This window comes from Arachis duranensis, chromosome 10, assembly GCF_000817695.3.
Source record: "Arachis duranensis cultivar V14167 chromosome 10, aradu.V14167.gnm2.J7QH, whole genome shotgun sequence".
Taxonomy (NCBI): domain Eukaryota; kingdom Viridiplantae; phylum Streptophyta; class Magnoliopsida; order Fabales; family Fabaceae; genus Arachis; species Arachis duranensis.
In genome coordinates this window covers 10,488,502-10,550,345 of record NC_029781.3, presented here as the reverse complement: position 1 = coordinate 10,550,345, position 61,844 = coordinate 10,488,502, and the positions used below count along the sequence as shown (strand labels likewise).

General features: G+C 32.9%; 2 protein-coding genes across 4 annotated transcripts; one reads left to right on the top strand and one right to left on the bottom strand.

The window, feature by feature from the left end:
- The first annotated feature begins 12,685 nt into the window (after positions 1 to 12,685).
- On the top strand, positions 12,686 to 18,075 carry LOC107469094 (coilin). 2 transcript variants are annotated; one of them, XM_052255021.1, is made up of 13 exons: positions 12,686 to 13,018; positions 13,421 to 13,485; positions 13,582 to 13,836; positions 13,996 to 14,214; positions 14,440 to 14,482; positions 14,913 to 14,990; positions 15,255 to 15,423; positions 15,541 to 15,572; positions 16,059 to 16,262; positions 16,473 to 16,544; positions 16,628 to 16,780; positions 17,406 to 17,604; positions 17,697 to 18,075. In XM_052255021.1, exons 1-13 carry the CDS (start codon positions 12,824 to 12,826, stop codon positions 17,885 to 17,887), a joined length of 1,875 nt encoding a protein of 624 aa, XP_052110981.1. In that variant the 5' UTR covers positions 12,686 to 12,823; the 3' UTR covers positions 17,888 to 18,075. The 2 variants fall into 2 exon arrangements, with proteins under 2 accessions (XP_052110981.1, XP_015943958.1); XM_016088472.3 differs by having other exon boundaries at positions 12,687 to 13,018; positions 16,068 to 16,262.
- Positions 17,956 to 20,780, bottom strand: LOC107469095 (protein-tyrosine-phosphatase MKP1). 2 transcript variants are annotated; one of them, XM_021133107.2, is made up of 2 exons: positions 18,715 to 20,780; positions 17,956 to 18,089 (listed from the first exon to the last, which is right to left on the bottom strand). In XM_021133107.2, exons 1-2 carry the CDS (start codon positions 20,536 to 20,538, stop codon positions 18,072 to 18,074), a joined length of 1,842 nt encoding a protein of 613 aa, XP_020988766.1. In that variant the 5' UTR covers positions 20,539 to 20,780; the 3' UTR covers positions 17,956 to 18,071. The 2 variants fall into 2 exon arrangements, with proteins under 2 accessions (XP_020988766.1, XP_052110980.1); XM_052255020.1 differs by lacking the exon at positions 17,956 to 18,089 and having other exon boundaries at positions 18,485 to 20,780.
- Between the last annotated feature and the right edge of the window lie 41,064 nt (positions 20,781 to 61,844).

The window sequence follows — 61,844 nt, the reverse complement described above, 5'->3', positions numbered from 1 at the left end:
AAAATAACAAAATACACTAGGGTTGAGAATCTTACCACACCCAAGGTCCAAGGAGACAAGATTAACCTTCTCCTTCAAGAGAGTTGGGTCCTATAACATCAAAGAACCCAAAATCTCAACATTTCACCCATGAAACTCGAAAATAAGGGCTGGAATTTCGAATAGCAACACGTGGCTTACCTCAAGATTGGTTGTATGGGTTTTTTAGAGCTCTCCGCGGTGAACGCGTGGCCGCAAACGGAGCGGCAATCGGAGCTCTAGATCAAAAGTTATGGTGGTTTGAAGATCAACCAAGGGAGAGAACTTGAGAGAGTGTTCTTCCTCCCTTTCTCTCTAATTTCAGCTTGTGTGTGTAACAAATGAGGAGAGAGAGTGCTGAAAACTAGGGTTTTGGTTAAGTTATGTTGGGCCAAGGGCCCACTTTGGGTCCAATTGGCCCGGTTTGGCCCGTTCGGTCCAATCTTGGTCCGAATTCTATAAAATTGGTACCGAAATTCTCGTCTCAGTCTCCTCTATCACATTTAGCCACAAAAATCACATTTTGGGCTTTCTAGAATAAATTCTCATTTATAGGCTAATTAGCCGTTAATTAACCGGGTTTTACAAGATGTTGTTAATACATCAATTAATTCATCTTATTTATGGCATGAATGTCAGTTATTAACTTTAACCCAAAATATCAGATTAAAGTCTTCAATAGAATATGAAAGTATTAGAGAACAAAAAGAATTTGCACAATGAATCCTTAATTTGGGAGTTAGAAATGTTGCTCATTCAAAAGATGGATATAATGTAGTTCCCATACCACCTGAACTTTTAATTACAAATTTTGATGACCCCATTCATGCAATTTTTGAAGCTATATATAGTGACTATCTAAAGGATCCTACAGTTTTGAGATATTTGTATGGCCGTATTATTTTGACTCTGACAACCAACGCTTGAATTAGTGAATGATTACATGCTTTGAATGAAAATGAAAAGAAAGTTTATTTTAGCTCAGATTCACCTTCCTTTAAAGAAGGAATTAACAACAGTATAGCATCAATTCACACTCCAGAATTTTTGGCAAGTATTAAATCTCCCAAACTTCCAAATCATGAGCTTTTCTTTAAATAAGGGTGTCCAATGATGCTTATTAGAAATATTGATCATTTAGTAAGCATTTGTAATGGTAATGGATTAGTTGCCACAGGGATTGGTAACAAAGTTATCGAAGTAGAAATCTTATCAGGATGTAACATTGGTGAAAAGGTTTCCACTCTTAGGATGACATTAACTTCTTCAGATACAAAAATACTCTTTAAGTTTTAATGAAAGTAATTCCCTTTAATATTTTTATATGCCATGACCATAAATTAAAGTCAGGAATAATCATTAGATTTATGTTAGGTTGCTCTTTAAATAGCCAGTATTTACATATGACCAACTATATATTTGCAATCTCGAGTTGTTAATAAATATGGATTGAAGATTATTATTTCTCATGATTATTCAAACAATTATACTGAGACCACCAACGTCTTTTATCACGAAATCTTTAAAAATATTTTATCTTGGCATATTGTACTACACATAATTGATCAGAATCATATTCTCAATTCCTCCGAATTCTTCCTTTAAGTGTTTCTTTCTTATTAATGTCTCAAGTTTTTATTTTTTTCATTTTTATCCTACTTTACCCTTATCATTATACATTTATAACTATAACTTACAAACATTAATTTACAAACTCGCTTTTTGTTTTGAAATTTATTGTAGCATATTTTCAAATTTTGGCGTGAAAAATATGCACTTTTACTTTAAGAACTATTCTTGCCATATATTCATATTAATTAGTGTATGCTCGCGCGATGCGCGGTTGGTTTTAAGAAATCTATTTTACCTTTCACAGTGTATAAATAATCATGTTTACTAAAACTAATACTAAATTATGGTACCAAACTTAATAAATAGAATTTGAAACTAATAATATTGAATAACTTTTAATATATATATATATGGTAACGATATAAAACATGTTTTGCGTGTTAATTTTCTTAAAGATTTAACTGAATTTTAATGACCATGAGTTTATTAATTCATTGTACGGTTGATTTCATAAGAATTTTATTAGAGTAATAGCAATCTTAAATTGAATTTACACAATACAATTTAATATTTTTCATAATGATTGATCTGTCGTGTGTGTTGTAATATTTTTTTATAACTATTTTATATTAGATTGTATTAACTATTGTATTTAATTTGTTCAAGTTGGGCGCACACATTCTTCTGGACAAATATGATTTATGGATATCGATATTAAAATGTAAATGTATCTTTGCTCGTGCACATTGAAAAAAAATTATGGAAAAGTTTTTTTGAGATAGAAGTAAATCAATTTCAATTTTTAATTGAGTTAGTTAGCAAAAAAGATAGTGACATAGACCCAATAAATGTGATCCTATGAGGCAATCTTTTTTGCTTTGCAGCAAAAAAAAGGAGGATATGCAAAAACACAGCCAAATGTGTGGTTTCATCCCCAGTTTTTGTTACATCGAATATAGGTGCCATTGTCACTCATTGTGGATCTTTTGGGTTACATCTGTTATCGCCCAGAAAATTGTTAAAAAAGATAATTTGATGAAGGCCTATACACCTTTTAATGTGATTCTGTTTAAAAGTTAAAATAATAAATTTTGTAATTTATAATAGGGAGGTGGTGGTTAGAATAGGCAACTGTTAATAGAATCATATTTTCATAGAAAAGTCATCTGTATGTACGGTGAGAAGTGAGAACTTCTTTACTACTTGATCGGCTCCTTATAGAGGATAGTATGTAAAAATTTATTTCAAATTTAATTTATGAATCATAATAAATATTGAGCTCCCTTAGGCAGATCTTGTTTTTCATTTATGTTTCTATTCCATTAGATAACAACAATTGCTAGAAAAAAATGGATTTAAGTAGTATCTATGGAGATGGATTCTAAATCTAACATCTTTAGGTAAAAACATAATCATCACAAATATTTTCTTTTCTACCTATATACATTTGTTGTTGATTGGTAAATTTTTATTAGATAATTGATTTAATTTTCTGCTTTCTCTTTCGGTTCTTATAATTTGATGCTTGAATGTGATCCGGATTTGGATAACTCTACACTCTATGAAGTCGATGAGTGTCATATAGTATATTTTATTATAAATCGAATAATGAATGGTAATGACACTTTTTTTATGATTTGGTTTCTTAATTAATTATTACTATTTAACAAAGAGTAATGTTAGGGAGACAAAAAAACAGCCAGAACTTGCCTTATTTAGTATTCATTAATTATCACAACAATTAATGAATGCTAAATAAGGCAAGTTATGACTGTTTTTGGCTAATTTTTTTTGCTACCAAACATTTCCGTTAACAAATGTATCAGGAAGAAACAACCGTGTATGTTAATATATTTAATGAAGATTAATAAATATATGAAAATAACTCTGTCTTGTTTTTGTAGTTGTTACAAAATATTAAATATGTTTATAGATAAGTAGGTAACATCAATGATTAAAAGTATCTATTAGAGTACCTATTTGTTTCATTATTTGAACTATCACTTAGTATGTTTATCTTTTTAACGAATTTAATATTAGAAAAATCTTGCTCACATTGAATTGAAATATAAAATGGATAAAATATCTATGTTGAATGTGCAGACTAAAATTGGCCCTAAACAATTGCAACAAAAAGGATCATATAATATGTAATGATCTCTATAATTTTGTTGTCTTCTAATTTTATAATTTAAGTGTAGTTAACCATCTCTCAAGTAGTATGACTATTGAGAAAATTCATCTACTTTGCATTTTGGCAACACATTGTTGGATTATAAATAGTTTTCAATTAAAATTCATGTAGTAACTTTAGCCATGTTGCATTTCGGCAACTCATTATTAGATATATTATGCTTTTGTATGACCTATAGATAAGCTAATTATTAATTACTTTTCTATGAGCATCGTATATTGGATTTAGTGTTTAAATAGTTTTCACTCAACTCCATCATTGGATAAAATTGAACAGATATTATATAAGGTGAGAGAATTTTTATAGCAAATTTAAATTCTAAGAAAAAAGTAAAAAATCTAAAATGAACAGTCCATTTTATCCTATGTGTACGTACCTTCAAAATTACCCATTAGCGGTGGTTAATTCACAGACAAAATACGTGACGATCTAACTACTAATAATAGTGGTTGTGAGAGACTCCTATTACATAGTTTAGTTAACATACTCATAGAAGCTTCTTAGTTTTTCTTATTTTTAAGCCATATTGATTGAGTAGATTTTATGGGTTTTTTGTGCCTGCAAGTATAATTATGTTCAAATTTCATTAATCATAACACTTATTGGTTAACATATAATATGTAGTAGTATTTTGAATAACTTACTCATAAGACTCACCTTGCATCTCCAACTCTTGAAAACTTATTTTAACTTTTAGTTTGTTCTTTAATACATAAGAACTTCCTTCCTCTGAAATGTCAAATAAAATACCAATTAAGTTGTTAAGATATTCTATTTAGCCAGTTGCTACCTCCCCACAACATAAGATATTTTTCAAACTATTAAATTTAATTTTTTTAAGTAATTATTAATACCACGGTTAGGTGACTATATTAAAGGTTGTGGTAGGCTTAGAGAAGGGGGGTTGAATCTATGCCTTCCTTTTAAGTTACTGAAAGACCCTTTAAAATAAACTTTCAATTCTGATTCTGTTTGTACTCAGCAGCGAAAATTTATGAGACAATTTGTTTTTGTCTAATGAATATCAGAAACCAGAACATAGCAGAGAAGAGAAAAGCTAACACCAACATATATCCTGGTTCGGTTGCCTTGTGTTATGCAACCTACGTCCAGTCTCCTCCACAACAATGGAGGAATTTCCACTATAGTTAAAAGTATTACATACATAAATTCTATAGAATTGACACAATCCTTTCACACTCAAGTTCTAACCTAACTTGACATTGGCTATGCTAATACCTAACTCTTCACTCTTAGTGCTAACCCAACTAAGAAAAGGATACCTTATAGGTACAAGATAGAAGACACAGACATACCTAAAGAAATCTGAAATAACTCTAGACTTTTCTCTCAAGTATATCACTCAGCCTCTTTCCATTCTTGGCTTTTACTTGAACTCTTTCATTATGCCTTTTCACTCAAGAAATTACAGAAAGATAAACATTAAAAAGTAAATTACAATCTGTAAATCATGAAGGAGATTGACTTTATCAACAGCCTCTTTGTTATGTGATAAACCAGATTTGCAAGCCTCTGATTTAGTTCTTCAATATTGGCCGAATGCTTCTTTGAAAGAAAGCATTATTCAAGTAGAGGAACTTCTTCAGGGAACTATTCACAGAACAAAACCTCAATAATACTGGTTTACTCTCCTTGGCTACTGAATGAACAGCAAACCTCTTTTATCTCCTTGCATGTTGCTGGGCTGTGGTGCGCGTAAATTGTGGTCATCAACAATGGCGCCAATGGACTTGGATCTCTCAAACGTGAATTACACTTTGTCCCAACTTCGCACAACTAACTAGCAAGTGCACTGGGTCGTCCAAGTAATACCTTACGTGAGTAAGGGTTGATCCCACGGAGATTGTTGGTATGAAGCAAGCTATGGTCATCTTGTAAATCTCAGTTAGGCGGATAATAAATGGTTATAGAGTTTGATAATTTAAAATATAAATAAAACGTAAAATAAAGATAGAGATACTTATGTAAATCATTGGTGGGAATTTCAGATAAGTGTGTGGAGATGCTTTATCCCTTTTGAATCTCTGCTTTCCTACTGCTTTCATCCAATCATTATTACTCCTTTCCATGGCAAGCTGTATGTAAGGCGTCACCGTTGTCAATGGCTACTTCCCATCCTCTCAGTGAAAATGGTCCAAATGCTCTGTCACAGCACGGGTAATCATCTGTCGGTTCTCGATCATGTCGGAATAGAATCCATTGATTCTTTTGCGTCTGTCACGACGCCTAACAATCGCGAGTTTGAAGCTCGTCATAGTCATTCAATCCCTGAATCCTACTCGGAATACCACAGACAAGGTTTAGACTTTCCGAATTCTCAAGAATGGCCGCCAATAATTCTAGGTTATACCACGAAGACTCCGATTAAGGAATCCAAGAGATACACGCTTGATCTAAGGTAGAAAGGAAGTGGTTGTCAGTCACGCGTTCATAAGGACAAATGATGATGAGTGTCACAGATCATCACATTCATCAGTTTGAACTATAGTGAATATCTTAGAATAAGAATAAGCTTGAATTGAATAGAAGAACAATAGTAATTGCATTAATTCTCGAGGTACAGCAGAGCTCCACACCTTAATCTATGGTGTGTAGAAACTCCACCGTTGAAAATACATAAGTGATGGTCCAGGCATGGCCGAGAGGCTAGCCCCCAAAACATGATCAATAGTCTCCTAAGATGAATAATAGATTAGAACTGAGACCAAAGATAAGATGTGGTCAAAAGACGCCTAGTACAATAGTAAAAAGTTCTATTTATACTAAACTAGCTACTAGGGTTTACAGAAATAAGTCTAAGTGCAGAAATCCACTTCCGGGGCCCACTTTGGTGTGTGCTTGGGCTGAGCTTGAGCTTTACACGTGCAGAGGCTTCTCTTAGGGTTAAACGCCAAGTTGTAACGTCTGTTTGGCGTTTAACTCTGGTTTGTGACATGTTTCTGGCGTTTTACTCCAGAATGCAGCATGGAACTGGTGTTGATTGCCAGTTTGCGTCGTCTAAGCTCGAACAAAGTATGGATTATTATATATTGCTGGAAAACCCTCTACTTTCCAACGTAGTTGAGGGCGCGCCATTTGAAGATCTATAGTTCCAGAAAATCCATTTCGAGTGCAGTGAGGTCAGAATCCAACAGCATCAGCAGTCCTTTTTCAGCCTGAATCATATTTTTGCTCAAGTCCCTCAATTTCAGCCAGAAAATATCTGAAATCACAGAAAAACACACGAACTCATAGTAAAATCCAGAAATGTGAATTTTGCATAAAAATTAATAAAAACATCCCTAAAAGTAGCTAGATCATACTAAAAACTACCTAAAAACAATGCCAAAGCATATAAATTATCCGCTCATCAGGCTGCTTGATGATTGGATTTTTGATGGTATAGAATTTCACAAATAAATTCTCGTTGAAAGTATAGTTTCTAAACCAACAATAATCCTTTCATACAAAAGATTGTTTGTCACAAGTAATAAACCCCTAATTTTATAAACCGAAGTATTCAAACCTCGGGTCGTTCTCCCTAGGAATTACAATAAAGTGTCTTGTTATTGGTTATGAGTTATTTTGGGGTTTTGGATAAGAAGCATGAAAAGTAAATGGCAATGAAAATAAACTAACAACTATAAAAGGCTCTTGGCAAGGTATGAAAATTAGAAGTCCTATCCTAGTTATCCTTCTCAATTGTGATGAGAATTGTTCATTGCTACCACTTAGTTAACCCTTACTAAATAAAGGAAAGTTCTAACTACAAAAGGCAAGAGATCAACAATAGAAAAGCAAAGAAGAACAATTATTATGAATTACCTCTTATTGAATTGAAAGAAAATGGAAGGAACAATAGTAGATCTACAACAAAGTGTAAGAACAACATAAAGGAAATTACAATAAAAGAATGGAAGAAGAATGAATGTAACAACAAGGAATTGAGAAGATAGAAGTAGAAGAGGATGAATTAAAATCTAGATCTAAGAACTAAACCTAATCCTAATCCTAATCCTAGAGAGAAGTGAGAGCTTCTCTCTCTAAAACTAATTTTCCCTCCAAAACTAAGCTAAACTAAACTAATGGTAACTAACATGTATTTTCCTCTTCATTCCTTGGGTTAAATAGCATCAGAAATGAGTTGGATTGGGCTCACAAGGCTTTAGAATTCGCTGGCCACGTTTTGCTTTAAGTGAACCAGGTGGCAGCAACGACGTGTGCGTGTACTATGCGCGTGCGCGCCACCATACGTGTAGCAACTATGGAAAATCTTATATCGTTTCGAAGCCCCGAATGTTAGCTTTCTAACCCAACTGGAACCGCATCATTTGGATCTCTGTAGCTCAAGTTATGCCTAAAAAGCATGTTTTCACTCTTAAGCACAATTAAAGGAGAATATACAAAACCATGCTATTTCATTGGGTAAATGTGGGTAAAAGGTCATAAAATCCCTTAAATTCAACACAAGATAAACCCTACAAATGGGGTTTATCAACCTCCCCACACTTAAACCAAGCTTGTCCTCATGTTTAAACTAAGAATGAAGTAAAGGGCATGACATTTATTCAATGGAACTAAACTATATGTAACCTATCTAAATGCAACTATCTAAATGAATGCAATTGTTTGGTCAAAATAAATCAATTTCCAAGAAGCATATATGCACAAGGGCTAAGGACTAGCAAGTCTAATCCACAATTGAATAGAGTTATTAAATATTTTTACAAACTTGCATGAAAAGAGATGATCATAGGTGGAAACATGTAATTGAGCATCAAACCATCACCGGTAGTGTTTGCACTCTATTCGCTCAAGTGTTTAGGGTCGATTCTCTCAATTCTCTCCTAATCATGCTTTCTAAGATTTGTTTATCTTCTAACAATCAACAATTATTCAATGCATGCATACATGTATTATGAGGTCTTTTCTTTAGGTTGTAATGGGGCTAGGGTGAATGTAGGATCATATATGGCTAGTGGACTTAGGATTTGAATCTTTGATTAACTTAAACTTTCCCACCTAACCTATATGAGCTTACCATGTCAATTTCTTAAGCTGTGTGCTTCCAGCTTACCACGTCAATTTTCTAGTTAATCCCCAAATTAGAAATTTGAGTCTGACTTTTTCTTGCTTGATCGAAAGCCTCAGGGAAGCAAAGAAAATTATTTTCAATGGTGAACCCATATCTGAATCCTTGAGATACTTCTTGGTTCCCAAGAAACAATCTTGACCATTGATATACAGCAGCGGTGAACAAAGATTACTTTCTTCATTTATCCCAAATTAGGGATTTTCAAGCTCTCTCCTTTTTGCTTGACCGAAGACATTTGAGTAGCAAAGAGAAAGTTGTTCAGTGGTAGACCCAAATCCGAACTATTAATAATGTGCTTTGGCTCCAAGAAACTTTGTGAACCATTTATTTACAGCAGCAGAGATCAAATACTTCTTTCTTCATTTAACCAAAAATAGAATCGCAGAAAGTTGGAGAATGAGTGAAGAAATTAACATGCATGCAAATGGAAATAAATCACCTTTAACTTTTGACTCAACTTGATGGGTTTGATTTGTGTGATTAGACCTTTGCTTTCTTTGATTAACATTTCTCTTTCTCTCTTCTTTTATGAAATGGGCAAGAAGAAGAACAAAGCTTTCTCTTTCTTTCTCTCTGAGGTTCTGACCTAAGCAAACTAGTGAGGTGCATTGGAAGGCTTCAACTTAAAAAGAGTAATCTTGGGCTTGTGTTAGATTTCATTCATTTAGCCCAGCTATTTTCTTGGCATTGTTTTCCATGGGCTTCATTGGTTAGAAAGACCCATCAGCAATATTTTTTGTTTCCTTGCATTTGGGCTGCTGTTTCTTTCTATTTTGGCCTGCATCACTTTATTAAACATAATTAAAAACTAATTGGTTGATTAACCCAATAAAATAATATTTGTCATCATCAAATTAATTTAGTTAATTTCTTAATTCAACAATCCCCCTTGATGATAAACATAATTAAAACATTAATCAAAAGGAATTGAATTTGAATAAAGTTGTGGAACTTCCCTTTGAGTGATGTTATTTGCTTTTATTCCCCCCTTTCTCTTTCAAGAGTTGCTCTCTCTAGATTTATGCTCTTATCTTCTTTCCTGTTTGCATATACTTATTGGAAACACAATAAAATACTATATACTGTCCATGGATGCAGCAAATAGTAATAGTTTCAAACAGTTATAACATCTCATGAAACAGGGCTAAGGGATTTTACAAAAAATAGCCAAAAGTTTAGCCTAAAACTAAATCAAATTATCTCAGCAAAAATAACAATTATCCAGCTCAAGCTTTAACCAAAATAGAGCATCAAGACTAACAAGGGTAAAATAGCAACAGATCATATAAAGCAAATTCACAATCTCATACCAAATAAAACACAGCAGCAGCAAAATTTGCAGCAAAATTTTAAAATCTTCATATGCTACTACTTCTCCTTTTGTCATCAAGGGTGGAACAAAAAGACACAGCAAAACAGCAATGATCAATTCAAGTTCTGATGCCCAAAACTAAATAAGACAAGGCAGCTTATCGTGTACGGCATATTCATAAACTGAAATTCACTTTCAGAAAATCATATGACAGTACATTCAAAATTCACATGACAACAGCTAATTTAAAAAATATCACAGTAGCAGCAATCAAGATTCACAATAAAAATTCAGCAGCAATCAAAATTCACAATCATGCTACTCATACTCATATAGCCACTCTATCTCTAGATTTTCTTAGGAAGTTTTCATGCTTGGTGGCTAGTTTTCTTTGCTCCTTACTCATAGTCATCATCATCTTTATCAAGAACCACCCTTTCAGAACGAGTGGGTCTTTTTTTTTGTTTCACTAAACCATCTCCTTTTAGACATGAGTGTCTATTTCATATGACTCATTGGACAAAACAACACAAAAAATGTTCAAAAATATAAGTTAAGAACATGCCATAAGGAAGGGCTTTATCTTTCTCACTTCGAACAGAATCAAACATACATCTAACCATTAAATAAGCAAAAGAGATTTCTGTTGTTGTGAGAATAGCATACAAAACTAGAGTATCAATGTAAGACACCCTTTGATATGAGACACCCTTTCATCCCATTTTTCAAATGTATAAGCGCATGCACCAACATCAGTGTATTTCAAAAAATAGTTGATGGTTTCATTATTCAGAATTATGTCATTGCCTTTTACATAAGAATGAATAGTCCCCTCATGGTAAGTCATGTTTGCATAAAATTCCTTGACAAAAAAAAAAAAGATACACTGGCTTTTTGATTTTAAAAGAGTGATTCCAATTCAGAAATTTCAAGTTTTCAACAAAAAAAACATTTCTTTTTCAGATTAGATAAATCAACAATAAAATTTGGACACAAGATCTGATGAGCAATAATCCCTTCATAGAAATCATTATTCAAAAATTTGACCTCACAAGATAAAAGAAAATCAGTTTAGAATTTAAAAATCTTTATTGGACTTAGAGTTAAAATGAAATTAAAGAAAACCCCTTTTGGACATAAACTGAAACACATAAGCCAACAAAAAATAAACATGTAACATTCATATTGGGCCCATAGGTGGTTTGAATTAAGGAAACACATAGGATCACCCATGATCTGAATTTTGAGGTTGGCCCAAATAAATTTACCCTTGCAACACTTTCAAAACACGCTGATTTGAAGGGAACTAATATTCACTTGTCCAGAATTGTCTCATACCTGTTTATGAGACAAAAATTCTAACAAACACATCAGCAACCTTTAAACAAAGAATTATAACTTAAAATTTCTAGACTAGTCCTAAGTATGTAGAATCTGTCTTCAACAAGTGATTTTGTGAAAATATCTGTTAATTGTTTTTCCAATTTAACAAATTGAATGCTAATATCTCCCTTTTGAATATATTCTCTTATTGAGTAAAATCTCACTTTAATATATTTAGTCCTAGAATATAAAACTGTATTTTTAATTGTGAGAATGATACTTTTATATCTTGAAAAATTATTTCAATAGATCCAATCTCTTTCTCGTTATATTTGATTGGAATTTTTCATATCCTAACAACATACACTTTAAAATGCCCATCAAACTTTTTTGGATTCATATCAGTTACTAAATCATATTATTCTTCCATTTTATTCCAGGTTCGGTAGTAACTTGATAACAAAAAAAATTTTGTGAGGTATCTTTATAAAATGCTTAATTGCTAGGAACGCGGAACAATCTTTTTAAATGGAATAACATCCTTTGAGTAACATGTTCTAAATATTTTAGACTTATTCGAATTGTAAAGTCTTTTTTGTTTATTTACATGACTTTTTTACTTGATCCCTCATAAGTCATGATGCCACTTGACAACCGAATAAATTATATACTTGTCAAATAATATATTTATACACTTGTCAACCAACTAATCATATACTAATTGTTTATTATATATAAATAGATAAATTAAGCATTTTACTTATTGCATAGTGCAAAGTCATCATATTTCTAAACTCAATATATATAAATAACAAAAATATTATTGTACAACTTCTGTGTTTTCTTCATATTTCTATTATTAACCGCATATACTCAATTACTTATTCGTACTCTGATCGCTAATAAAAATATAAAAAAATACTATTAAAAGTATTAAAATTTATTGTTTTAATTATTATTTAGTTATTAATTTAATTTTTTTAATCTAATAATGTAATATATATTTTATCTTATTTTTTAAATATTAATATTTATTTAATAATAAAAAATAATAAATTTTAGATGATTTTTTAACTTTTCTCAATTATAAAAATGATTTCTTAAACTCAATTGAAGAGTAGCTTAGGCTTATTGAGCCGCTATTAAAAATAAATACGGATCTTTATTGTGAAACCCCGTTGGACTTGTCATTTCATATTCCTAGCTAGCGCAGTGGTGAGCTTAGCTACCCCGTTGGTTGGACTCGTCGTTTCATATCGCTCAACACTTAAACGGTGGCTGCGCGCCATTGTCCAGCTACGACGGGACGATGACGGCAGAGATGGTTAGGGTTCGCGTAGTGTTTGAGGAGGGCCACATGCTGAGCAAGTCGAAGAAGAAAGAAGGACTGAAGCGCTGCTGGCTCCTCCTTAAACCCCAATACAAGACCATCTCCGATCTCTCCTCTCATCTCCAAAACGTGTTCAAGCTCCATCGCACTTGCCCTAACGGCATCACTCTCTATGTAATGTTTTCACTCTGGGGACACCACTCTCTATTCTCTCCTTAGTATAAACCCTTTGCCGGTGATAAATGAGTTTTGTGATCAAGGGTGTAAGTAATGTTTATTTTTGCTAATTGAGTGGTTGAATTATGCTCACATTTATGGTGGCAAAATAAAGGTTTGTATGGTTGGTTTAGATTCTATTAGAGTTTGATTGTGAATTTTTGTTTTCAAAGATATTTGAAATGAACTGAATTTGCAACTTTCAAAGTTGTGGGTCTGTTTAGGACATGCAAATTGGAATTTGATCATGTTATAACCTAGAGAATGTGGTGTAGAAGTTTTTATCGAGGCTACCTTACTTTGATGAGTATCGATTTATGATTTTATCTTTGGTTTTTTACTTTTTATTTTTAAATGCAGATGGATGGTTTTGTTTTACCACCTTTTGAGTCGACTAGTATTTTGAAGGATAAGGACATTATCTGGTTAGTTTGTTCTTGATTTTTTCCTAACTCTTTATATTTTTTCTTTGTATTTTTTCATTGCTTTGTAATATTTGTTGTTCCATATGTACATGATAGTGTGAAAAGAAAAGGGAGCATGTTAATTGATAAGCCTGATACACCGATATCTGCACCTAATGATCATCAATCCATAGAGCTTGCAAAGCTTCTTGCAATTGAGGGGCCTCAAGATAAGGAGGCTGGAAGACATGAAACTGATTCGGAGGAGGATGGCAGCGGCCAATTTGGTGATACAATTTATGCAGAACCTGAAATAGATGGCAATGTAATCTCAAAGAAGAGAAAAGCATCAAAGAAGCTCAAGAGCCCGAGGTCTGTTTCCGTTATCCAAAATTTTTTCATTTTTATTCATACAAGCAGTAAGAGCTAAATAATTCTTTACAATATATTTTCTTGAAGCTGTAATTGAAATTTGTATGCATTGATTCTGAAACGATGACTTAATTTTTCCATTGTTTTTTTTCTCTTCAGTCAGAAAAAGATGAAGTTGTCTTCGCCAAATAAGTTGACAGTCACTGAGGTTCATGAGGAGGAAAAGGAAAATGGAACCCCCACTCATAACAAATTGAGTCTTTCCAAGAAGGAGAATGACAAGTCATCTAATTTATCTAGCCAGAAAAAGAAGTCTAAAAACCTTAAATCCCAAAAACAGAGTAATGACAAAAGTGAGCCTATGCATGAGGAGAAAAGGTGCATTTTCATTCCAAATTTATCTAGTTAATCAAATATTTAACTGGTTCTTGTGTTTTTTTAGGTCATTAGAGATATTTATGTATTCCATCCAGATTTTGGTTTATTTGTCTAGAGCCCCTTCTTTAAGCCAATTTTGAAACCATCTTCCTATGATGAATGTCTCTGTTTCCATCATATTGGAACTATGATTTTTCTGCTCATTTTTTCTTCTACGTTGTATAGGTTACCTCAACCTCAAGGTGATGGTGGAAGTGGCACTAAGAAGGTACCTACTTATTTCCACGGTTTCAAATTCAGATGCATTGTTTTGTTCCATTGTTAAGACGGATAGGTTTCTGCACTGGTTTGACGAGATGACTCTTGCACATTTGGACAATAGTTATACCTTGCACATCATTGATAGGGCTAATTTGTTTTATTCTTTTTGTTTTTTAAAAAAGAAAAAAATTTCCTTAGGCAATATAACAGCATGTCTTTTATTATTAGTTCAAGGAATTATACTGTAGCCATTGTAGATTATTTGGTGTGTAATTATTTAGGAATCTCCCATGTTCATGGATTTCCTCTCCATATACTGATTTATTATTTTTTTCTTTTTATTGTTCGATATTCTGCCGGCCCATCCTGATAAGAGAGAGGGGATAGGAGGAAACTTTATATTAATTTTCACTTTCTCTTAACTCGTTTTTGGTCAGACGCCTAGCAGAAGTGCTCGACGAAAGAAAGCTAAGAGAAAATGGCTGAGGGAACAACTAAAATCAGAGAAGGAGAAGGTAACCTGATCTCGTGATGTTAATGCAGATCTTATTTACTTTTTACATGCAAATAGGAAATGGATTCGTCTTAATTTGAATTGTGTGTGGGAATTCACTTTAGTCCGTAGACCAAGTCTAGTTAGTAAGATAAGCTTCCTAGTTCTTAGTGTTCGGGAATTGGCATCATATGTCAGTTTAGTTGGAGGTCTCTTGTCATATTTGATATTTTCACATGTATTTAGTCTTTCTTTCTGAAAGAAATTATTCTGTTCAAATTTTCAGCTGCATCAGAGTCCAGCAGTTGAGAAAGATGTTCAGAAATTGCCTGCCAAAAATAATAACTGCAGTGTCTCTAATGCACCACAATCTGATGAAGAAAGTGAAGCAGAGGATGACATTGTTCCTGTTGAAATCAGACCAGGGCACATTCGCTTTCAGTCACTTAAGAAAGGTTTTGATGCCGTCTTCCATCTCCAAAGATATTTTCATGAAGGAGCAGGTGTTTCTTTTTGCTTTAGAATTGCTTCACGATCTGACATATGCTTATTATACGATCTGTTTGATGCAGATCAGGAAGCACCACAGAATCAGATCCCAGTGGTTTGTTCAATTTTCCTCAATAAGACTTGCTGGTTTTGCTGTGTTTTTACCTAACACGAGTCAATATCAATATGTGAAAAGATATATTTAAATTTGCACAAAATCCATGTTATGGACAATGTTTTGCATTTGAACTTCATTTGCTTTATCTATTTGGGTATCTAGACTGTAGTTTTTGATGGAGGTCCATAAATGTCCACTCAAAACTGGCTTGAGATTAATTAAGGGTACAAAATTTCTCAAATAGTTTTTTCTTTGCTTCTAGTTCCTATATTAGGTGTGTTGGATACTCCAGTGTGTTGTATACTCCCTATCTTTTCCCCACTGAATTCGGAACTCCAATCTCCCTTTCCCCCAACTCATGTTCATAGCCTAGTACCAAACTACTTAGTCCCAGCTTTAAGTCCCTTGTTTAGGTATCAGGAGATGTGCTGCAAATATATATTACAGTATTTTGTATTTTATTGATGTGTATACATTATCTGGATGTTTCAGGAAACAAGTCAGTGGAATGGAATTACCAGCAAGAAGAAGGGTCAGAAATGGGGTAAAGAGAGCACCTGGCCTCATAAACAGGATGCATATGCACATTCCAGCCAAGATTATCATACTGTTCAGAATGTTGAAAAGAAACATGCGTCCAAGGCTATCGATTTTGACAAGCTTACACCATATACAAGCTTGCCCAAGGTTTGTTTCTGTTCTTGCTAGTGTGCGATGTTGTCTTGCTAAGCACCTGAGAAAATTAAGCACCAGCATTGGGATGTGGGTCCTTTAAGCTATTTCTAATTATGCCATTCAAAAGTTCAATTTCCTTATTCCACTTTTGTGCTTTTGTTCAGTAAATTCTGTTGTTTTGTCCTCTTGTGGTGCTATTAAGTTGCTTTTCATATGCTGCAGGAAGGTGATGTCATTGCATATCGATTAATTGAATTGTCATCATCTTGGACACCTGAGCTTTCTTCCTTCAGAGTAGGTGTCAACACTGCATTTGGACTATTTATACAAAACCTTACTGTTGGAAGCTTAATATATGATGCATTTATGTCCTCTAGGTTGGGCGCATAACAAAGTACAATGCTAAATCAAATAGAGTTTCTCTGGAACCAGTTTCAGAATATCCGTTTGAGTTTAAGAAGAAAATAGATGACGATGCATCTTCTGTACAGTTTGATCCATCTCCTTATGGAGAAGATGGTTCTCTAGAGGTGAAGTTCTTTCATATGGTCTCTTTGTTTTTCTTTCATATATACACACACACTCTTTTTGTTTTGGACCAAAAAACCCCACATTTTTCTTCCTTATTCAATTTATAGTTATGAGTAGTTGTTTTTTTTTTTTTTATCGACCACATTAATCACTACTTTAACTTTTCTCTGTTACTTAGTCTCTCTCCATTATTTTTTCTTTACTTGAATATTATTTTCTATTTTCGTGTATTGAAATAACTTATAAGTGATTAAAAACCTTAATAATAATTATCAATAAATTTAAGTAATATTGTCAAAAGTTTTGTAATATATAGTTAATTAATGTTAATTCACATGTTCAATAATACTTGAAATCATAAGGATCCACATTTTTACCAAACTATTGGAGATGCCTGGTTTATTTGAATGTGATATGTTGATCAAACTATATATACAAAGAAAACTAGTCTAAAGAAATATTGCACCATTTGGAGGATGAATATGTTGCGGCCCATGTATACATTTAATTTTATTCTTGTTCATGGCATGACATAAAACCTAGAAAATGAGTGATTAAAAATCTTGTCAACAGCTGCTTCTGCTACTTATTTGAATGAAAATGACCAATCATTTTCTTCTACAGATAGATTATTTATCACTTGCTGAAGTTCGTATGGTTAGTCATGGCAACAACTCGAATTCATCAGCCATAGCTGGTTCTAATAATGATTGGGATCATCTTACAAAACCATCTAATGGTAGCATTAACAAAAAATGTTCGGGTGATCAAACTGCTGTGGGAAGCTCTGAACCGGTGAACAGAGGTCATACCTCTGCTAAAGGTAATGTCCACTGATGAACTTTTGGTGTATAGAAATATAAAAGCATTCTTGAATTCTTGATTAACTAAAGTTAGCTTGTGCTATCTTTACAGAAAATGGAGCAGTAAATGTGTGGGATGAAATTAACGAGGCATTAACAGCAAAGAAGGTGAAACTGTCACAGGCAAATTGCTGGCGCAAAGAAGAAAGTTCAAGCTCACAGTCATGGTCCCAAAGAGCCTTGAGATGCAGTGCACTAGGTCCAACAATGGCGCTGCTAAGATCCCAGAATGGACTTAATTAACAGCCTACATCTCGGCCGATTTCTGCGGGGCTGGCGTCGGATTTCTATGGAAATACATTTTTTTTTTGGTATATATGGACAACTTTTCTACATTACCATCTACAACACTGTTGCATGTCCTGTTTTCTGCATTATGAGGGGGATGAATTTTGAACACTTAATCTTTTAATCCGTCTTTTGGATGTTAATACATGCAATCCTCCTGAAAAAGCAGCAGAAAATTGAATCAACTGCTCAATTTCTAAGGTACCTCGTTTTTAAATTTTAACCATATATAAAAAACTAACACATAAAATTGTTGGCAAATCAAGTTTTATTTATTTATTGGAATAGGTTTGGCTGTAAATAATCAAATGAAAATAATGGTTCTAAAGCTTAATCTCTGTTTATTAGCAGAAGCAATGAACAAACAAGGATCTTAAGTTTTGACCACAATTTAGCTATATCAACAAAGTTTGCATAAATTCAATGTTCTCCCTCTTTGTTCTATAGAGTGATAAGACAACATGATGGGTTTTGCCGGGTTTTGAATGAGTAGATGAAGATGATTCATGCTATCACTGGTTAAATGAATTAAAATAAACAAGATCTTCAGAATGAGTAATCGCTTAAGATTCAGCTATATTGAATAATTTATAGAAATTTACACAGGATGAAAGTGAAGTGCCAATCAGTTAGTCTCTCTCACAAATCTCACTGAGGTTCAACATCTGAATTTATGGTATCAGCATTTGATGTTACACAATCAGACTGTTTGCAACTATAATCGTCCTTCACATTATCAATTTATTATCTAAGTCAGGCAAACAAAAGGACTGTGATCTTACCAGGTTCTTGTGGAGCTGAGATGATTCATTAATGGACGATAGCAGCACCCGAGGCGGCGGATTACTCCCCCGACGCTCTGCTATTGAGAGGGAGGATCCTTCCATCTGGAACCAGGAGCTCGCCCCTCCCAAACCATCGTTAGCTAATAATGTTTCCGGCATTGAGGAGACTTCTTTGTGAAGTAACGAGGAGCTCTCGGCGAAAGGCGCGTCTTCGGTTGATTCCATGCCAGAAGGTGATGGCTGCCTAGATGACACAAATGATAAATCAGACCAATTCCCTGAGGAAGGTGAAAATGTGAAAGAGCTTGCATAATCGGAGCTTGAGGGCGAAAGCGTTGGCGATTTGTTCCACGGAAAAGGATTCGAAGCAACACCAGAGTCCGCGGCTTTAGGAGTATCCTCCACTACTATTGCGTCTGAATTGTTATTATTATTCAAATAACATTCAAAGGAATGATTAGTTGACGGTGACAAAGGCTCAATCTCAGAGTTTCGCTTCTCTTCTTCACCGTCTTCCATATTCACACATTTGGGAGAACTAAGCAACTCTTTCATGACTCCTGTAGCAAGCTTCTGCCTTAGTATTCCCCATCCGTGCTCCTTCGCCGGCACACAAGTCTCCGACCCTGCACAGTCGGCAACTGCCTTGTAAAAGATCTCAAAATCCAAATCATACGCCCCAACTTTTCTTGCACCAATATCGGCCGCTTTGCCAATTTCCACCCCTTCTTTCTCGGAATCACCCGAAGACAGAGCAATCCAAAACTGAGGTGTTTCCTCACCTTCATGGATCGTCAAAATAGGTCCCTTAGCCCTCTCATACCGGACTACCTGAAGCGCCGCGCCTCGTGCGTTGGAGGACATCACCGGGCTGCAGTTTTTGCCAATCCAAACATAGATTGTAGAGGGAACATGGACAACGAAAGAGCCACGAGAATCGAGCGCTTTCGCGCCCGGCTGATTAACCGTCTTTGGTACCAAATGAAGAGGATCGTATGGCGAATGAGGCGCCATTCGGTACATCCTTTGAATAGAATTGGGGCTAGCAGGCAGAGCGTGGACCCTTTTTTGACACTGAAGAAGCTGACATGCAAAACCCATGTTTGGATTTGTCACTCCCCTTGCATTCTTGACATACTGGAAAGCATCTTCAAAGCTTTGTCCCTCCCTCCACATGAGGTAGGCAATGACGAGAGAGGACGACCGCGAAACGCCTTGACAGCAATGGACGAGGACGCGGCCGCCCTGCTCTCGAACATCTTCAAAATAGTCGAACACATCATAGAGGATACTTGTTATATCCTCCGAAGGACTGTCCTGTAACCAGAGTGTTTTGTAAACAAAGTCGCTTTTGAAATACTCCGCGCAAACGAAACCAACGCAGTTCAGCACATGAGTGATTCCATTCTGCCTAAGGAGCTCATGGTTCTTGGCAACCGTGTCGCTTCCTAAGTATATATGCTCCGCGATTCTAGAACATTCTTTGTCATAGAAGGCCAGTTTGTCTCTCTTGAACTGAAAATCTTTGGTGGGTTGACTGGAGTCCAACTGTCTTATAGACCCTCTTGGTGTCTGGGGAACTGGCCAAACGCCAAGATCGTCGGATCCTGCGCTTGGCCATTCCTCGACACTGGGCTTTCTTATGGAAAGAGGCTGAAGAGGTGGCAAAAATGGCCTTGGCTTTGTGTTTGGTGGTTGTGGTGGTGCCTTGTGGCGGCTGCTCGGAGACCTATCTGTCCATGAAACCGAACGGGAATAGGTTCTCCGAGCAAGAGTGCCGCTACCAGAGGGCTTGTTTATTTTTCCTTCTTCTCCTAACATCTCCAAAAGGGTACTGCTAACTACTAACTATTATATATGCTATCTTGGTGACAAAAGATAGAAACTTGATTCACACTCATGAATGAATTTCCACAGAATAGAATACGAGAGAAAAAGAAACTAGGAAAATGGTGGGTGTTTCAAAATCATGGTAAAATGGTAGGTAGTTGCAGTTTTTGAGTCTACAACCTTGTGTTCCATATTTCCCACCTAAACCCCTTGACTATGTCTCTATCTCTGAGGAGGCAACTACCCCGATAAACCATTGGTGATTATATATAGACTCATTCTGTAGTCTATTTTTGTCTATATTTTGACGTCTATTTTTTATTTAGTTTCTTCTTTATAATAAATTTTAAATATTTATATTGACAATTAGATACTAAATTTTTAAATATTATAACAACTATATATATGGATAATATAATAGTAATGGGATCACGTAACGACGTGTTTGGTATGTTAGATTATTCTATAGCGGTTATGTGTATAACTTGACTGGTTGGGCTTCGACATGTCTCCCTTGTGGACCACCAAGTTATAAAATTTGCACCTTCTTCCATCGCCACCCTTTTTTGACCCTTTGCTATTGTATGTGTTTTTCGTATGCTTATTTTAATGCATATTCTTTCTTATTATAATATCCTTAGTCACAGCCATCCTTTCTTTGACCACAACGGAAACGGCAACATCTTTTACATGTTCCACATGACAGAAACTTTCTTAGCTGTTTATGTAATACTACAGTGGAACTTGGAAATATGACAATAGTAAAAAATAATAAATAATAATTCGGCAACTAAGCCGATATTGAATTTAAAACATTTTCGTTAAACTAAAAATCAGCTACAAGCCTACAAAAGTAATTATTATGTATTTTTACATTTATATATATGTTAAATTTATATTTTTTTCAACTAAATAATTAAATTTTTAGAAAAATCAAATAGACGAATAATTAAACATTTATAATAATAAAATAAGTTTTTTTTTATGCAATATCAGATTCGTATTCCGTATGACAGTAGTTAATTTTTAGTGCATATAGCATAATTAATTAAATTATTAATTAACAAACAAAGAAAATACTGAAAGTAGTACTCAGCCTATCCATTCAACCTAGAGGTAATACTCAAATTGACCCTTGAAATTTGACCTCTGACTCAATTTAGCTCTTAAAGTTTTAATTGACTCTAAATGTATCTCGAAATTTTGCCTCGAGCCTCAATTTGGCCCTTCTAGCGTTTTCCGTCACCGGAGAGCTGACCTGGCAAATTTAAATGACACCTGATAGTCTCAAAACGACGCCATTTTACTGTTGGCGCCGAAATTGTTAGAAACAACGTCGTATCCCTTAGGAAGGGGTTAAATGAAAATCCAAACACTAACCACTCCATAGGTGAGACTCAGTTGATCCTTTCTCTTCCTCCACTTCCTCTCGTTTTTCTTCCCGTCAGAGAAGCACCATGGATGTCACAGTAATGGAGCTTTGAAGCTTTTCTTACTTCTTTCTACCCCCATTGTGAAGATTAATTACCTGTGAGTCATCTTTTGAAAAATAGGTTAGTAACAAAATTGATGCTCTCAACTATCGTGCTCTGTTTTTATGAAAATGTTGGTTGTGTGGTGTTTTTCATTTTTTTCACCCTACTTGATTAGTAAAACTTTGGGAGAATGTGGTTGATTATGGTTGTTGATGATGATAGAATTTTTGTATGTTAGGGTTTAATTTTTTTGTATGTGTGTGACTGTGATCAACCGAAGCATTCAATTCTTTATCCGTTTGAGTAGTCTTTAATTCTTCATATTCCATTTTAAAATAACAATTATACTCCTTCATATCCCATTTTAATTTAATTGTTGATTGGATAATTTCTTGTAAAAATAAAATATTTTCTGTACTGAACATTGTTTGCATCAATGACCACCATGAATATTTAAGTGATAATCATGAACTGAGAATTTTGTATTTTGGCCAGTCATTGTAGTTTATTTAACTTTTGATTATTGTTTCGTTAACAGAGTTTATGCTAATTTTTTTCATTATATTCGTCTTGTTCTAGATATTCTTTTTTTCCCTTATCCTGGCATAGTTTTCTACGGATCCTTATCACATTAAAAAAGGAGCTTGTTTCTATATTTTCATCTAATGTAGCAGAACACATAAATTGCTAATATAGGACAATTCTTAACATTTGTACAATACAGGGACTTAATTAGAAATGTTTAAGCTGCAAGTATCTAATTGAAAATTTTGATTTAAGAACTTGATTACGAACTTTTAAACCATAGAAAATTAATTGAAATTTAGTGAAATTATAGAAATTTCTAGAATAATTATACCTTTTCCATTTCTGTGATTCTAAATACCATTCTTTTTAGCTTTATGATGATTATGCTATGTTAAGTATCAATAGTCTAACAAATTAGACTAATTCTAATGCATACTATTTTGTACAACATGTTTCAGGATCAATTTTTCCTTCTAGGAGATTATTTTGCAATAAATCTAGCAACTGTTCCTACTTGTAGAGTGAACGAGTGATTATAAGAGGTAGGCTCTCATAAAACTCGAGTGGTTCTTCCACTTACACAATTTGATCTGAAATTGGGTTTCAGTTTTACATAAAAATTTCTACAAAGATGTGAATACATATAATATTTTAAGCATTGTTGTATAATTGAGTCTGAATTTCATTGTAGATTATCTGGTTATTGTAAATCCTCCTTCAAACCGTAATTTCTTTTTGTAATATGTTATGCTTTATATGCAATCATTCAATGCAGCAAAAGAATAATTCCTTTTAATAAAGTTATGTTGGTACTTAATGGATTCACTGTCAATATCATTTTATTACCATTAAAAAATTTGATATAAATGAATTTTATGTAAATTATTAAAGCTGATAGAAGGCCCAATGGAGTTTTGCAATTAATATTATTCAACCAAAGTCAATTATTCTATTCAGCTTAAACTCCTATATACATGTGAAAAACTCTTTTTTTTTTTGTATCCTTGGTATTAAGTAGTGATTTTGACACATTACCATGTAATATAACATTATCAATACGTATGTTCTCTAACATCATTTCAGTACTATTCTCCATTATTATTTTTACTTTTTATTTTATTTTATTTTATCATGATGATTATCTTCTCCTTTTCTTGTTTTTTTAGCCATTTTTTCATTTACCATCAACCTGAAGGAGACATCAAAATAGGATTAGATTCTTCTAATCTTGGGGTTGTAGGGAGAATTAAATGAAATCTCGATTTTGGATACCTTCTTAGATTGTGGATGACGACCTCCCCAACCTAACACTTAATAATAGGGTTGAATATATGCATGTGTGAATTCTATGGATGAATCTTGTGTTTATTCTAGTAGGTGCTTCATTAACATTAGTTGACTTCAACTCTTTGCATATCAATTTGTTAAATGGAAGAATGTGCTCTTTTGGTAAAAAAATATTTGAAGAAGTTTGAGTAAATGAGGATTATACTGTATCTTTAACTTTTCTTTTTAATGTTCTAATTTGAATAGTTTCTCCCATTAATCACTTATAATCACTTTTAGTATTCTCTTTAAACGGGAACAATTATATATGTAAGTATATTTAAATTTTGTTGATTTTACTTGTTTTATTCTTTCATGTTTTATGATTAAGAATTGCATGATACAAATTGAAATTAGTGTTGTTGTCAATTTATTGAAGTTAGTGTTATTTTTAACCATTGTCTCCTAAATCTTATTTATAGATGGATGAACGTATAACAATTGTGTATCATCATGAAGGCAATTTTGTCACCAAATTAAATGGCAGTTTGGTTTATGACAATGATCACACTGATGAGTTGACTGGACTGGATGAGAACGTATTAGATGTATTTTCACTGAGAGACTACTACAAGGTCCTAGGTTATGATAACATGGTTGAGTGTTGGTGGCTTGTTCCTGGTAGATCTATGAAGAGGACTGCGAGCACTAAGTCATGACAAAGAGCTAGTAGAGATGTGCTTCTATGCAAAGAACAATGGGAGAACAGTTCACATATACTATGAGCATGGAGTTTCCTAACCCATGGTAGAGGAAGAAGCACCTGAATTGAGAGATCTAACACCCAATGCCACTGGTGTAGAGAACGTTATCGAAGGGACCACACCTAGCCCAAAGAATAATACACCAACCAGTCCATCCCATATCAAATTACCTATCAACATCACAAGTGAAGGCCCTTCCAACACAGCATCCAAGTCCCAACCTGCATCTGCTTCCACCCCCTGTTGAAGGAGATACCAGCACCTAAACCCACACCTAAGCCCAAGCCAGCAACTAAGAAGAAATCTCAGCCTACACCTAAGCCCAAACCTGCACCTAAGGAAACACCTAAGCCCATACCCAAACCAGGGTCTAAGTCCAAGTCCACATCCAAACCAGCACCTAAACCAACATATTTATTGGTTTTTGTTGGGTTGTATTGGTCACTATTTCTGTTCACAATTTTACTAGGTCCCTCCATCAGACCCACCTCCACCTCCACAACAGGTGACAAGGCCTCACAAGTTACAATCTAAGAGGAAAATAACTTTCAATGTGGATCCAATGCAAGGAGCAAGTTCTGAGACAGCTACACGCTTGGCAGAGTTTATGACATTCGTCCCCACCCCAGGCTTCAAACCACCAACAATAAAATAGAAACCGCTTTGCAATGTTGACTAGAAGTTGTGTAGAACATATTTTGTAGAGAGCATTTGATCAAACTATGCTCTTTTGATATTTTGTTGCTATGTTATGTAGAGTAATCTGTTTTGGTTTAGGATATTTGAAACTATGTTATCTAGGGTATCTAAGGTATGATACAGATACTGCTGTTGCTAATGCTATGATATTGACAATGCTTAATGACTATGAATTACTTAATGAATTACTTATTTCTGGGTCTTATGTCAAGTGCAAGAACCACACAAGGTTCTATTAGATTTTTTTTTGTCATAACATCTCATCTATTTATATCTTTTTCACAAATGAACTATACACTTAAATTTATTCACTAATGGAAGTGCATACTACATATATAGTTATTAGAGCCAGCTCCTGATCTTGTCTTCATATACAGACTCATAGTAGCTTCATATATAATCTCAGTTTTAAAGAATTTTTACAGGATATATCATTAGCAAAGAGAACATAAAATTCAATTTCTATTTTCTCATTAAATACATAACAATGCTTCATTCAAATAACTGATATACAATTACATATATTTCATTACACCTAATCCACAAGCTACAATCACAATTCCAAAAATAATAACAAACACAGACAACATAATATTTCATATTTTTAATATTCTAATTTTAGCTTCAACTGCACTAATTTTCCATCCCAGAGATATTTTTCAATGGTCTTCACCAACTGAACTTTCATTTCTGTCAATTATGGCTTCTTCTTCTTCAACATCTGCCCATTTAAAAAAGTCACACTATCTCTTACCGGTAGGCTACAACACAAAAAATCCAAAAAAAATTGAGAGGAAGAACAGCTACAAAATCAACAAGCATGTGAGAAATAAGAGACACAATCAACTTGCAATAATTTAACCAACTCACATTATAGTTAGAGCATCCATAGAATGGTCTTTCTGGATTGGAATCCGTCCCAGACCATCGAAGAATAGGACGCAACCCACAACCGCACCAATGCGGAACCTTCCCACCTCTGTGACCGTGTGCGTTCTTCACCCAGCCACTATGCGAACAAGCTCTACCAGAGCTACCTGAGCTTTGGCTGCTGCTTCGCAACATTCTTATCACCTCTTGGAGACACTCTTCGATTTGGGGAAATTGGAAGTTCTAGGTTTTATTTGAAATTTTTAGGGGTTAAATTGAAGCCTTCAAATATTTTGCCATGTCATCTAACTGTTAGGGTGCCAGGTGTCTACCAAATTTGCCAGGTCAGCTTTCCGGTGACGGAAAACGCCGGAAGGGCCAAATTGAGGTTCGAGGCAAAATTTTAGGGTACAATTAGAGTCAATTGAAACCTTGAGGGCTAAATTGAGGCGGAAGTCAAATTTCAGAGGCCAATTTGAGTATTAACTCATTCAACGTACGATAAAAGGCAGACAAAGTACTAGCAATTACTATTACTATTTTTATTTACAATTTGGTTAGGTAATCAATAAAGATTTAGCTAGAAATTGATAAGTATTTTTGAATTTTATTTTATATTAATTAATTATTATTAATTAACATTATTATATAATTTAGATTAAAATAATATATGAATAATGAATTTATTGAATGAAAAAAATTGTAGCTTTAGTCACAAAATAATTTTAAGAAAAGTAAAAAAAATAATTTTAAGAAAAATCATTATCATAAGTCACAATTGTTTCTATTCATAAATATTTTTACTCTTTTGAATTTAGAAGTTTTCTGAACAAAATTATAGAGAGTAGTTTAGAGACACGATGTTGCTGCTATCCTCCTATTTTGAGTTCATAATATCCGAATTTGTTATTTCTAATCGGGTTGTTCCTGCAAGGATTCTGATGCTCAAGTTAGCATAATTCTCAAGAGGAATTAAGTTAAAAATCATACCTTAATGCATGTATTTAGAATAATAATGCATATATTGTAAGGTTGTGATGTCATGAGTTCCTCTTCTTATGTTCTTTAGAGACTGAGTTTTTTTTTGGTTAAGTTGATCTAGAAGAATGAGTTACTATTCTCTGGACTTGTTTGATATTTTGTTGTGGTATCATATGTTCCTATAATACTTTTATAGGTTTATATGTAGTTGATGTTGTAACTTTTTTTTTAATAATAGAATGATAGTTATAAAGTAATAATTAACCTTATAAAATTGAGTTATTAGGTAATATAATGAGTAATGAGGAGTTAGTGTTCTCTTTGTAACGCCTTCTTTGGATTCCGAGAGAATACTTCATCATCAAACCGGTTCATTGGAACTTCTCATATTCTTGAACCTGGTTCCTTGGATTGGGCTTATAAAAATATTCCAGAATAGATCTCCAAACTCAGTATATCTATCTTTCTTTTGAGAAAGATTTTCAGAATTTCAAATCTCAACCCAAGCGTCTCATCTTTTAAAGTAAAACTTTTTATTTTCCTTACTTTTCTTATAAAGTTTAAACTCTGATGATAACTTCTATCAATCGTAGGTTATCTACCACCTATGACTTTTGGGAGTTAGACTTTTTTTTTAATTAAAATTTGCATATTATAATTCTAGAATCAAGAGTCGATGTTTTTATTCCTTGAATGTCAAATTAATATTTTTTTCATTTTTTGATTTTTTTGGTTTCATAGATTTTCTGTAATGGGTTCTCCCAACTTGTAACTTGTAAGCTTGAGCATCTGAATTTTTGAGATTCTAACGAAAGTATCAAAATAAATTCAAGTTGTCATAATCAATACTTATTAAATTTATTATGCATGAAATAGTAACTCAATCATGAAAATGTTGAGTTTAAAATAAAAAAATTATTTCTCTTAAACAATTACATAAATAATTTTTTCATTTAAATGCAATCTATCTGAATGAAATTCTTTCTAATCTAAAGCAATTATTTGGACAATTGAATAATGAGATTTTTCAATTTTGATTAGTTGACTCATGAATTTTTTTTATAAACAATTGTTCAAAAATTATTTCTTTATTTATACCACAAATTTTCATATTATTTTTTAATAATAATATGCTCTAAAATATTTCGTAAAATTTGAATAAAATAAATCATGCCTTTACATGTCTAAAATGAATATGGTTTGCTTTCAAGGAGTTTAATTAGGATTTTAACATTTTTTTTCGTTAGTAGAGAACGAGTTTCCATCTTCCTGCTTTATAAACTTCAATCTCTAGACATTAAGTTGTGCTTTGTGGTAAATTTATAATGTAAAATTAAATCTTTGGTGCTGTCTATGGAGATCCTACACAGTTGGTATCATGGCTAATCACAAGATACAATTGATGAGGGAAGATCGATTCCACACAAACTCACCGACAAGTGTACCGGATCGCATCAAGTAGTAAAACTCACAAAAGTGAGGTCGATCCCACAGGGATTGATGGATTAAGCAACTTTAGTATGATGATGAATTTAGTTAGACTAATATTTTGGTGATTTGAGTGAAATTTAGTTAACAGAAAGTGAATTGCAAGAAAACTAAAGTGCAGAATGTAAATTAACAAAAAAAGTAAATGGCAGAAAGCTTAAATGACTGAAACTTAAAGTGCAAGAAATTAAAAGAGCTGAAACTTAAATTGCAAGAAATGTGAATAACTGAATCTTAAAAGGCAAGGAATTTAAATTGCAGAATCTAAATTGCAAGAAAACTTAAATTGCATGAATAATAAAGGAAATTGGGTGCAGTAAATCAAAACAGACTTGAACAAAGTAAATTGCAGTGAAATCAGAGAACTCTAAGGTGAAGAAATTCAAAGAAAATGATTCATCGGGGATTAGAGATATCATAATCCATCATGAATCAATTGGTTCTCAACTACTTTCTCAATCATATGAGTAGATCTATGGCGGATTGAAATTGATTGGATCCCAATTTCTTGGCAATCTAATCTCTCTAATCACAATCAATCTTGCTAATTTCTTGATCTAATTGTCATGAGAAGAGTTTAAGTGCAAATCTCTCATCCATAAGCCACACTAACTGTCAAGAACTCAATTCCTCCCGAATGGTGTTGATCAAGAGAGTAGTGAAGGATAGAGCTCCAGTTCTAATGAAGGTGATTCCCCTTCCGAGGCTTACACCCACATTCACATATTCAAACCCCTTCCAGAGTGAATGAATTATCAATCAAAGCAGAAGATACCCAATAGCTACAAAAATGAATTAAGAAGAAGAAGAATTTCATTGATTCATTGGAATTATAATAGAGCTCCTCCCCTTGATGAAATTGGGGTTTAGTTCATCATTGCTCAAGTACCAAAACAGAAAAGAAAATACAGAAGGAGATGAAGAACAGAAAGGAAAATAAATTCAGATCTTCAAATTCTAAAGAAAAGCTAAAAGAAAAGGTAAAAAGAAAATCCAAAGCAAAAGCCCCTAATGAAATCAAATTTTCTTCTATTTATACACTTTCCAATTCAGTCATCAAGTACTTGAAGTGGGCTTTTTGGCCTCTGATGAAGTGGGTCAGGATTGGTACTTAGTTGCAGCTTCAGGATAACGTAGCGTTCTGAATGTGAGTGGAGCGTTCATTCATCGACGCGTACGCGTTCTTTATGTGTGCGCGTCCCTTGCGGTTTTACACCATCGACGCGTGAGCGTAACACATGCGTGCACGTCGATAATATTTTCAGTCTCAGCCATGCTTGCGCATACCCTGCATGCGTGTGCGTCCCTTGGAAGCGTTCATTAACTGAACGCTACGTTCGCGCCATGAACGCTCCTCACGCGTGCGTGTCATTTGTGCGTGCCAGTGGATGGTAAAATATCACTTCTGCGCTCTAGCATCATGTGCACGTTTGCGCCAACCACCACTATCATCACATCGACGCGTGCGTGTCGCTGACCAAATTCAAATTCCAATTCTGAAAGTATTGCAGGCCCTCATTCAAAGTGAACGTAGTGTTCATTACTGGTGAACGCTGATCCTCCTTCTACGCGTGCGCACCATGCATGCGTACGCGTGGATCTCCAAAAGTGTCATCCTGCGTGAAAGCGCCTTGTACACGTGTGCATCACTTGTGAACGTAGCGTTCATAAAATGAACGTAGCGTTCTCCTGCACTTCTTCCATCTTTGTTTCTTCCTTTCATTTTTTCACCTGTCATCAATCAAACATGCCATCAAAGTCTCACCAAAATCATAAGGTTTTGTATCATTCATAATAATTAACTAAATTGTGCATAAATCTCATGATGTTGTATAAAATCAATAATGTTTAATTGAGTCAAGATAAACATGAAATTCCACTCCAATCACTTACTTATTGTGCAAGAAAGTGCATAAAACCTAATAGAAACAAGTAAAAAATGCTACTAAAACTAGTATAAGATGACTTGTCATCAACAATCAATCATTAATCCTGACATCGCTCACAAAGAACAACCACATGATGATGGACATAAAACTGATGTTACCCTAAGCAACAATGAGGGTTAACAGCATCAAGTTCTCCTAGGTTCTAAATGACGAGAAGTTTAAAACACTGATGGTCATCATTTCGTTGGATTAGGAGAGGATTATATTCATTTGAGATAGGAAATGCATCATAAAGTACAAGAACTGAAATGACAGTTGGCAGAACGGTCAATGTCACGCAATCTCGCTCATGACATAGGACGTCAAGGGATCGGCGAGATAGTTGCGACAAGAGGACCCCAGATCGAGGCCATAAACAACATCAGAAAGATGATCGTTGTCGTTCTCCATCACCTCAAAGGAACATAAGAGAGTCCTCCAATATGAAGAACTACATCGTGAGCTAGAAAAAAGGAAAGGACTGACTCCCGTTTAGCTTAGTCTAAAAGGAAGTGGAGTCTGCAAAGGAGCCCGAGTCCTAAAAGGCATAGGGATACTTGGGAGCATGTCATCATCGGACAAACTCCATTTTTTTCGCATGTCCTTCAAGTCTTCTTGCCAAAGCATTTTGATAAACCAACAAACTTGAAGTATGAGGAAAAGTTGGGTCCTCAGGAGTACATAGATATTTTTTAAGAAAGAATTAATTTGGAGGAGTTGGGGATGCTATAAGATGTAAAGCTTTTCTAGTTATATTATCTAGACCAGCAATGACGTTGTTCAATACCTTACCTTCTGGCTCCATATCATCCTTAGCTGATATCAAGACAAAGTTCCTCGCACGTTCACTAACAGAAGAACTCAAGCCAAGTATCCGATCTTTTTACTCAGTGTGAATTAGAGAGTTGGAGAAAGCATCCGAGATTACTTGGATCGCACCAATAAGGCATTGTTGGAAGTTAATACGTGAACTCCCGAAGTTGTGTGTTTATGTTTAATTACTGGCTTACTTGAAGGATATTTCAGACAACATTTGACGTCTAAAGATGTCAAATCTATGGAGGAGGTTCATCAAAATGCTCTGAAATATATGCAAGACCAGGATGTTTCAAAAGTGATGTTCACTAAACGAACCTAGCTCCATCACCTAATAAGGCCAGAAACTCAGGGCAATCGTCCACACCAAAAGTGTTGACACCTGGAGTTGGCAAGTTCTAAACATATACATCATTGGCGGCTTCACTGCCTGAATCTACTAGAAAGTACCACAGAGAGGACTACTTCCCAAGCCAAAGTAAATTTGACCTAGGGTATCTTTGAACAACTTACAGGATTGAGGATTGTATCGATATGAAGGATGCCTTGGAACAAGCAATTCAGGATGGAAAATTCTTGAATTATTTTAGCACGTTAGGCCGCTAAGATGGCGTAATGATGAAGATTGAGAAGCCAGAAATTCAAGAAATGCCAAGCCCATTGAAATTCAAGATGATACTGCACAAGTTATGGTAAACGTGGTTGTAGGCAAGAATGGGTTGGCAAAATCCAACAACATAGTTAAAAGAGATGTCAAAGCTGAAAGTTCAAGTTTTGAAGTTTTTAATGTGACCAATATCCCAATTGTGCAATTCATTGAACAGGATCTCAAATATGCCACATCTAATGATGATAAGCCATTGGTGATTACAGCTAAGTTGGAAAATGGAATTGTTAAAAGAATTTTGGTTGATACTTGAAAAAATTCAAATTTACTTTTTAGAAATGCTTATGATACTTTGGGATTAAAGGATTAGCACCCAAAATCACACCTTCTAGAGGTAGTGGATGTAGGAGATAATTTTATCAAGTCCAATGGGGCTATTGATCTTTTTTTCATAGTGAGAGAAGGTAATAAAATACGTGCGGTACAAACTAAATTTGTTGCCTTAAAGGATTCCACAGCATGCAATATGATCTTTGGAAGGAAAATAATAAATAACCTTTGTGCCTCCTGATAAACTCTATTTGTAGGGTTTATCTTGTATTGATTTTAGGAAATTTTATCACCTTTTACCCACATTTATTCAATGAAATAGCATAGTTTGTGATTCACCCTCATTTAGTACTTAAATGTGAAAACATGCTTTTAGACCTTTAATTTGATGATTTTAATTCACCGTTGATTCCACTAGATGCCTTGATTTATTTGTTAAGTGATTTCAGGTTGAAAATGCTAGGAAAGGATCAAAGGAGTGAAGAGGAAAGTATGAAAAGTGGAGAACACATGAAAAAGCCAAAGATTTGAGATGCATCATCTACGCGCACGCGCACTGTACACGCATGCGTGGATCACGAAAACTCAAGGGACGCGCACGCGCACTGTACGTGTACGCGTCGGTGGCCACACGTGATTTTTAAATAGAAAGCGTGCCCAGCGAATTCTGAGAAGTTGTGGGGCCCAGTTGCAACCAACTTTGGCGCCAGAAATGCATAAAAAGACAAAGTCTTGAAGGAAATTGAGACCTTTTGATCTTTTGTTCATTCACACACATGAGGATTAGGAGTAGTTAGTTTTTAGAGAGAGAAGCTCTCACTTCTCTCTAGGATTAGAATTAGGTTAGGTTTAGGTCAATAATCTTAGATCTAGGTTTTAATTCATGTTTTCATCTTCTTCTACCTTTCAATTCTTTGTAGTTACATTCATCATTCTTTTATTCTTTTGTTGTAATTTCCTTTATGTTGCTTCTATGCTTTGTTATAGATCTACTCTTGTTCCTTCTATTTTTTTTCAATTCAATTTGAGATAATTCATAATAATTGTGTTTCTTTTGATTGTTGTTGTTTAAATTCTTTGCAATATCGTTGTTAGATTCTACTCTTGTTATCAATTTTGCTATGCTTACCTTTTGTGCCTTCCAAGTGTTTGATGAAGTGCTTGGAAGGATGTTAGAGTAGAATTTTGTGCCCTTGGCTTGGAAATGTAACTTAGGAACTCTTGAGTTACTAATGTCCAAGTAATTGATGATTGGGAGTCATTAACTCTACTTCTCACTAATTGGATTAGTGGAGAGTTAGGACTTATGGACTAGGATTGATATAGCTCATTTGAATTTCCTTTACTAGTTAGAGGATGATTTAATGGGATTGATCATTGCCAATTTTCATGTTGTAGTTAGTGATAGGGATAGAGATCCTTGACCACCAACCCTTGCCAAGACCTTTTTGTTATTTGAATCTCCTTGCCATTTACAATTCTTAACTCTCATCTCAAAACCCAAAATATACCTCATGACCAATAATAAGACACTTTATTGTAATTCCTAGGGAGAACAACCCGAGGTTTGAATACTTCGGTTATTAACTTTAAGGGTTTGTTACTTGTGACAAACAAATTTTTGTATGAAAGGATTATTGTTGGTTTAGAAACTATACTTGCAACGAGATTTCATTAGTGAAATTCTATACCATCAATAATCCGCTCATCACCTCCATTTCAGCAAAATTTTCAATGATGAATCCGAATGTCGTGTAGCCACTATCCGAAGAGATCGGATAGTTGCGATAAAATGCAACAAGACAAGTTTGACCTTGAGGGATAAGGCTAAAGATTCAACTAATGTATTTTTGGTAGACTTGGATTCTCAGGTTCAACAAAGGCCCAAACCAGAACCCAATGGAAATCTAGAGAAGTTCCAAACTGGGGATGTTGCAAATAAGTACACCATGATTAATAAAGACTTACCTCATCCCCTAAAGTTGGAACTTCAGAATTTCTTTAGAGGTAATATAGATTTATTTGCATGGGAACCTTCTAATATGCCCAGAATAGATCCAGTATTTATGTCTCATTAACTTGCTATTGACCCAACGTTTAAACCAGTTGTGCAGCGACATCAAAAGATGTTGCCAGACCGAATTGTTGAGGTCAAGAAACAAGTGCAAGGGTTATTTGATGTTGGGTTTATTGGAGAGCTAACTTACTTATCATGTGTTGATTACACTGATTTAAACAAATCCCGTCTAAAAGATTGCTTTTCATTACTTAACATTGATAATATAATTGATTCTGCATCGAGATATCAGGTTTTAAGTTTTTTGGATGCACCCACCAAATGAAGATACTAATGCACCCACCAAATAAAGATAAAACTGCTTTTATTACTCTAGAAGGAATTTATTGTTATACTGTAATGCCTTTTGATTTAAAAAATGCAAGGGCCACTTATTAAAGATTGATGGCCATAGTGTTCAAGCAACAGATTGAGAAAAACATAGAGGTGTACATCAACAATATGTTGATAAATACCAAAGAAGATATCGACTTGCTGAAAATCTTCAATTGCCTCTAACTTCACCAGATGTGGTTAAATCCGGTAAAGTGTGCATTGGAGTTTGGGGAGGAAAATGCTTTGGCTTCATGGTAACCCAAAGAGGTATTGAAGCTAATCCTAAAAAAGAGAGAACTACCAAAATGGTACCAAAAAATTTTGGTACTGATAAAAAGGATCCTAAAAGATGCAAAGGAGAAAATAACCTTAGAAAGATTTTAAAATTTGACAAAAACATCCAAACATGATAGCATGGCATCACAGTGAACGAAAAATGCTGACCTAGCAATTGGAAGTTTTGAGAGAGAGAGAACCTTAACCCCTAATTTTTCCAAATTACCTTCCTTGTCAAACAATCATAAAAGGTTTTTATCATCACCATATCCACCTTTTCTCTTACACCTTCGCCATCACCAACGGCACCACCACCACCATTGTGACAACAAACACCTCCAACACCAGACCATGGATGAATAACAGAATATGGAGCAAGTTTTTTAAGAGGTTCATTGATCGCATCATCGCCTTCCTCCCATTTCACTCAGACACCACTAGTTCATCTTCTTCAACCATAAAACCCATAAAAGCTACATCTACAAGAACAACAACAATGGCGCCACTGCTACTTCCACCAACCACAACAACGATGGTTAACTGATCTCGTAGAAGACCTTCTCTTGGAGGAGTAATCAATCATGGATTTCATGGATTAAGACCGTCTTGCAAAGGTACGAAAAGAATTTTGGATTGGAAGAAAATGAGGGAAGCCATTGAAGCTCTCATGGTTGATAATGAATGAACAGTTATGAAAAGAGTTTTGGATTGGAAGAAAAGGAGGGAAACACCATTGGAGCTCTCTGCTGCCATCACTAAAGCTTTTCCTATTGCTAGATCAGCATTTTTCGTTCACTTGATGTCATGTTTTCATATTTGGGTGTTTTTGTTAAATTTTAAAATCTTTCAAGGTCTTTTTTGTTAGCACCAAAATTTTTTGGGTACCATTTTGGTAGTTTACCCTCCTGAAAAATGTCAAGCTATTTTAGACCCGTCGAGTCCTTAGAACCTCAAAGATGTACAAAGACTTACAAGTTAGTTAGTTGCTTTATCAAGATCTTTGGAAGCCTCTGCTGAAAAAGCAAGGTCATTTTTTAATTTAATAAAGAAAGATTTGGATTTTATCTGGACAGAGGAATGTGAAACAACCTTTCAATATTTTAAAAATTTATTATCCCCTCCTCTTGTCTTAGCAAAACCTGAACCTAGAAAGCCCTTATACTTATATTTATTAGTCACTGATGAAACTGCGGCTTCAGCCTTAGTTTTGCAAGATGACAGTTAGCATCAAAAACCTGTTTATTTTATTAATAAGGTCTTTCAAGAACCTGAACTAAAATATTTAAAGTTAGAAAAATTAGCTTTTGCTGTATTAAAGTTGGTGCACCGATTACGTTAGTATTTTCAAAGTTATTTAATAATTGTGCGAACCAAACAACCGATTAAGGCTCATAGAATTATCTCAATTTGATATTTAATATTAACCATGTTCTGCTATTAAGGCTCAAGGGATGGTTGATTTTAACTGAAATGACTCATCCTCTTACCGATGTAATGGGATGAGAAGTTTATGTATATGGAGCCTCAAATATCAAAAAATGAAAGTGTCGGTCTCAACCTAACTAAAGCAGAAAACATGGTGATTGAAGCTTCTATAAAATTTGAGTTTCCATTTCAAATAATCAAGTTGAGTATGAGTCATTACTTGAAGGACTAGCGTTAGCTTGGGAAGTTGGCACAACAAATATCACAGTATTTAGTGATTCACAAAATGTAACTTCCTAGGTTAATGAAGTGTTAAGTTCAAGATCTGTTACTACAACTGTACTTGAAAAATGTACAAGATAAGGTACAACATTTTTATTCCTTTTGTATTAAACATATACCTAGGGAACAGAACACACAAGCTGATGTGTTATCCAAATTAGCCAGTACTAAACTAGAAGTGAAAATTGAAGCTTAATATAAGAGGTGCTTTCAGAACCTTCTGTTAGTATTTGCAGCGTTACAATTTTATATTTTAGCAATGTTAGTACTTGGATGGACCCAATATACATGTATTTAGATCATTGAATTTTACATGTTGATTCAAAAAAAGCTAAAGAGTTGTGATTAAAGGCATCTAATTACTCAATAATAAATGGGTAGTTATATAAAACACGGGGTATCGCAGCCATTTCGCAACACTCTGATCATATTTGTCTTCTTACTTCATCGTCATTTACAGCCTCTCCTTCTCACGCTGCTTTTGTCCGCTTCTCCCTCTGCTCGTGCTGTCATCGTCAACCTCTCCTTCTACTTGTGCTATCATTGTTCACCTCTATGTCCTTCATCCTTCCTCTCTTGAGTCTGGATCTGTTTATGCTCTATGTAATTCCTATGCCATTGCTTCAAATCTTCCTTCCTCCATTCAATTCCTAATCTACCAGATTTGCTTCTTTCTTTCACCGTTTCTTTTTTTCATAACAAAAATTCCATATTTACCTCTTCTTTTCATATTTTTTCGTTGTTTTGTCAAGAATCGTCCATTTTTTAGTTCGCTCCAATTCATCGGTTTTTGAACTATTTTGCAGTCGCCACTAGTTAGAAGACAGGATGATTTTACTCGAGTTGAACTAAATTAAGCATCGGTTCCCAATCAAACCAGTTCTAATGCATGGTTTGACCAGACAATTCGGTCCAATTTTCATAACACTGGTAAATAGTCGATCATGATTTAGCATGACCTAGAATGATAATGTTGGTACCCTGTAAAGATTTATTAGTGCAAAAAGAAAACAAAAGTGTTGGACTCTCACGATTTAGCATTTCACCTTCCTCTGTCGAGAGAGAAAATCCAGGGAACTACAAGCAGCAAATGATAAAAAAGTACTTGTGATGGATAAACTAGATTATTTTCATTGATTACATGACTTTGCTCATGTTGCTAGATATATCAATAAAAAGGTTAGTGCATAAAATTCTTATCTATTCGATTGATTTTGTATTCAATTAAAAGTAGGCTATTTTGAAATAGTTTAAAATGGTAGTGATAGTGTTACTTAGATTTAGTTATATAGATAAGGTTAGATTAAGATATATGGTATATTATATGAAATTGAAATTTGTATACAATATTGTTATAAGTTTAAAAATTTAGAATAAGTTTTCCTTGATATTGGATAAAAAAATCTTATTGCTCCCACAATTAGACTTTGTGCATTTAACATGAGCTACTTTTGTGAATACTTGGTTAGATGATTTTATGCTACACTAAGATTAAAAGATGATATCTTGCTAGCCAATGTTAGAAATAAGGAAATTAAGCTCACTTTGGATGAATTCGATAAGTTGCTAGACTTGCCTACTAATGAATTTGATTTTTATGGGTTTGCAAAATATAAAAAATAGGAAGATTATAATGAAGATGAATTGTTAGCAAGAGCTAACTTAACTAATCTCTGTAGAAAATGTTCATCAAATAGGCCAGCTGTCACTAATATGGTGCTTCAATATAGATTTTTTCATTATCTTATTTCTTGGGTACTCAAATCTAGGAAAGACAAGCCATACTACTTTGTATTTTAATACTTATGTACTTTTTTATGCTCTTATTAAAAGAAAGAAGTCAATTGGGTTTATTTTGTGAGATCTCATATGTTGCAATGCCAAGGAGGTGACAAAGGTCTAGTATATCCCTTGGCAATTATGAGAATTTTGAAGAAATGTCGCATAGACTTTGAGTATGAACAAAGAGTCTATAAGATATTTTTATGGCCTATTGGAGCTCACACTTTTAGAGAAAGAAAGAAAGAAAGATGATGAAGGGAGCTCAAGTACACAACCACCACCTACACCTCCACTAATAATTCAAGAATGCATGGATAATATTGAACAAGTAAGACTTCATCAATTTTCTCTCTATACCACCATGACAAAAAACTATGAAGAGCAAATGAAGGGATTACAAGAGCAAGGAATGATGCTTTAAAAATCAACAACAACAGTTGGATGCAATGTTTGCTCACTTTGGAATTCACAAGCCACCACCTCAAGAATGAAGACTTGTGGATGAATGATTGTTGTTGGTGAAGCATGTAGAACTTTATTTCTTGCACTTTATATCTTTATGTTTATGGACTAATGTTAGTAAGCTTAGGTTTTTCATTATGCCTTATGATATTTTTAAGTTGAATGCTTAAACTTGGTTATATTTCCTTGTTTATGGTTGAATGCCTATCATGCTTTAATTGCTTATAGTTTGCTTATATGTCGAGTAGTATAACAAATGATTAAATGATTATTTGACTAATGATAGATTAATAAAATGCTAAGATAATATTTTATGAAGCAAGTACTATGTATGTGAACTTATTGTCCTTTCTTTTTGCTATTGCCAAAAGGAGAAAAATAAGTATGTTTTAAAACTTGTTTGAAATTTGTTTGATTAAAGATGGTTTTCAAAAACTTATATATGCTATGTTTCCAAAAAATAAATTTTAAGGAGAACATAAAATATCTTTGAAAGGGGAACATCTTTTATTTTTGAAAACGTTATTTTTCAAAACTTTCGCATGCAAAAGGATTTTACAAACCGATATACTTAGTTTTAGGGGGAACTCTTGCAGTCTTTTTGAAAATTTTAAGAATATCAAGTTTGTTCTATTATTTGCTATATTGTGTGCTTTTCAAAACATAACACATTTGTCATTATCAAAAAGGAAAAAATAGCTAGAAATGCTATCTTAGTTGAATGCATATTCTTAATCTTTCATCATATGTTTGCTTACGTGTTTCAATGAATGACAATATGTGATTTTCGTTAGTAACATAACTAGTATTTTTTGAAAAGTAACAAACTTAATTTTTTACTTGTTTTTAACCTAGTCTCTTGATTTCCTATATGGTAAATAAAAATATCACTATATGACATAGATTATATGATATAACATCAAGTTTGATGAGTGATTTTAAAGAAAAAAGAAGTTTTAACGAAAATTCGATATAAAAAAAAATTTACTATTTTTACGGTAGGTGAAAACAGATTTTTACAAAGGAATTCTTGCATCAAACTCAAACACAAGCTAATCAAGGAATCAATCATGCATGCAATGATGATCATATGACAAGGAGAAGTCTAACAAGCAAAATTTAATTGTAGGACTTTAGTTTTTACTTGTCAAAGGTAAATCAAATTTATCTATCAAGTTAAAATCATGTTTCAATCAAAGTAAAATATTTTTCAACTAATGATTTCGAAAATTTCATGATTGAGGATGAGAATGGACTGTGTTATGATGATCCTAATATGTTTATGATAGATTATGGGGAGTATGACTCAATCCAATCATGCACAAGGCACCATAATTCGAAATTCAATTTTGCTGAAAAATAAACTTGGAGGATCGATCCCTATGTTAAAGGGAGGGTCGATCCCTATGTTAAAAGGGAGGATCAATCATCACGTGTTGAAGTCCTATATTTCGTGCAAATTTGAACTAGATAATTGATCCCTAACTTTGAGGATCGATCCTATACATCTTTATAGACACAAGATCCTACCAAGAGTGTATCAAGGCCTATAAATAGAGGTCTTGGTCCTTTGTTTCAATACACAACTTTCTTTCATGCTATAAGCTTTCATTGTAATTAAATTTCATAAGTTTTCAAATTGTTTTTCATAAACATTTGAGAGATGCTTGAGATTACTCATAGTATTTTATTTGTAATGATATACTCTTTTGAAATAGTTCATTATTTATGAAGTTCATTATCACATATTGTAAAAGAAAAGTTTTGTAGCTCTTATTGTTTGTTGAGAGACTTAGAGGTTGTTTTCTCTAAGTGGTAAGACTTGCTAAACACTATAATCAATGAGGATACCTAGAATCATTAAGCAGTCAAGGAAAAACACTTGAAGTTGGTATTACCTCGAGTTCTTTGAAAAGAAGTCTCTTAGTCGAGTGGTTTAATTGAAGTGGTAATCATATATTGTGAAGTGTTCATCAAGTGCTCTATCCTGTAGCGGTTTATTAAGCATCTTATAAGTTTGGTTATATAGTGAAAATATCTGCACCTTGGTGGGGAGGACTGGACGTAGCTGAAGAGGTTACATCGAACCAGAATATGTCGTGCTTGCATATTTTTTTTAATGCTTAAAATCTTTATATTTCTTGCTATTTACATTTCTAAAATGGTGTGGAAAGTTAGCTCCTTATAAGTTCTTGGAAACTTGTTCAATTTCTTGAAAGAGTTCTAGTACGAAATCACTTGCATTTAAGCTTTCATTTATTTTATAAAAGTGATAGAAAAAATATTAAGTATGTGGTTTAAATGCTTGAAGTTCTTTTATAACCCCACAAAAAATAAAAGTATGTTGCATTTGTTCACAAGTTTACATTTTCACAGTTTTAAGTTTCTATCTATATTCTGTAAAGTTTTTAATTTTTCACTAATACTCAATTCACCATTTTCTTGAGTATATTTATCTTGTGCTTATCAACTAACGTTATGCACTCGAAATATGCTCATTAATAAACAATAGGCCAACGACATATTAAATTATGGTACGGTATAATAATTTAGGAAGATGTTCAGGTGTTCTATTGTACTTGATCGGAACACTTGATTCCACTATTTTAAACCTTTCAGATATACTTTTAAAAAATATAAATGGCTTAGATTGATGGAAAATTCTTAATGTAGACAACACCTGCAAGAACTCATGCTGAGCAATGCAACCGATTCATACTTTGGTCAGTTTATAATGGTTCCAAATTCCGTTGCTTGCCCAAGCCGGTTGAAAAGTAACTCTATTTAAAGGTACTTTACTGACTTGTATGTAAGCTAAGCTGATATAGTATTAGGTCTTTTAATTACATTTTTGTTGGTTTCAATGGAAATTGAACTCAAAATTTTGTGTGATGCCATGATATAAAAAAATTTTATAAAAAAATATTAGCTACACGGATAAATGATGAAACAGCTCAACATTTTTATTATAATATAGAACTTTTAAAAACATTTTGATTTTCATATAAATTTAAAAATAATTATTTTACATTTTAATATTATTATAGAAAAGTAATTGAATATATTAAGAAATTAATACGGATAAAGTTAAATGAATTTTTAATAAAGACAAAATTAAGTATAATTAGGATAGATATTCATGCTATGTACAAAAAAATATGGGAGCCATTCAGATAAAGACGTTGAAAATGTCTTTTTATAAAGATGGTTTTTAATAATTAAAATTTAACACATATAATTGATTAAATCGTGTTATTTTTGTCAAAATTAGGCTAGATAAATTGATTTGACTGAAAAATGGTGAGTCAAATCTTGAATTGGTCTAAATTAATATTATTTTTTATAAAAAATGACTACAATACCCTATTATAAAAAATAACTAAAATACCTCTATTATATGTATATTGAAAACTCTAAATTCTAACCCTATGACGACAGAGAAGAAAAGGGTTAGAACTTAGGATTCTCAGAATTAATATATAATAAGAGTATTTTAGTCATTTTCTATAATAGGGGTATTGTAGTAATTTTTTATAAAAAATAATATTAATTTGACTAATTCAAAATTTGATTTACTATTTTTCGATCAAATTAATTTGATGTAATAAGAAAAAATAGGTTGGATGATGTCCCCCTTCTTATGTCTCTCTTCCTTAGGCAGCCCGGAAAGACATGTACCCCTTCTTATGTTTCCTTTCCTTAGGGTTCGTTAAGAGGAACAACCACATAAAGACCTCCACAGAGATCGGCAGCTCAAGGTATTCGCACACTATCTCAAAGCACCGGAAGGAAGCCCAGCTATTCAAGTGCAATTGTGACGGCATCACATCACACCGGTTCAGTAGCGCCATCACTGCACTTAATTTCATATTATAATTTAGAGTAAAGTATTGTTGTTATTCTAATGTTTGGGAAAAGTTTTAAAGTTGTCTCTAACATTTCAATCGTCCTATTTAAATCCCTAACGTTTTAAAATTGACTCAATGTTGTCCTACCGTTAGGGATCCGTTAACAGAATTGACGACAGGACAAAATTGAGACGATTTTAAAACGTTAGGGACTTAAATAGGACGAAAACATTGGGGACAAAAACGATACATAGAAATAAATTTTAATTTAATCTTTCAATAATATCAATTTTTTACTATACATAGTATTCAATTATTTTTTAATCACATTTAAGTAAATTACACTTAATCATATTACTTTCATTCTAAATAAATTAATTTTTTTTATAATTTTACTTTTAAAGATGTTTACTTATCATGAAATGTTTGTAAAATGACTAGTATATAAATTTGCAGAAAAAAATAATAATATATATACAATAAAATATAAATTATATCTTTTGTCTCTAATGTATCAATTTTCGTCCTATTTAAGTCCCCTAACGTTTTAAAATCGTCTCAATTTTGTCCCGCCATCAATTCTGTTAACGGATCCCTAACGATAGGACAATATTGAGTCAATTTTAAAATGTTAGGAACTTAAATAGAACGATTAAAATGTTAGAGACAATTTTAGAACTTATCCCAAACATTAGGGACAAAAATGATACTTTACTCTATAATTTAAAACAATAACATAATAGTAAACTAACAAGACAAATAAAGAAAAAAAGTACAAAGAAAAAATAATTTTGAGAAATATATATATAGTCATATTTAAATTTTAACACCATTTTTTTTATAATTATATTTTTTTATCTTTTATCTCCAATAATTATTCAAGAATATTTTTGTAATAAAATAAAATGAATACAAATTAAATAAATTAATAAAGAATAAACTTAAAAGATTTTATAAATATAGATTAAATAGAATTTTTTTGTATATTATATAAATATCTACTCTAATTATACTTAATTTTCTTCCTATTAACAAATTGTTTAATTTTATCAGTATTAGTTTTTTAACATATTTAGTTATTGCTCTATAATAATATTAATATGTAAAATAATTGTTTTAAATTTACATAAAAATCAAAATATTTTTAAATATTGTGTATTGCAAATGAGAAGCCGTTCCATCACCTACTTAGTTACTCTTATACACTTTGACTGAGTCAAAAACTAGACCACTAAGGCACTAATTAAGCCACAAATATTTGAATGTGAACTATTCTTAACTGACCAATTGAATAATTTTATATCTACTTCAAAGGTTAATATGGTAATTCCAAAGTTCACTAGAAGACAAAAATATTACTGAAAACTTGATAGTACACAAGAACATGAAGTTCCGCAATCGTACACTACGTGATAACTTTCCAATAATTTATATGTAAGTTGTAAATCGTATTACTCTGCAACGATTTACATAAAATAAAAACAAGACAAATATGGAACTAAATTGAAAGCAACATTCATGTAATATTTAGTCCATTATATTTATTTATGTAATTTACCTTATATCTTCATGCTTTGTTTTTAACTTTAATCTTAAAATAGGAAAAATAACTATTTATACTCATGAACTTTACGAACGCTGACAAAAGTACCCATTAAAGAAGGAAACTAACGTTGTATCCATCAAAGATGGATTCCGTACGACAAAAGTACCCAAATCCGAAATTTATGTTGACTTTTTAATAAAATTCCAAAATTATCCCACCATTATTTTCAACCCCTCCTCTCTTCTTTCCCAAATCTCAAACACCTCCATTGCCTAAAAACCCTAATCTTAATACCTAAAAATTTCAAATTATCATTTTTCCAATCCTAATCTCAATACACCTTCTAGTAAATTTCAACTCTCTCTTTATTTTTTCATCAATTTTACCACTTCTTTGGGATAAGAAGAGACAAAGAACAACAACACAAACAAAAAAATTCAAACTATGAAGACCCCAAAAGCATGAAATTCTCTTCATCTTCTTCTACTACTTCTGCTGCTCAGAGAAATTTAACTAATTCTAGAATTCTGTGTCACAATCCAGCTACCATTCCATCAAACATTTCTCCAGTTGAAGCAGTTTGGTTGCAATCTTTCTACAATAAGACAGAGAAGGAGCAGAACAAGCATGCCATTACTGTTGCTGTTGCTACTGCAGCTGTAGCTGATGCTGTTGTGGCAGCAACACAAGCTACAGTTGCAGTGGTTAGGCTCACCAGTCATGGAAGAAATACTATGCTTGGTGCTGGACATAAGATTTGTGGTAAAATTGATGAAAAGAATTAATAGATGGTTAAAATTTGTTGAAAGGGATATTGAGATTAGGGTTGGAAAAATGATAATTTGGGATTTTTAGGTATTGAGATTAGGATTTTTAGGCAATGGAGGTGTTTGAGATTTGGGAAAGAAGAGGGGAGGGGTTGAAGATAATGGTGGGGGTAATTCTGAAATTTTATTAAAAAGTCAACATAAATTTTGGATTTGGGTACTTTTGTCGTACGGAATCCATCTTTGATGGATACAACATTAGTTTCCTTTTTAATGGGTACTTTTATCAGCATTCGTAAAGTTCATGAGTACAAATGGTTGTTTTTCCCTTAAAATAACATATCTTTTCACTAGCTTCTTAAAATATTTTTTTAATTGTTAAAAAATTGGTTATTCTTTAAAATTTATAAGTCAAGAAAACACTTACTCTTTTACTCTATGGGATATTTAGAAGAATGCTAAAGAATATTTTTAACGTACTACATCAGTAATATGAGAGTAATATTAACATTTTATAATATGCTAAATTATTGAAGCTATCTTTTTAACATGTAATATTTGTGTTAACTGTTAAGGGTGTTCAAACAACAACAATAACAATAATAATATATTAAACAATATTAACAACACAATATATCACATATATTAATTTTTTTTCAATTTCATGTACATAATCTCAATAACAAAATTAACAATCATTCATACAAAAGAAGCAAACCAGAAACAATGCTTAACTAGTTACAAAAGATGGTGTTGGTGATGATAGTGAGCACGATCCAAAGCAACAGTGATGATGAAATCAAGGGATAGCTACAACCACTACAAGAATTTTTTGGAATGGCGATCGATTTGGATGGTTGTTAAAACCTTGGTCGCTCAATTAAAAATAGTGATTAGTGACCAATTTTAACGATCAATTTATAACCAAGAGACATCAAACTATTGCCAAACGAGATCAGTTGATTCCATAAAAAAAAGATTGGTGATTAAGAAATTAATAGGTAAATATAACTGATTTTTTGTCACTAAATCGGTCACTAATTTCTTATACTAATATTCATAATTAGTTACTAAATCGGTTGTTAGTACGTACTGCTTAACAGGAAACAATGACGATGAGAATTCGATGTAAAATGATGCAAGCTCTAGGAACGATAACATAGAATAGAGGAAGTAGCGATAATGCAGAATAAAAGCGCTGATAACAACTTAGAACAGGGACAGTGACAAGCTTAGAGATGGCAGCTAGAGCAAATTAGGCTGAGTTTCTTCAATATATCTCAACAGGTGCAACGGAATTATGAGAGCAAATTGAATGAGAGAATGGAAGGAGACGAGCAATGGTAGTGAGAGTTACAACCATGACTGTGAGAGGTAAAGCAACGAAGAGAAGGAACCAGTAGTAAAGGAGGGAGGGACCAACTAGTTGATAAAGAAGAAGAAAAAAACGTATGAGTGGTCATGCACTATACTAGATCCTAATTTCTTACTTGCTCTAAGCTGGGCCGATCGAATGACTTTATCTGTAGGAGTGATTATGGATCGGATCCGATCTATAAATCCCCGGTGTTTATCCGAATTCGATTTGAAAATTACGAATATCGATCCGATCCGCATATTTGTAGATTCACAAAAATAAATAAATAAGTAAATATTCTTTTTTATGTTTTGTTTCAACTAATAATTATCATATATATTATTTTATTTAAAAAAAAGTATGTTTAATAAAAAGTAAAAATATTTAAATGAATGAAAATAAAAAGAATTTTATTGATATTTTTAATAAAAATAAGCATTTAAAAATATTTATATGTTTTGCGGATATATCCAAGATTTGATTTGATCTGCACATCGGACCCAAGTTAAAAGGTAGCGAATATTTAATCTGATCCGATCCAATCCGATGATTTTAGTGCAAAATCAAATCGAAATTTTAGCTACATCTCATCGGCATTCACCCTTACTATGTGTCCTAGCTCCTAGCATGATTGGGTTATTAGACCAAGTAACTCTTTTTGGTTTTTTGTTTTGACCCAATTTCTGTAAAGCTGGACCAAGTTTAGCTCACTTAGACACAGAATTAGGGAGAGATCTTTGTGTTGAGCCTTATACAATACTAATTTGTTCTAATTTATAACGTATGAACACCCAGGTACGACATACCAAAATAAAAAATAGCCAACACACACGACATATATATTATTTTAAATTTATATTTTTTAAATTATTGCTTGAATTATTAGATAATATTAATTATAATAATAAGTATATAATTATACATGTTATAAGTACAAAATTATAAATGTTAAATTAAATAGAATAATTTTAAATTATTATCTCCTTAATATTACGATTTTAATAAATTGACTAGTGCTGAGTTGAATCATGCACTAAGCTTTTCTCTATGAATGAAGTTGTGCTAACTTCTTTTTAAATCATAATTAGGATAAGATTATATGTGAGCCCAAAATATCGAGTGGGCTAAATTCATATGTTTGTTGGAGCCTCTTACACCAATACAGTATGGTACGGTAAGGGTTAATTTAACTAAGAAACGGGCTACCAAAATCCCTGTTCTTTTTTACATGAGACTGTTGGCCTATTCTAAATATAAAAAAGACAAAAAGATTTACAATTTGAGATAATGTGAGCAAATTTTTTTTTGTATTATTTTGGTATCTAACGGAGCCTAAGTCCAAAAAGAAAGATTACAAAAATTCCCTTTACATCTTATCCAGTGCTCGACATAAAGTCTCAAACATAACAGCGCAAGCCTAGGTACATTCCTAGAGTACTCCGGGCCAGTTTAGATAAACAATATGAGTAAACTCTCTCGGAGATGGAGCTTAAGTTAAGGATTTATATTAAAAGTTTATTTAATTTGTATTTGATATTTTATATAAACCTATTTAAACTGGTCCATTCATTTACATTTAAATTTCTCTTTTTAATTATGCACAAATATTAAAACAATTATTAAATTTAATTGAAAATATAAATAATAATAAAAAAAACTAAAGTAGAAGGCATAATAAGTAAAACTTAATTGATGATTTCTTGAAATTGAAAAATGACACTTAAATTATAATAAAAATAAGAATGAAAAGAGATATTTAATATGAAATGAAAGGAGTAAATGGTTTCTTATTTACTACTACTCTATTCATTTTTCTTTTACTTTTTATCCAAGTTATACATCACCTTTTTCTATTACTGGGAGTATTCAAATTTTTTTTTTGCAGACAAATCCTCTGGATTTTTTATTTTAATAAATAAATAAATTATAATAATTACCAAAATAAATAATTTAAAAAATATTTATCAAAATAAATATTATGTTTTTATCTCATTTACGCTGTAAAAGAGATACATGTATTTTTTTTAAGAAGAATTGAAGATAATAAAAAATATTAATATTATCAATAATTCAAATTTTTAACATACAATTAGTACATAAAAAGATTGATAGAAGAAATCAAAATGGATATGTTTGATCAATTAGTATTCAAAAAAGTTGATAGGATAGTGGAAAGAGAATTGATACGGTTATTTCTCATGTTATCCCATCAATCTCTCCTAACAATTGACAAATAATTATTTTTATTTTTCAAAATTTTTTATAATTTTTTTATATTTTAAATTTAAATCAATCCAATTAGATTATAATTTAATTTAAAATAAAAAATTCCACAAACTAAGCCAAATAAATATAAAAATAAAAACAAAAATAAAAGATAATGATAATAATGGATTAAATTAAAGTAATGCGAGAGTGAGGTTGGAGAGACCAAATGAAACAGCATAATAATACAGTCGAGAACAGCAGCAAGAAAAGCAACCTCTTACTTTTTTTTATTCATTTAATTTTTATAAAAGAAAAAGAAAACACTCACATATTCCTCGTGCTTCAATTTCCCACCTCCAATACCAAATATATTTATTTTTTATTGGGCCAATAAAAATTTTTCATAATTGTTTTTTCATTTATATTATATTTTTTATAATTAAAATTTTAAATTATGATCCAATGAAATTGATTTAAATTTAAAAAATAAAAATAACTATTCTCAATTGTTAGGAAATGTTTTTTTTTTAATTTAAATTAAATTGTTTGTCCATTGTTAAAAGAGATTGATGGAATAGTAAGGAAAGAATTGAAACGGTTATCTCTCACATGGATAATAGGAGATAAGGTGAGAGATAATCATTTCAATTCTCTTCTCACTATCTCATCAACCTTTTTGAATACTAATTAATCAAACAGATACATTTTAATCTCTTCACCAACCCTTTTTATGTACTAATTGCATGCTAAAAATTTGGATTATTGATAATATTAATATTTTTTATTAAATTCAATTTTTTTAAAAAAATACATGTCCGTGTAAACGAAATATCTATCTATATCTCGTTTACACATTTCGTGTCCACCTGTCTTATCTCATTTACACTGTAAACAAGATACTTGCAAAATTATCTCGTTTACAGTGTAAACGAGATAAGAGAAGGATATTTATTTCGGTAAATATTTTTTAAATTATTTATTTTGATAATTATTATAATTAATTTATTTATTAAAATAAAAAATCTCAAATCCTCTCATGTACCTGGCTTTCCATATATCTATCCATAGTTGTCAGAACTGAATCGGTGATCGAATCAATAAAATTACTGGATTACTAAATTACTGATTCAACTGGTGGATCACTGGTCGAACCGATTAACTCGATATAATTAAATAATTAAATAATTAAATTAGAGGTATATAGGACCGTTTGAGATTCTGAGACGATTCTAGTCGGTGGCATATCAAGTGGCTTTGCCACCTCACCTGTCTAACTTGCATGATGTATTCCACGTGTCACAACTCCGCAAGTACACGTCGGATACGGCTCATGTGTTGGAGCCTGAGTTAGTCGAGTTGAGAGAGAACTTGACTTTTCAAGTAACACCTGTGCGTATTGACGCCACTAGTGTGAAGAAACTGCGGGAAAAGGAAGTTTCATTGGTTAAAGTTGCTTGGGAGCGAGCAGGAGTTGAAGAGCATACTTAGGAATTGGAGTCTGAGATGCAAAAAGATTACCCCAAGCTATTCTCAGGTAATTACTAAATTTTGAGGGCAAAATTTCTTATTTGGTGGGGAAAAAGTAAGAACCGCGACTAATTAACCGCCTAATTAGTTAATTAATATTGTCCAAAATAGGATCCGAAATTTTAGAATGAGAATTTAAGGATTTAATATGATTTTTGGACTCAGTAGGTTTTTCTGAGTTAGGAAATGTATTTTCTGCGAAAAAAAGTGAAAACAGTAAAAAACCTTAGAAAAATATTAGAAATAGAAAACCGGGCGTTAATTTTAAAGGTTTGGCCCAAAGTTGGGTCAAACGGGCTAAAAATGCTAACGGATTGGACCGAACCCAAATTGGACCCAAGATCAACATATAAATCGGTTCATTTAATGAACCCATTTAGCAACAACACAATTAAACACAACACCACCAGCTGATAAGAGAAGAAAGGGAGAAGACTCCATTAACAATATTCATCACTAACTTCTCAAGCTCATAACCTGAGCTACGGAGCTCCGATCGCCGTGCCGCTTGCGGCCACACGTTCCTCGCAAAAAGCTCTACAAAACCCATCCAAGAAACCGGTAAGAAAATTATAGGATCTTCTCGATTCTTCTCTCCAAAATTTCGAATCCTAGGATTTTAATTAAGTGGAATTTTGTGATTTTGGGTGTTTAGGTACACTCCAACTTTTGATTAGCATTAGATTTTGGCTACCAAAACTATTGGGCAGGGTAAGAGGTCTTGAACTCTTGTGAAAAATTCAATTATAATGAGCCTTAGGTTGAATTATTGTAAATTATGTGTGTTATAGCTTGAAGTTGTGATTATTGGAAATTGTGGAGCTTGTTGGTGCTTGATTGGATTTGGAGTTGATTGGTAGCTTGGATTGTGATTGAAAGCTTGCTTGTACTCAATTGGAGTTTTGGTGTATATTTAAAATCGGCCAAGATATGGTTTCAATTTCCTCTATGTAGTATATAATATTCATGGACACTTAGGCTAGTGACCCATAGGATAGGTTTGAATTAAAATGGTTGTTGAGTTGTTGAATGATGAGGTATGATGATTTATGATGGATTGATGTTTTTTAGTTTAATTATGATGATTGATAATGATATGATGATGATGAATGATTGTGTGGAATTGAAAAGTGGTTTGGTATGATATATGTGATGTTGAGGTTGATGATATGGTAAGGTGGATGGAAAATTTGAATTAGAATTGATTATAGTGTTATACACTTGATGTTGAGGTTGAGAATAATACAATGTGAAGGAAAATTTGGTAAGAATGGTGGAATGAGACCTAAAGGGGTGAGTTATACTGTAAATTGGAATTTGAAAGGGCTTTGGTTTGATTTTGGTTGAGGATTATGGAAAATTAAACTTTGTGAGCTTTTGGTAAAATGAAAATTTTGGTGAACTTCCATGAATCATATATTGAGCTACCTTCCTTGAAACTCAATACTTTTTATACCAAATGAAAGATGATTGAACAAGCTTTAAAATAGTTTAAGTTTTGTGGAGATCCAATTTTGGTAGAGGAAGATATGATTGTGGAAAGTTTGGTGTCAAAATCTGAAATTCTGCAATGTTACAGAATTTTGTGATTTCTGGTATGTGCGCACGCACACCCCTGTGAAAATTTAAACCTATGCGCACGCACAGCCTTGTGCGCATGCACAGCCTTGTGCGTACGCACACACAAGGGAAGCCTTTCTGTTTAGAGCGCTAGCATAACCTGTACGCGCACATGACCAATGGAGTTTTACAACCTGTGCGCACGCACACGTTGGGAAAGGCAATCTGTTGAGGGCGCTAGCGCACCTTTTGCGAGTGAACAGAACTGAAAAATTTTGTACTTGTGCGTACGCACACTTTTTGAAATTTCTCCTGGGCGTGCGCACGCACACCCTTGTGCGTACGTACACGCCTGTTTCTCAACTTAAACTTTGTTTTCAACTATTTCACCTTCCCAACAATATTGTAAGCTTTTTTGATACCATTTTAAGACTCTTGGGCTTAACTTTGGGCATTAAAACAGGGGAAAGAACTTAAGATATTTAGTTGATATTATTTTGAAGAATTAGAAAACAAAGGCTTAGGTTTCGGGTGTACTGAGGAGGGTTTGATGGCGTGTGAAGGTAGATTGGTATCTGAAATGAGAACTGATGAACTGCTGAGTTCGGAATAGAAATGTGAATTGACAGTAGTTGAGATGAGTCGAGGACTCGGAATGGAAATGTTGATTTGACAGTGGTTGAGATGAGTCGAGGACTCAAATGTGCAATGATGAATCATTGATGTATTAAAAATGTTTTCTGAAAAACCACTGAATTACTATTTTATACTGAGATTGATGAGACGTTATGCGCCCGGCAGGGATGGTGGTTAATCCCTCCTGTCGAGATAGCGGCGGCGGCATAAGGACGGTAGTTCATCCCGCTTACGTTGAGATGTGAGGTCTGTGGCAAGAGTATCCCGCTCGTATCCCTTCGGATCAATAGAATGTGCAGACACAAAATCCTGGATGGTGTTCCGAGCACCATATCTCGGGGGTTCCCAATGATGATTCTGAAGGGTGACATCTCCATGGAGATGTGTCAAGTTGGCAGTTGAACCGATAATGTGATATCACAACCAATAGGACAGGCATTCATCATGTGCATCTTCTATATATTTGTTTGCTTTGCCGACTTGTAATTGTTTGCCTAAGTGTATAACATGCCTAATTGCTACTTGAATTACTTGTCTTACATGCCAATAATTGTGGTTTACTTGCATTGATATTAATTGTGCTTTCTACTGGGATTGAGGAGGTTCGGAAGACGGTGGCGATGGGATTGCATGGAGGATAGGTTGGTAAAGGCTGTGGGACATCAGAGATCTGTTAGAATAGAAAATCTCCTAAGATAGATTACCCTTTTATTGTATTATGGTTTAAGGTATGCTTCACTGTTCTAGTATGCTTTAAGATAAATCTTGTGATAGATATGAAGTCTAGGATTGCCTTTGGCGTCCCGGGGTCTTATATCTTACATCACTGGGCACTGTTACCATACTAAGAACTTCCGATTCTCATACCATATTCTGTTGTTGTTTTTCAGATGCAGGTCACAACCCACCTCGGTGAGTTGCTCTGATGGTGACAGAAGCAGAGGATCATGGATACTTTTTGGAGTTCTTTTGATTATTCTGTTTATATATCTCTCACTTTTGTATTTTATTTTTACCTAGAGGCTTGTATTTGAGAGAGAAAAACTTGTATAAGCTGTTTTTACTGTTAGATTTTCTGTATGTCTGTATATAGCTAGCCGGCTTAAACTCCGCGAGCCGTGGCTAGATTTTCATGATATTATACTATTATCTTTTGTTATATTATATCTATATCTTGTGCTTTAAGTTAGTAGCTTTGTGAGTACGTTTTGCGCTTTTCAAATCCTATTTTTGAGCTATATCCTTCATCGGGCATCTAGATTATATTAATTCTTTCTATATATTATATGTATGAGCTTAGAACAGTCGTAACCTTTGATTAATCTTTGCTTTACAGTGCGAGTAAAGCTTAGGCTAATTAGGGTGTTACAATTTCAGTTTGTTTTGTTCGCACCCTTTTCTCAAAATTATTTTTGTTTTATTTTGTTTATTTGAGTTTATTTTTCTTTTTCTATGATTGATTATGTGAACCAAGGTTGCAAGAACCAAACTAGTCGTTGAACCGGTGAAGTGACTGGTTCAACGATTTAATGGTCTAACCGAAGTCGAACTGTAGTTGAACTGGTTTAATTAAATATACAATGAAATCATTAAAAATTTAATATAAAATTTTAAATATTCAAATTTATTATTTTCTAAACTAAGAAAATTTAAAAATTTACATTTCACATAGTAATTTGTTCATATTTTATCTTTTAGAATTCATAATAAAAAATTTTAATTAACTTCTAAACTCTAATCAAGCTCAATTGTTTGACAATCAAGATAAATACTCCAAGAGAAGAATTTTTGTTATATAAGAAACAAAGAAATTTATTCAAAAACTTAAAATTGAGAACATAATTATTAAGAATCAATACACATTGATCATATTATTTTCAACACTTCCAAATATAAAGTCTGCACTATATATATGAAAGCTATTGACCTAAAACAGAATAACTAACTAAATCAAGGGTTTACATGCTCTTTTTTCACTATTTCTTAAACCTAATCTTGTTCTATTATATTTATATTCTCAATACTAATTAAGTATTCAACAAAAACTCAGAATCCAAAATCTTCTCAGCATCCAAAGCCATCCAAAGCCAAAGAATCTAAAAACAGAAAATTAAGCAAAGAGTCCAAACTCAACATCCAAACTAAATTCAGAATCACATCAGCAACAATCAACAATCTCAACTCAAAACACAAAATTATTTCAGAAAATAAGGAAAAGGGATATTACAATAATAATTGTGCACCCAGAGTAGATCAAAGCAGCTTCACTCACTTTCTGCTAGCTAGCTTGCCCGTGGGTAAAGTCTAGCCAACTTTCTTGCTATCGATAGAAACAGAGATATACAATTCGCTTCTATGGCTTGCATAAGAGGGAAAGTCAGAACTCAGAATAACAATTATTTTCGAAAATTTAACAAAACATTATTAACCAAAAAATTCCATATCTCAACAACTCATAAATGAACAAAATAAAAAAATCAGCAACTCAAAATCAGATTTTAGCAACTCAGAATCAGTAAAATAACAAAATAAGAAAACATAAATTGAAGTAGCTTTTCTTATGGCAGCGAGGGCCGAGGGAGGAAGAGAAGTGACGGCGAGGGAGGAAGGAAAGTGAGTTCGGACAGAGAAGGGATCGAAGATAGAGGCTTGATGCGCGCGCAAGAGTGAGGGCTCGATGATGAGGACAAAGACACAAGTTCAGGGTGGCTGACGACGATGAGGACAGAAGTGGCAACGCCAACAGCAGCTCCAAGAAGACCTAGCGACACGAGGAGAAGGGATCTAGGAAAAGAGGATTGGCGACACCGGGGCTGGACGCTGGCTGAAGAGAAGAGTTTGTCGGCGACAATGGCACTGGGAAGTAGTCACTGGCTGCTGTTGTTGTTGTTGGTTGGGGGTGCTAGGGTTCCGTGGAGTTGAGAGATAGAGAAAGAGAGAGGAGGGCTAGGGTTCCGTGGTAGTGTGCGCGTGTGAAAGAGAGAGAGAATGTGGAGGGTTTATATAATTTTTTTATTTTTTAATTGAAAACCAAAATAACCGTCCGGTTGAAATGGTTCACTGATTAATCACCGGTTCAACCGATTTTTTATAGAACGGTTTTGCACTTCAACCGAACCAACTAAATTGCCGATTCCTAATTAATCTGGTTGAACCGGTCGATCCGGTTTGATTTTCAGAACAATGTTATGAACAAATTGAGTGTCATTTAGTTAGGACTTTCGGTGCCATTGTGGAATCATTTCCAAGCTTTACTCTTTGTCGTTCATTTTTGAAGCTACAGCTATATTTGTTTATGAAGTTCTCCGGATGTTGTTGCAGAACAAAAATCCATTGAATTTTTATATTGAAATAATAGAAGAGAAGAGAAAATGCTTAGTTCACAGATTGAGGCATTTAGTTTAGGCAGTAACTTGACCACTCACTGATCGTCTAATTGAGGTTACATTAATTTTCAGTAAGTATAGATGATTTGTGTGTGGACTGCTTTAGTAAGAATAATTCCTTGAGATGAAGACAAATTCTTTGTATTTTTATGTGTTTGAATTAAGAAAAAACAGGTTGAAAACAATCTTTTTTTATTAGGATTGTCCATGATTCTTTTAAAAGAAGAGGTTAGTTTAGTAATTTTATCTAATATCAACAACCTAGAAGAATTAATTTTTATAATTGGAATATGCAAAATAGATCATTTGTGGTTTTTAATTGTGGAACTTAGATAAACTTCAATAGTAAAATTCAACTCAAAATCGATTTAGTGAGTAAACATATAAATTTTAGAATTTGATACCTTTCGATATCCACTGCATCATTGTAGCTGTAGCTGCAAGTTGTGGCTATCTGTATACGTTTTTTAATTAGAACTAATGAATGATTCAATTTGTATTGCTATTTTTAGTCCAATACTGATTACTTGAAAGAGGAACTAAAATATGTGACTGCCATAAACAAAAAAATTGGCTGAAATATGCTCTTTATGTGCTTGTCGAAATTATTTTATCTCTGGATTTATTATTGCCTTTTAATTTTCTAAAACTTTTCCTTACAAATTCTAGAACTAGAAGTAGATGGCATCTAGGTTGTATCTATTAAAATAGATCTCAATTCTCTTCTCTTTTGCTGAAAAATTTAGTTACTGCATAGTTATCTTTGACATAAATGTTCATAAACTTAAATATTAGCCTCCCAACTATGTTTATATATTGTTTGAAAGTTTATATAATTTTTCTTTAGCTTGCTCTTGAATATTGAAAATTTACATTTTTATTTAAGATAACAATATAAAAAAAAAGAAAAAAATTGGACTCTTTTTTTTTCTTCTATCTTTATTATGCATGTGTTCTACTATGTTGTCTTAATTGTGTGTTTTTATCTAAAATGATAGTTAGTACAATTGATTCTGGACCAAAACTTTAGAATTTGTAACCTTGCGTGAGAACGATGATAGCACCACAAATACACCATTTATTTCTCCTAACAATCATGAGGTACAAACATTACTTTTAATTTTGTTACATTTTTTTGTCTTTTAATTTATGTCATTTTAAACCATATACCAATATTAGTGTTATTATTATTCTAGGATTTTCAAAAATTAAGGATTTTTATTTGAAATGCATAATGATTTTTATATTATCTTTAAACCTAAATCAAGACGGTTATTATTATTAACACCAAAAAGAACATAATGATAATTATGTGCTAAAAAATTAGGATCATAAGTTTAGTGTTAGTCGCAATTTTATAATGTTTAGTATTTTCTTAATTCTTTCTTGTTGTATTTAGGCTTTTTAGTAAATTTTAAAAAGGATTTTACTTACTTTTGCTTGACCCAGTAATCTTAAAAATAAAATATGGTGCTTTAATTATACCATATATTCTTTCTTTTTATCTTTGTTTTAAAAGTTGGAAACTTTTCATTTTAAATTTTACTATCTTTTGTGGGTTAAGTTTTTGTTGCAAACTGCTATATTTTGATGTAAATAGGTTTTTGTGATTTTTGTATTCAGGTCATGTGTAAGTATGATACTGTTATCCTTTACTATTGTTGACCTTTTCTCATTGTTTGATTTAGATTTGTTTTTAGATTGTACTATCTCTTTATTGCTTATGTATTTATTTGTTTTCTTTTCACTCTCAAAATCTATGTAAGATAAGAAGGCAAACCAGAATGTGAAGAAAATATACATGAGATTCGGTGTTCGATTTCTTGAGATTTGTAACCAATAAAAAATTTAATCTAATTAAAGTGTTCGTATCTTCCTCCTCTTCACGTTAATGTCACTTTTGTTCGGGAGAAGTCGCCGAAGAGAGCCGTTGAACCTTCCATAGCCGCAGCCGTGAGGAGTATTGTCGTCCAGCTGCCGCGAGAAGAGTCAAATGAGATAGAGAGAGGACACGATGGAGAAGAAGGGAAGGTGTGGTGGTTTCCTTCACCGCCGTTGCAGCCACCGGAGGCATCAGGAGCCGCCGCCGTTGCTGTTTGAGGCTGACCAGAAGAGTGGAGGTGACAGTGACACTGCGTTGCCGTCAAAGCTCTCTGTTGCCATTCTGCTCATCAAAAATCATCACCGGAGTTGCAGCTATTCCGTTCCTTGGTTCTTCTCTAAGTACAGGTTGAGTTTTGATCCTTGCATTTCACGCTTGGAGTTGCCGTTGTTATTGCGGAAGTGATATGGAGCTATGGTTCCAGCTGCCATTGTTATTGGACAAGAGAAATAAGGTTTTTAGACATGTTTGATTTTATGGGTTTGACTATTCGAGATAGAGGTGTTTTTTTTAAAATCATTTCATTTTTAAGAATTGTTATTATAACAACCTGATTTTTTAAAAATTAAATAATGAGTGATTTATGATTTATTATATTTATTGAGAATTTTATTTAAAAAAATTATTTTTTTAAAAATTTTAAAAAAAAAAAGAAAAAAGAGAGTGAACGAAGACCATTTTATATACGTATATGCCTTTGTATATTCATTATATATACATGGGAATGAAAGAAAGAAAGCAAGCCAAATTTGGCTTTAATACGCATGAAAAAATATATATAGTCTTGACACATGGCACCTTCAATTATTAATCAATGACACTTAATCAAAGATAACCACTAATTATCTTCCTATTTCCTCAAGCATCGCCGAAATGAACTTAAAATGAAAATAAAAGAAAGAAAGAAAGAAGGCTGAGAGAGAAAGTGAACGTGTTCTTCATGAATATAGAAACTTTTGGTATTCGATTTCTTGAGATCCGTAATTTTAATAAAAAAATTTAATCTGATAAAAATGTTCGTATCCTCATTTTTTATACGTTGGTGTTATTTTTGTTCGATAGAAACTGACAGTGACGTAGTTCTTCTTTCTCTTGACTTCGGCCAATTGGAGTTTTAGGAGGTACAGACGATTTCTGACGTTTTATTCTTCAGCAACTCGGTCAGAAAACTTCTCCGAAACTTCCGTTGTTTTAATTTCGTATGAAGGTAGAGTTTTAGTAAATTTTCACCAATTAAATTTATGTTGGATAAGTGAATGATTGTTGTGATTGATTATTGATGGAGTTTGATTGACTTTATATTGAACTTTGTTGATATATTATTATATGTGATTAAGCTTGTGATTTAGTCATGTTTGTGCTGTCCAAACTATAATAATGAGGCTGATTTGGGGCTGTTATTGTGTTAGTTTTTGAATTATGGGTGAGGTTTAAAGGCCAGGGAATTAAATTAAAAGCTGTGAAAAATCGGTAAGCGTAAAATTCAAACATGGATTAAGATTTAAATGTATATTTTAAAAATAAAAATAAGGAGGATTTCGGCTCTTGGTAAAGAGAAGAATCAACCAAGAAGAATTATTTTTGAGAAAATATACTTGTATTTTTATGAAAAGATTGAGTTTAATATTATAATTATATAAATTTTTCGTGTATTTTAGTTAATAAATAAAGTTTAGGGGTAAAATGGATATTTTCTAAAAGTTCAGGTTATTTTTATAAATATGAAAATAAGTGAGGGTTCAAATATAATTTTATAAAATATTAAGGTTAAAAATAAAATATAAAAATTTTATGATTTAAAAAGTAGTTAATAGAACTTTAAAAAATAAAGTTTTATGAGCTAAGTTTTTAAAAAAAAGATACAAATATTATTTATTTACCATTTAAATTATTCTATTTATATTATTATTAATATTTTATTACGAATATTAATTAGTAGAGATATTATTAATATTATTATAAATTAGAGAAGAGCAAATAAAGTGATCTTAAAAGTTTTAGGAAATGCAAACTTAATTAAAGTATTATATAATTCTTTTTCATAAGACACTTAGGGAAAAGCGAAGGAAGAATGTGAAGTTGAGTTATGATAAAGGATTAAAAGATTAAAGAAAAGAAGAAGAGAGAAAAGACGAGGAAAGAAGAATCTAAAGAACCTCTATCACAGGAGAGCAGAGAATAGAAAAGAAAAGAAAGAAAGAACGAGCAAAGATATGGTGGTGAGTCCACCAAGATTTGCTTTCAGAGATACATCGGCCAATCTAGGGAATGGTCGCACCTGTAAGACAGAGGTTGCTTACAGAGGTTATCGCTACATACATTGCCTAGAAAGAGCCTCACTTGTAAGACAAAGGTTGCTTACAAAGGTCATGTTTGCATACATCGGCTCAAGAGAGTCGCACCTGTAAGACAGAGGTTGCTTACAGAGGTTATGACACTGGAAACCAAACTCAGACAAAGGTTGTTGAGTTGTGTCGGGAGCGGGTCGAAACCGACAGATGAGCTCATTACCTGCACTAGGATAGACATGCATCATACTTGTTTGCGCACATTTGTTTGTGAGTGTGTTTTCTATGATTATGTGTGCTTATGATTGAGTTTTGTGTTCTATAATTGTTGAATTGGCTCGTGCTTTGTTGACTGCTATTACTTACCAAATATATATAAAATGGATATAACTATACACCCCAACCCTACTAAGAACTCCCCAGTTCTTACCCCCTATTTCCACCCCCTTTCAGCTACAGGTGCAAATGCTTAGTGCGAAACTATAAGAGCATAGAAGATTCTATTTACAAGTTGAGTTCTTAGAATTTATTTTTCCCTCACCTTGTTAGTTAGAGTTTTATTCAGAGGGATAGGTTTTGTAATTGATTTTGTATGTAATACTACAACGTATTATTAATATTAAGTATGTGAGTATATGTTTCTTGTACTTGTTGAAAAAGTTATAGTTTTAGTAAAACCATCGATAGATTTACGGGTAAAGGCTAAATATTAAATAAACATAGTAAATAATTAAAGAAATAGAAGTTATTAGCGCTCGAACTTTTAGTACGATCATGAGGTGCTAAATGTTAGGGTGTTACAATAATAAATAGATATTGATGTGAAAATTATATTTCTATGATTATGTGAGTCTTATGGATGTAATTGTTTGCTTGATGGAATTATTGGTTGCTTGAGTGGTGTGTGGTTGTTGATAAAATCTAAATTTGAAAAGTTGATTCGATTGAGTATTATGAAAAGTGATTTTTTTTATTTTAGAATTGAATTGATATTGACAAAAAAAATAGGAATTTGAAAATAGTTTGAATATTGAAAAAAAATAATTTGATGTTTGGAAACAGTTTGATTATTAAAAATGATTTGCTATTTGAAAATGATTTTGATGAGTTTGGAAAACTCTAAAATAATACTTGTGATGACTAAACATTATTAAAATAAATAATTACAAAATTATTAATCTGATTTTCATTTAACATATTTTGATTAATAATTTTGTTGCAGGTTTCATGATGGGCCGAGAAATAAGTTTCTGACTTAAGCCCAACAATTAGCCTTGTTACATGTTTTATAATGAGGCTGAAATTTTATATAATTGGGACAGAATAAATGTTAATGTTGCAAGACCAAACAAATGTTTTCTTGTTTGCTTCCTATGCTTGATCCGCTACACAACTTATCAGGAAAGCAAATGCTTACTAATTGGGCCAGCTTTTAATTTCAACACTACAAGCCCAAGTCTCACAAATGATGAATGTTTTCATGCTTGGTCCGAAACAAAGGAAAAAGGAAAGCATAGTGCTTCCAACGGAACCAAGCCTTTAACCATGTGATGGATTTCAAAATCTATTACATTGTTAATTAATGCATGGGGAACATGAGAGAGAAAAATTCAGCTGAAGTGATTGATAGCTATGATGTCTTACACGCCACTCAATAGGGAAGTAAAAGCAAGCTAAGCCTAATTAATTTGATCAAACACTTTGTGTTGCTTTTCTTTCAGATTCTTTAATTCTCTCTCATCTCTTTCTTCTTCTCTATTCGGTCCTTGTCCAGGAAACAATGGAAGAAATGTTCTTCAACACCGAAAGGAAGATGTTGCATGCGTCTAAGACCATCAAGCCAATGATGGCAAGAAAACATACCAAAAGAAAGATGAGCTGTGGCTAAGATACTTACCAAATGTGGTTAGATTTGGTGAAG

Excerpts from the sequence above, each read along its gene's own strand:
- LOC107469094 (XM_052255021.1), top strand. The coding sequence starts at position 12,824 with ATGACGGCAGAGATGGTTAGGGTTCGCGTAGTGTTTGAGGAGGGCCAC. Across the intron at positions 14,483-14,912 it reads GTGGAAGTGGCACTAAGAAG|ACGCCTAGCAGAAGTGCTCG; the intron begins GTACCTACTTAT and ends GTTTTTGGTCAG. Across the intron at positions 15,424-15,540 it reads CTTTCAGTCACTTAAGAAAG|ATCAGGAAGCACCACAGAAT; the intron begins GTTTTGATGCCG and ends TGTTTGATGCAG.
- LOC107469095 (XM_052255020.1), bottom strand. The coding sequence starts at position 20,538 with ATGTTAGGAGAAGAAGGAAAAATAAACAAGCCCTCTGGTAGCGGCACT.